We start from the raw sequence: 72,089 nt of genomic DNA, 5'->3' as shown, positions 1-72,089 counted from the left end.
ATCTCGACAGCAGGCCAGAGACATTGTCAAAGCTTGTGCCTCTTGCGCCCCCTTTCAGCCCCGCATCCCGGAAAGAGCTCGCAACCCCAGAGGGGACAGTTCTAACGCTCTCTGGCAGATGGACATGACGCACATTGGCTCCCGGGTTCTCCACGTCTCAGTGGACACGTTTTCGGGATTTGTCAGCGCCTCCTTTCAGCCTGGGGAGACGGCCCGCTGTGTTATTGCTCACCTCTACCAGGCGTTCGCACACATCGGCGTTCCTACGGAGATCAAGACGGACAATGGCCCTGCCTATGTCGCAAAGGCCTTCGAGGACTTCTGCCGTGAGTTCAGCATCCTACATACCACGGGCATCGCTTATAATCCGCAGGGACAGGCGGTGGTCGAGCGCACCAACCGCAGCCTGAAGGATTGTTTTACTAAAATGTTCGGCAAACTCCCTCGTCGACCGTCGACCCCAGACCTCGCTCGCGTGCTCTTCGCCCTAAACTTTTTGTCTGTTCGCGCAGACGGGACGACACCGGCGGCCCGTTTTTACGCCGGTCTCGTCGGACACTCAGACCCCACCTCCATACTTCCGCCTCCGGTTCGCGCCCGGGAGGGGTCTTCAGTTCTTTGGAGAGACCCCCAAGGACAATGGCACGGCCCAAGTCGGGTTGTGGCCCGACGCCGCGGGTGCCTGGCTGTACAGGGCCCCCAGGCCGGGGACGGGCCCTTTTGGGTCCCTCTCCGTCAGGTTCGGGACGTCCTCGTCAGGACGGACCCTAGTGACTCTGAAGAGGTAGAGCAGCCCTGACTAATTCCTTTTCTTTCCTTTTTCAGCCATGTGCCCGACACCTGGACTTCGCCTGCTCGGGGGGTTCCTCATCGTTCACCGGGAGCGGCGGTTCTCTCTTGGGAGAAAGAGGGAAAAAAATTGGACCTTGACTCCTCAGACTGTTCCCCCCCAGGACGTTTGCGTCCAACCCCCTTTCTTCTGGCTCCTCATCAACGCATCTCTCTCCGACCCCCTTCTCAACTGTTCAAAGGTTGAATGTTACCTCTCCCCTTGCTGGAATGGCTCCTTTGCGCCGACTGCGGTGGTGGCCCTACCTGGCTGCTGCGGCGGCCTTCCTCGCCCTGCTTATTGCGGTCCGCGTTCTTTGCGCCCGCATCTCCCTGCTTTCTCGCCGCCAGCGGGTTGGTTACCGCGCCCTGCGGGCCGTAGGTGTGGGGGAGGACCCCTCAGGTTGGTTGGATCTTGATTCCGCTTTGTGAGCACTGCCCTATGTTTCCCCTTCTTCCTTTTAATTTTAGTTTAAGGGGTGAATTGTTGGGATTTGGGTGGGGGTGGGACGCCGCTTAGGGCTGGGTGGAGGGTGGGGCAGGGACTACAGCTTTCCGGGTATAACGCTTTTCCGGGTATATCGCTGGGCGGTGCCGGCTTAGGATGAAGCCCGTCCATATAAGGCAATGTTATAGCTCTCGCCACTGGATTGGCTGCAATAGGTTATATAATGTACGGGGATAGGGGAAGAGAGTGAAGAGTCGAGCAGTCGCCGTGGAAGATGTACCAATAAAGACCGTGAGCGAGATCCTCTGGCGTTCTGTCTGGTGAATTCCGGTCTGGGTGGAGGCCAGGCCGGCCGGTGACGACCGAAGGCTCAGTGTAGGAGCCGAAGAGGTCCCCCGGGGAGGACTGCCCGCGACCCCCGGCCCAGGAAGAGGCCTAGGGGGAACGCGGCACTATCTAAATATTTTTGAGGTGGTACAAGTGAATCTGGGCTTAGTTGAAATGTGGACACAGTGATTTCCTAACTAGGGCTTTAAAGAAAAATTCATGGTCTATTCCTACCCACACCTGAAAGAGTGTCTCCTTCCCAACATTCTGGATTGGTGTCGATTCATCTTTTTTTCTGGAAATTTCCACTAAAGTGCCATTATTTCCCAAGGCTGATCATCTGATTTTGGAAGTTTTTCTTGATATCCAATCTAGAATTTGCTTTTTTGAAGTTCCCATTAAGTGTTCTTAGGTCTGCCTTCTAAGGGCGTATATGTAATGAAAGAATAAAGAAACTATCTCTATAAAAATATCATACTTTATTTGTATTAATCCCAAATTGGAAAGATATATAACAAAGGATGACAAAAATTGTGGTATATTTGTGTAATTAAATAATACTTTAAACACATTTATCTAAAATGAAGCATAAAACTATGGCAAGAAGTGAAGGGTCTTTACATGAAAAGATCTGAAGAATGATGAGATAAAAACAGCAACCAAACATTTGTTAGTTGTCTCTTAATCCCGGTTCTCCTTTGTAAAATGCTCTGAGTTTTAGGCAAGGTTTATTTTGTATATTTTGTAGTTTTGTATATTTGAGCATCTTTTGTGGATAGAAGTATAATAAAAAAGGTTTTATTAAGAATGAGAAAATGAATTGTTACTATTATCCAAATGCACTGTGAGATTCTCCCAATCCCTGGTAGTAAGCAACTATTGCTGGTCAAAATAGTGACTCATGTCAAAGTTATGAACTAAAGTGTACTCAGTGGGGGACTCTCCTCTTGCAATTGGCAACTGCTCCATTTCATTCAGGACAGAGAAAAACTTCTCTGCATCGATGTAAGACTCCAATGACCTAGGAAGAGCACCATTCTGGGGTAGGTTCTTGCAACTATCCAGGAAGACTGCAACTGATATTGCATTCAGGTTGGGCAATTTGTGCTGGCACTTCCCCAGAAAAACCAACACACTTGTGCTAGACATAGGGTGAGCCTGCTACAGTAGTACAGATAGGGAAAAGTTTCATAAAAGTTAATGTCATTGATCCTACACATTTTCACATTCAGCCACATCATTGAATCTGAGGCTGCCTTCAGAAGTTCCAGGAAGGATTCTAGTTGGTCTGTTATGTTGTTCCCTGAAACATACAGCTTTATGAGATAGTGGCTATGATGACTCTGGGCCAGGTAATAGATCTATTTCTGACAGATAGTAGAGTGACACTTGAAGGCTCTCTAGGGAGCACTGTAGTCCTCTGTAAATAAAATAAAAACAGACATTTTTATTTATCCATCAAAACCCAGAGAGCTATTGCTATCTCTACTCTCATCCCATACCTGTGGAATGCTTCAGTTTCTAACCTCCCATCTTGGCTAGATATGTTTGCCCTGGGGATTTACAAAAAAAAGTTAAGGCAAAAAAATATATTCAATGACCCCCAAGATGAACCCAAGAAGGCCTGGATGTAGGAAAATGATAAGAAAGGACCTAGGGAGAGTTGTTGTGAAGAAATGACCAGAATTCATTTTGAGGTACTATTTTAAAGTTGTATGGAGGGGAATTTGGGAGATCTAGGATGAATCCCTGCCTTTACTTTGCCATCTTGGCTCTGCCCTTCATTACTTTCTTTCAATGAAGCTTTAACTGGACTTTTTTTGGGGTAATCATCTTCCCCAGGATTTACTTCCTATTAATATATGCCTTAGAGATCTAATACCACGATATTTCCTCAGTAATCATAATTTTCCTTGGTTTGTTCATCTCATCTACAAGAGCTAGGTTATGGGATCTATGTTTTAGTCAAGCTCCACAACCAAATGGCATGGTCAGGTCCTGCCTAGTTCCAAGTACAGTGCACTAGTCTAGGTTTCTCCTTCAAGGGGCTCCAGGGCTATCCTAGAGCTGGGCCCTTTGACCCTGCTTATAGCTCAGAAACCACTGTTGAGTTTGCCCCCTTCCATGGGCTTCATAAACTATTGTGGCTGGCAAGGGTAGCAATCATGAACTCAGACAAAGCAAAGGCAAAAACAGATCTAATTAAAAGAGATAAGAAGGAAACTACATCTTGCTAAAGGGTACCACAGACAGAGAAGTAATCTCAATATTAAACATATGCACCAAAATGATAAAGCATCCAAATTCTTACAGGAAAAGTTAAATGAGTTACAAGAGGAAATAGGCAATAAAACTATACTCGTGGGGGACCTCAACTTTCCCCTCTAAGAACAAGATAAATCTAAACAAACATAAACAAGAAAGAAGTTAAAGAGATGAATAGAATTTTAGAAAAGTTAGCTATGATAGATCACTGGAGAAAACTGAAAGGGAATAGAGAGGAATATAGCTTTTTCTCAGTGGTACATGGTACCTATAAAAAATTGATCATGTATTAGGGCATGAATGTTTCACAACCAAATGTAGAAAAGTATGAATATTCAATGCATACTTTTCAGATCACAATGCAATAAAAATCACATTCAATAAAGGGCCATGGGAACATAATTTGAAAATTAACTGGAAACTAAATAATCTAATCCTAAAGAGTGAGGTCAAAGAACAAATCATGAAAATAATCAATAATTTCCTTAAAGAGAGTGACAACAATGAGACATGCCATCATTTATGAGATGCAGGAAAAGCAGTATTTAGGGGAAAATTTATAACTCTAAATGCTTATATCAATAAAAGACAGAAAGAAAAGAGCAATGAATTGGACTAGGAAGAGAACAAATTGGAAATCCCCAATTAAACACCAAACTGGAAATCCTGAAACCCAAAGGAGAGATTAATAGAATTGAAAGTAAGAAAAACTCTGAACTAGCAAGTGAAGTTAGAAGCTGGTTTTATGTAAAAAAAATAAAATAAAATAGATAAACCATTGGTTAATTTGATAAAAAAGAAAACAAATTACTAGCATAAAAAACAAAAAGGTGAATTCACCACCAATGAAAAGGAAATTAAAGCAATTACTAGGAGCTATTTTGTCCAATTATGTGCCAATAAATCTGACAATCTAAGTGAAATGGATGAATATTTACAAAAATATAAGTTACCCAGATTGACAGAAAAGGACACAGAATACTTAAATAACCACATCTTAGAAAAAAATTGAACAAACCATCAATGAACTCCCTAAGAAAAAAAATCCCCAAGACCAGATGGATTCACAAGTGAATTCTACCATTCAAAGAACAATTAATACCAATACTATATAAATTATTTGGAAAAATAAACAAAGAGTAAGCCTACCAAATTCTTTTTGTGACACAAATAAGGTGCTGCTACCTAAACCAAAAAGAACAAAAACAGAGAAGGAAAATTTTAGATCAATTTTTTCTAATGCATATTGATGCAAAAACTTTAAATAAAATAATAACAAGGAGATTAAAGCAACATATCACAAAGATCATACGAAATGAGCAGGTGTTATTTATGCCAAGAATGCAGAGCTGGTTGGATATTAGAGAAAGAATTAGCATAACTGACCATATTAATAACAAAACCAACAAAAATAATATGATTACGTCAATAGGTGCAGAAAAAGCTTCTGACAAAATACAACACTCATTTTTATTAAAAACTCTAGAAAGCATAGGAATACATTTGAGGACCTAGAGGGCCACATGTGGCCTCGAGGCCACAGGTTCCCCACCCCGGTCTAAGTTGTAGGAACTGACAAGCACGATGAATACAGAAAAGTGGGGCAGATAGGTGGTGCAATGAGTAGAGCACCAGCCTTGGAGTCAGGAGGACCTGAGCTCAAATCCAGCCTCAAACGCTTGACACACTTTACTAGCTGCGTGACCTCAGGCAAGTCACTTAACCCCAATTACCCCACCTTCCCCCTGCAAAAAAGAAAAAAATGAATATAGAAAAGCATGGAAATACTTATAAATTGCTACAAAGTAAAATAAGACGAGCCAAAAAAAAAACCTTACTACCACAAAATAAATAGGAGACACCACAAAACAATTGAAAATGAAGGTTACAAAATTACAAAGAATTAACGTTGCCCCAAGAAGATATATGAAAAGCAATTCCACCCCCACCCCAATAATTTGCAGACTTGGTGGACAATTCCACCCCCACCCCAATAATTTGCAGACTTCGTGGGGTTCACAAGTGCAGAACACTGGATATAGTATCAGACTTGTCACATGTGTGGATAGATATACAGACAGACAGATAGATAGATAGACAGATAGATAGATAGACAGACATTAAGTTTTTTTCATAAAAAATTCTTTGTTATGTGACATGATTTTTGGAAGAGGAGAGCTAGAGAGGAAAACTAGGTGATGTAAAAACAAAAGATCTCAAAAATCTTTAAAAAAAAAAGAAGAGATAATTGGTAATATTGTAGAAACAAATTTCATTGAATAATGAAGTTGGAAGCCACATTGCAGAGTGTTATGAAGAGAGATAGAGGAAGGACATAAAGGCACAAAAGTTTTGTCAAAGAGTAGAGTCAAGGTGGGGAGGGTGGGGAGGAGGGGGCTAGCAGGGGAAGACAGGGATTATCATATCCAGCTGCTTATGATCTCTTCACAGTTCATCTATGGACTTGCTGGGAGTATGTTTCCAGTTATACTCTCTACACATGTGCAACTTCCTATATTATCCCTCCTACAAAAGGAGAGGTTTATTCAGTTATAAAAGGGAGGTCTATTCCAAATGTAAGTTATATAACCTTAACAGCAAGGTAATAATTTTTGCACCACCCTAATCAATTTTGTATTCCATTAACCATACCATCTATTCTAACCTTTTCATTCCTCCTCAAGCCTCCCAGCCCATCCCTTGCCCCCATTCTCTGAAGAGAAATTTGCCTCTCATATAATACACACAAAAAAATTTGAGGCTATTTACTGAGAGTTTTGTCTTCTTACATTCCTCAGACACCTTCCTCCTTATCTAGAGGAACAAAGGGTCAAGAATCTCAAGGGAAGAATGTTAAAAACTCTTTACGTGTAATTGAAAAAATAAAATACTATTTTTAAACAAAAAGAATCTCTAGGGAAATAGTATGGGAAAAAGTGGAAAGGGTTGCAAAGTATATTACAGAACAATTATCATCAAAATAATTTGCAAAATTTTCTATTTGTTATTAAAATTAAAAATTAACAGGCCCTGGAATTTCAAATGTTTCTTCTTCTGATAACAATCTGTGAATTCAGTGTATCAGTACTTTGTTGTCATTATTCAAAAGTTTTGAAAATTTGAAAGTGATCTATGGATTCTTTTGATCGGCCCTTTGTTTTCTGTTTTCAGAAATTGTGCACAATTTTCTTGCATTATTTCTTACATTGTGGTATTCACGTTTTTTGACTTACGTTCTTCTTGAAAACCTGCAATCCTTAAGCTGTTTCTATGCATCCTTCTTCAAGCTCAATATGTGTTGTTGCTTTTTGTTTCTCTTCTTCCAGACTGTCCTTCACTTACTGTATTTGCATTCCCAATGAGTTATCTTTTCTTTTGTTTCTTTGGTTAGACTTGCCACAGTGAATTCAATTTTTCCTATTCTGCCAATTATTTCTTCTGTGTGGGCCATAAATTCTTCCTCCAGAATTCTTCCTCCTCTTTTAAACTGTTAAGGAACAGCTTGTTGTGGTTCCAAGCTCTCTTCAGAATCCACAGTGTTCTCTGCCTTAACATGCATTGATTCATTTTCCTTTGTTTCCCAGTATTTCTTCACAGCTACTTTAACTTTTACCTAATCTGGAGGCCCTTCTGTTATTAATATCTTCCCTGTTTATTTATCTGCTTCTGCTCAAGGTCTTTGAGTTTTCTTCCTCTTAAGATATTTGATAATTTCAATCTTGTTTCATTTTCCCCTATTGCTCACTTTCCAATCCACTCCCCACCATCTGCCTTCTTCTGGACTTCTCCACTAGGCCTCAAATCTCTGCATCTTGGAAGATTATTCCAGCCCTGGAGCTCTCACTTTAGAAGTGTCCTCTGCCCCTATGGAGAGATTCTCCCAGAATTTCCATTTAAGGAGTAGAAAAAGAGGTCAGAGAGATAAGAATCCAAGCACAGAAGGACACATAGCGTATTTGGCATCTTGGCTACTGGGAAAATGAGAAACTTCCACCTGTGAAATGCTGCAACTCATTTATAGGAAAGTAACAAGATAAGGAAGCAAATTTTCTTGGGAGGGCTCATTTACCAATCTGCAAAGGCCTAGCTCTGTCATGTAGTACCAAGAAACAGGAAAGTTCTAAGGGGTAAGAAAGCTCCCTAAGGAATAAGAAAGCTCTATCTCTAAGTGACAACTCAGCCAAGTACTGAAGAAGCTCCATAACAACACAGAAGCAGCTAAGTTGGGGTGGGGGGAGGGGTGTGTAGCATCTCAGTAAGGAAGAGATAAAGAGGAAGGGAAAATGATGCCAAAATCACCTCTCAGAGTTGGGGAGAGGTGTAGGGAAAGAAGGGACCATGTTTAAATAACAGACATAGTGTAATTTGGCTGGAACATATAATATGCAAAGTGGGAGATGAAAACAAAAAGATACAAACCAAAGCAGTGACAACTATGAATCGGTATTCCAGCCATAGGTGTTTGGCTCCATTCCATATGCCACTAAAGGCATTTTTGCATAGAAGTAATGGTCATAAGTATGCTTTAAGAAAAATTTTCTGGCACTATATTCAGGAGCAACTAGCAGAAGGAAGAGCAGATTAGTTAGGAGGCTAATACTCAAGACAATTACACTGGGAATAGAAAGAATAAATAACATCAGACAGAGAATTTAGCTCTACTCATCAGTTTTGTCACTTACCTTTCATTTCCCATCCGACTTCGTTCCTCTGGACTTCATCATGCCCCAATTCCAGATACTCTTTCTCCTTTCCTCCCCTTCTTTTAATTTCCTTTTATGTGCTTCTACACCCCCATTAGACTATGAGTTCTTTGAGGGCAAGGACTCTTTTGCCTTTCTTTGTACTCTCCCAATGCTTATCACAATGCTTGACATAGTAAGCCTTAATAAATGCTTACTGACTGACTGACTCATCCGTTGATTGCCTCACTGACCCTTTGCACATTGGGTAGCTTTTTTGATAATTCAGAGCCAGTATCAGGCTGAGAAAAGTCTACTCCCAAAACAGTGAATGTGGGAAGAAGTTGAGGGAAGAAACAGTAGGATATAAAATGGGTTTCCACGGTCCCTTGAGTCAAGACTTTTCATCACTTCATTGTTTAATTTCCCTCCGAAATCTCTATTTCTGCCCTAACTTCCCTAACTTCAAGACACCACCCTTTCACCCCTTTTGACTGAACAACGTCTGAACAGTCGGCCAAGCCCAAAACCAATCCTTATTAGGCAAGTGAGTGTCAGAAATAACCCTGAAATCCAGATCTTCCTTCCTGCCTAGCCTTCTTTCTGCTGCATTCCATCCTCTGGTGTGTGATAGAGGAGACTGTAAATCACTTTCAATCCCCAGCTATCATTAGCTATAGGGGTTGCTGAATGAGTTAGAGCTACTATTATCATGGCACTTTAAAGTTTGCAAACAACTTCCTCATGACCATTCTGTGAGTTATTGAGTGTGAGGCCTAATCCTACTTTACAGATGAAGACGATGAAGCTCAGTGAGAAATGCTCTCCAAAACTACTTTCTCCAAAGCTACTAAAGTCATTACTCCTAGTTATATCTAATCCATTACCAAGGTCTGTCCATTTCACTTTGCAATATCTCAAATACGCCCTTTCTTTTCTCTGATACTGACACCAGGACAATGTAGACCCTCATCACTTTTTACCTTGATTAATACAAGAGTCTCCTGGAGGGTCAGCCTGCCTCAAGACTCTTGTAACTTGAATCATTCCTCCATTCAGCCACTAACCCTAAAGCACAGGTCCTATCTTATCACAAACACCCCAAACCCCACTCCTGCAGCAGCTCCCTTTTTCCTCCAGAAGCAAAATACAAAGTGCTCTGCTTGGCATTTAAAACCTCTCCTAACTGAGCACATATAGCTTATTTTGTATATGTTTGTTTACATGTTGTCTCCCCCATTAGATTGTAAGCTCCTTGAGGCCAGGAACTGTGTTTTGCCTCTTTTTGTATCCCTAGTGCTTAGCATAGTTCCTGGCAAAATACAGAAGCTTAATGCATGGGAATAAAACTTGTGAAACCCCTCAACCGCCTTGGGAAAATGGGCCCTGGGTTTGTTGGAACATAACTCCTTTACAAAGCAGCACCTGTCCCTAACTGACCTGGCAAAAACATGCTTCGCAGCAGCACAGGACCCTGTTTTCCGACACTTGGCAGAAAACCTTCTTTCTTCTTTGTCTCTGGGCGAGACCCTGTAATTTTCCACCACCTTTGTTAGATTCTCTCAAACACACCGTGAGCTCCAGGCCCAGCCAATGGAACGAGGAGACAGGGCGTTGGGGGGCAAAAAGTTGCGTCAGGAATATAAGGCAGGGGCACAGCTCCCAAAAGTCGTACTCCCTGGCGCTACCCTGAGCGACAAGGGGCTGTTCCCTTTCTGGCTTGAAAGAATAAACTACTTTCTGCTTTCAAGGCATCCAAGCCTTTGTCTCGATTAATTGAGTAGTGATCTTTTGTCCCACACATTAATAAATGTTTATTGACTGACTGATTTGAATGATTGGGTCAAAGTCTCTTAACTACTAAGCTTAATTTGCATATAAGTACGGCTCTCTGGGCTGCTTTCCACTACACCCACTGACATTCAATGAAAGAGCGATGAATTGTTGAATGAACGAAACCGGTCCCATGTCCAACTTGGGAGGAAACTGAGGCCCTGAGAGGTGACAGGGTTCTCCTGATGCTGCGCCGCTGGTCAGGGGAGAAGGTGGGCCCAGAGCAAGGGTCTCCGGAGGTCCCGCCAGGACTCTTCCTCTTTCTGTGCGGCCCCACTTCGGACCTGGACCTGTTCAACTGAGCCACCCCCTATCTCCAGGTCCTGGCCCGCAAAGTCAGAAAAGAAAACACAGAGCACGTAAGCAGATTGAAGAGAGATAGGAAAAACAGGAAGTCAGTCCGGACTCGGGGCGGGACTTCCGGAGGCCAATCTAGAGAGCATTGGAAGACCCGTGGTCTCTATGGTTGCCACACAGCTTTTCCTTTCACTGCCTCTTCGCCTCCGGCGGTCTCGCTTTCGAGAAAGCTCCTAGACTGAGGAAGGGCCAAGCGCGGATTAATTTGGGGAAGTGGTCCTCTCCCTTGCCTGCGCGGGGCGGGGCGGGGGAGTTGGGGGGCGGGGCAGCCTCTTTTTTCCCTAACTCCGGATATTCCTTCAACCGCAAGCACCGGACTCAAGGAAAGGAAAGCGAAAACGGAAATCTCTCTAAGCCCCGCCTCTCGATACTACAGCGAATGAGAGTGTTGCTGGGCTTCTAGACCCACCCCCACAGGTGGGGAACCAAGGAGAGACTGCCCTTTCCGTGAAGACAATAACTGGCTAGGTCCTGGTTGATTGCCTTTGTTGGCAATTCTCTTAAGTTCCTATAATCGCAGAGCTCATCCGACCAGTTCTCCTAAGACAAAATTCCAAATGTACCCCTCCATTTTCCTACTTTCTCCCCCTGAATTCTCATCCACCATTAAAATCTGGACTGTTTCTAACCACAATCAAGTATACCACTGTTAACTGCTGGAAAAGGTGTGTCAACCTATGCCTTTATGGCTCTATCCGCTGTCTGTAATTTTCCCAACCAAAACACTCTTCCTTAGCCGTCTTCCTCTATTAGAATGTAAGCTACTTGAAGATAGGATCTGTCCTCACTTTTGTATTTGTGTAGAAGAGGATTGAGAATATGGACCATAGTCCACATATGCTTCTTTGAGTTGGCCTGGAGATTTGAATCACAACTGGGAGTTTTAAAAAGAGACATATCCTGCAAGAGAATAGACTGAGAAGAAAGAATTGGGAGATGGTGCCCCCAGCCCCATGTGGCACTTAATAAAGTATGGAATGGTCAAACATTCTAGAAATTTAGAATTCTACTCAAAAAAAAATCACTAAACTGAATAACCTTGTAACCCTTCAATACCATTACCAGACTTACACTCTTCAAAGATATCAAAGCCAAAGGAAAAGGATCCCTGTTTAAATGTACACATATATACATGTTTGTGCATGTGTGTGATCTCACAGCACTTTGAATGGTAGCAAAGAACTGGAAACTACACAGGTGCCCATCAATTGGGGAATGGCTAAACAAATTATGGTATAGAGATATGATGGAATATTATTACACTGTAGTATGTCATTCTGGCTTACCCTACCAAAGCTTACACAGGATATATCTACCCCTCAAGGTTCCAGGGTACCCAGAGGGGTTTGTTAGTATCTCTTTTATACTGAAATCAGCTTAAGCTCCCACTGTCTTTGCCCCCTTTTTGTTAGGGGCCAGTAAGTAATACCCCAATTCCACTTAACCACTTAACATAAATAAGCTTTTTAACGGGATATTTACTCCAAAGATACAGCAAGAACAAATATACAAGCCTCACCCCAAATACCTCAGGAGGCACTGTCTCCTCTGTACCACATAATTCACTGAGAGAGTAGGCTCAAAACTGTGTGAGGTAGTGAGAGAATAAAGAGTGAAGGCTTCACAGGGAAAATGTTTGAAAAGGCAAAGTGTGGGTCAAAAGACCACTGACTCAAGTGAAAAAAAACAGGTGTCTCAGGTTTCTCAAGGCAGAAAAAATACAGAAGCTTTATTTGATCAAATCTTGAGAATTGGGCATCTCTCACTACCAGGGCAGAGATAGTAGTGACTAGAGGAGAAGGGGAGAAGACAAGTAGGGAGATATATACCCTTGTACAAACAATTCTAAGAAATCCCACCCCAGAGGCTGGACCCCCGTCGCCATTCACGGAGACAGTGGCCTCACAATCTAACCAGGAATAAGTTTTTACCCAATACAAGCACAGAAACTACAGAATTACCTTATAGGGAAACTTTAATGTTAAGATGGCTGTTTGTAAGTAGGCTAGGGGAGGGGGAGAGGGGAATATCATCTGGTTTCCTGAAATCATATGATTTACAGGAAAATAAAACTTGGGCCTGGTGAGGTTCACATCCTAACTAAATTTGTACTATCTCTATTTGAATATTACCTTGCCTGAGTTATACATAGGGAAGCTTTTCAAAATCTTGTATTCCACTCACAGCTGAGGTGACATCTATAAATCTAAAGAAGGTGGGGGAGAAAGACATTCCTAAAGGCTAAATAATCAGATTCCCACAGACTCAAATTTATCCCATTTCCCTTTTCTCTAAATATTGATTCTCAAACATTTTAGATATAAATACATATATACATATTCCCTGTGAAGTCTTCACACTTTATTCTCTCACTACCCCACACAGCAATATTCAAATAGAGCTATCAAGTTCATGTCTGTATGCAGCAAGCCTGCTGGATGAATGACAGGTATAATTTAAATAGTACCTACATGCTTTACAACTATCCCATTTGATCTACACAACTTGTGAAGAAGGTGCTATGATTATCCCCATTTTACAGTGGAGGAAACTGAGGCAAAAGTTTAGCAACTTACCCAAGGTCACACAGATATTAAATATCAGACTGGATCTGAACCCAGATCTTACTGATTCCAGGTCCTATACTCTATCCACTGCACCAACTAGCTGCTGTTCAGTAAATCCTCTTGTCTTGACCTATATGTACAAAAATAGTTATAGCATCTCTTTTTGTAGTGACAAAGAACTGGGAATTAAAGAGATGACCATTAATTGGGAAGTGGCTGAGCAAGTGATGTTACATGAAATAATGCTATGTAATACTATTCTGCTGAAAGAAATTATGAAAGGGACAGTTTCAGAAAAACCTGGGGAGACTAAATACAATGTCATACAAGGGGGTAAGGCATCTTGGCTGACATCGTGGAAGACACATGGAAATGTCCTTGATATCTGTTAATCTGATAGTTTGGTTGAAGGAGGCAAACAAGATAGGTGATAGAAAAAAATTCATATTGCTTATTTATTTATTCCCTTTAAACTTAGCAGATACATGCATGCACGGAGTCAGACATGAATCTGACTGCCTGAACAAAGGAATGAGAAAACTTATATATTATTTGTAGCAGATTCAGAAGTCTGTGTTTCCTCACTTTTATGATCCCCACGTATGTTTAACCATGATACAAGAAGAGGATTTTCCTTAATGGAACAGATTTGTAAATACAATAAGAGTCTTGACAAGGGTCAGTTGAAACTACAACCCAGTGCTTCATTAACATTCCATAACATAGTATATGCCCGTAAAATATTAAGAAAGGTAGTCTCTCGGGATTAGGGTCTCATCCCTTAACGGTTAACAAGGGAAAGAATGTTCTTAGGTCAGCCCTATCTGGCCTTGTATACAGAGAAAAGGTATTCTCTGAGCAAACTTCAGAGAGCAAAGAAGCCCAGGTCCAGGCTCCTCCTCCAGCTGATCATTAATTCAGGCTCTGGGTCTTATTGAAATTACAAAAATGATATAAAACGGTATAAAATGTTCCACATTTCCTCCTTTTGGTCAAAGGCAAGCTGAAAGTTTTGCCTATAGACCAATTAAGGTATGGAAAACCCTCTATCTTCCTCAGGGGTGAAGTTCTAGAAATCCTTATCTAGGTGGATTCAGGTTTTTTTTTTCTTTCTGTGGTTGGACATCCCCAGAGATGGACAGTAATTGTAAACTAATTGTAAACAAGCAGAGGGAGTGAGTTGCAAGGGGGATCAGGGTAGGGAGCTTAATGGGTAAAGATACCCAAGACATAGGCAAACAGTCTTGGGAACATAAAGGACCCAGAAAGGGAGCTGTCCTTCATTCAGATTCTGGTCCGGACTCTTGAGAGGGGCTGCCTGCATCTGATGCTGTCCCCTTCAGTCTCCTTTGAAACTGGAGGGCAAGGTCTCCTATGGGCTCAGATGTCCACTTGGGAGCAGGGGCAGTCCTCAGATGTGACAGAAGGATCAAGGAGTCCATATCCACAAGCTGGCAGCTATAGAAGTAGTCAAACCTGACAGGAGCTCCCAGAACACATATGATTTGATAATTGAGAGAAAAACAGCACAACATAGGTCCCAGTCATGCAGGGCTAAGTTCAAACAGTGCAATAAATGGTTCAGTATCCCAGCCACACAGGGCTGAGTTTAAACAATTACAATGAAGTTTTTCCTCCAATTCACAAATTGTACAATTACATTAAGTCAGGTACAGACCAAACCACTTAGATGGCTCACAATAGACTGGTATTGAGAGGGGGAAATTTCCATGTCACATGTTTTACATTTACACATTAGATAAACAAGAAAACTTAAACATGAACCATAAAAAGTAATGCAATCATTATTGTTGAACATTATAAACTTTTAGTCATGCCATGTCTCTTTGATGGCATTTACAAAATAAACCACAAGCCATTCTTAACAAAGCTTTAGACAGGCATGGTATTAACAAAATAATATTCTCACAAGCCCTTGACCTAATTGCCTTCATACCATTACCCAGAATTAAAGACCCTAACTTATACAGGAACACTAGTTCCAGTCCTATAGAAATCTAAGATGTTCCACAATCAATTATTTTAATAGATTTGTTACTGTACTGTAATCTCACATCGCTTAAGGAACATCCTTAAGACTAGTTTTAAATAGCTTGCATGATGTTTCTGATTTAATTCCAGCAATTAATTGCACAATTTAGATACAAAAAGACTTTAAATCCCAGTTACATATTCCCAACGTCCATTTAAAGCAACACTTTTTTTTTGGAATCAGATGCCTGATTGTAGTTATCTGGTCCCTAGATAGTAAAAGAGAGTTCTGCTTCTCTGGTTCAGATCTAGAAATTCTCAGATAATTCTTACTTAATATAACTTAGTACAATCACTTAAATTTGGTTCTCCATTTTTGAAACTTCTGAGTATTTCGGTTTATTTTTTTATTTGCTATTTCTATCCTTACCTAAATCTTGTACCTGGTATAAGAGACCTTAAAAATGTGAAGGTCCAACCATAAAATTGAACTCATCTTCCTTTTAAAATTATCAGACAGATACTTTATAAGGGAGACATGATTTCACTTTTACTACTATCTTATACAATTTTCTTGTGCAAAAATCCAAATTTAAGATCTTATTACCATAACACACTTATTAGCTTGAATTTCCACAGTATATTCTTTCTTAGGCAATTGTCCAATTTTCATTATCAGTTTCACTTGTTTGGCTGATATTTCAGTTCCTCCCAGTCCTGTGATGGTAATAGGAGTTCCATGCTTAAATTTGTCAGGGTTTCCATAAATCAAGGTGGCCTCAGCTCCAGTGTCAATCAATGCTCTAGTTACAGTATTTGATCCATTCTTCCAATATATAGTCAGATTAATATAGGGTCTGTAATCCTGTCTGTGTGTTTCTTTAATCTGCGCTGGGGCTCAGCCTATTCCCTAGTCTCCTTGAAGTGACTCATTTGGCTACAAGAGTTCAAGATCTGCAGGATTTGTCGGGGCAGCTCTCACTTCTCTATTCTGTTTGCTATTTGGTACATTTTGTATAGCTCATTAGTTGGAATACCATCTATTCTTCTAAAATCTGCCCCTGCTTTCAATAGAGCAGCAAACATTTCTCTCCTTGTTATTCTATTTGTTGGACGTTGAATCCGTTGGCTGTGTACCCTTCTTTCCTGAGGAAACTTATCTTTTCCCCAGTCTCCTAAGTCACTTAACTGTGGAGGGTTCCCTGGTTGTGCAATTAAGCAGAGTCAGAATCACATGTTTATAGCTGGGGGTGCTGTCTTAACTATCAAATTCCTATGAGAAACTCCCAAGGAAGTTTCATGATAAACTTCAGTGTTCCCCAACATAATAACAATCTTCATCACCTCCTCCTTTAACTTTCTTGTACAGTCTCTGACTGAATGCCAGGGTCTGTCTGGAGAAGGCCAAATGGTATCAGCAGGATATTCCTCTTGACAGCCTGTCACAGCCAAAGCCAACAAATTGGTTGCTTGATTAGTTTTTTGTGAATGATAATCCCTAAATGCTTGCGGTATAAAAGAGTTCTAATACTTATGAATGTCATACAGTCCACAGAATCTACAGACACTCCTGCAGCCCTTTCATCACTGATTCTCATCATCCAAGATATTAACGATTCTCCCATTCTCTGGGTGAACCTACTGAAGATATCTGTAATTTCCTGCTGTGTAAAATCCTCTAAAACCATCCTGAACTGAGTAGCATCACCTTCTGTTTCCTGCCTCCTCTGCTCTATGGGGTGCACTTCTCTTTGAGAAGTCTGGTGTGATACTATCTTGCTGCAACAAAGTTTCACTTCATGCCAGAGTATTGACATTGTATTCTCCTGTCTAGAGTCTCTGCCCGTTACCATGGTAACCAGACTGCCTGGTAGGCTGACCTGGACTGAATTGAGGTACACTCTTGACCTCCTTGGCTCCCTCTGCCTTCTAGCTGAATTTACACGGCTGTTAGCTTCCTGCTGTTCTGCCACCTGAGTTTCTCCATCTTGCTGTGGTATAGAAGAAGCACTTTGACTTGAATTATCAGACTATCAGTTTTAGTGTCTTGACCAATGGAGGCTATGCCTCATCTTCCAAATCAGATCTTCTATTAACATTGGTCTCTAATACAAAAATTATTGTCACTTCAGCAGAGCATAACCTTAGCATCCTGGCTTTCTAGATCCCACCTATGGAGGATACCAGTATTAAGTACAAAACCACAGCTGAAGCTCAGGATCTCAAGCCACAGAGCACACAGAGAACCAGAAAGCCCCCATAGCTGCTTCTGAAACGTGGTAACACATACACTACCTGGGTGAAGATAGCGTGTTCCTGAAGAATAAAATTGCATTACTTAGGCATGCCTCAAATGAGGCATCTGAGCTTAAATCTGTGGAACTGGACACCTTGGAAGGCAGTATCACTAAGCATGCTGTCAAAGGAATCACTTCAGTAGGGGTGTCAGTGTTCTCAGAGAGTCTCCAGAATCAGAAGGCTGTACAGATGGTCCCAGGGGGAACCTTAGCAGAAGCTTTTCATGGGCTTCACCTAGCACTACAACCCCACAAAGAGCAATTTAAAGAGTCCCAGCACTTTCAAACAAAAGGTGATGCCCTGGATGATATTCCAAAAGATGCTGCCCAGTCTGTGGGTCACAGAATAAATGATGCTGCCTCTTAGATGGAGATCATTGAGTGTGGCTGAAGATGAAAGACATTTCAGTGCTTTGCACTTTGTGCCACCATTGGTGTCAGAGGCAGATCTCAGCAAGAACCTTCCTGCCTTGTGTTAAGATATCTGCAAACATGCTATTGAACTGGAAGGAACTTTTAGGACCACTCCCCACATTACCCTCCACTTTGAATATCTGGAAGTGATTTGCAGTCATTTATTTTTAAAATCTGTTTAGAACCTCCCCTTTATTTCTAATAACTGGCATAAACTAATTTTCATTTCTTTCATTTATACCCAGCAGTACAGCAACTGCTCATAATTATAAATTATGCATTTTGTATAAGGTTTTCCTCTCATGATACCAGGGCTCAGCAAGGAGTGACAGGACTTGGTTCTACTGAGGGACAGATATCCAAAGTGGGCAGTGTTAATGTTCAGTTCCTTTTCACTGGAGGTGACCCACATAAAAGCCAGTTGTAATAGCATGAATGTGAAATTTAGTTATGGTTTCTGAAATATGGAGGAAATGTCCAGCAGGGAGCATGACATCAAAGAAGATAAGAAAATGTTGTTTCTGGAATTTATTTTAGCAGCTGCCATGGAATGTGCCTTAAATACCCAGATCTCATCCTGGGTCCATGATGGCATGGTCACCTGAGATTAGGTTACTGGTTTGTATTCTTTACACAGCATATGGCCTCTTTGACTCAGCACTTACCTTTTAAATGTTGTTCTTCAGTTGTATTTTACTTAGTGGTTCTGTTTCTGAAGACATCCCAATTGTACTTTTTGGTGAATGTGAAGATTTAAAGAGCATTGTCCAGTTGTTCAGTAATGTCCAACTCTTCTTGACCCTGCAGACCACAGTATCGCAATGTTGCCCACAGGGTTTCTTAGCAAAGATACTGGAGTGGTTTGCCATTTCCTTCTCCAGTGGATTAAGGTAAAAAGAGGTGTCTAATGCCAAATTTGAACTCAGGTCTTCCTGAATCTAGGCCCAGTGCTTTATCCACTGGTCCATCTGGCTGCCTCTTTAAAATGTATATACAATGCCAATAAAAATAAGAGTTAAGAATAGGGATAAAAAAAATTAACAGCCAAATAGAGGATGGATTGGAATGGAAAGAGACATCCCTTATGTGACCCCACATCATCAGGTATTACTGTAGGCATCAAGACTGGGAATGCATGAGAAGTAATCACCAGGAGAAAATCCGCTTTCATTTAATGGAGCTTTTCCAAACCACTATTATATTAGACTTATTCCCAAGAAAACTCTCAGTCTCTCCATACCTTTGATAATAAATCCCAGATTACTGAAGAAAAATACCCTCTTGGGATAGAACTTGCAATTTCTCATAATTTAGTTATATAAAAAGAATATACAAACATGGAAAAAGGGATGGGTGGAGTGGGCGTCAGAAGAACCTTACTCTCATCTGTAATGGATAAAGGAAACTTAAACACAAACTATGTGATGTAGAAATACATCAAATTCAACTGAGAAACAAGTAGGCATAGAGAGAGGGGAGGTTAGAAGAGAGGTTAATCCTGGGAGGGAATAGTAACAAGCCAAGGGAAAAATCCCTTTCTGATCCTTAATGGGACACTAAAAGCGCAGAAAGACTAAAATCTAAGGGTGTACCTTAGATTACTTCTTTGACAATGTAGGAAGGGCTGAATAAATTGTGTTAATGGAATGCTGCTGTAGTAAGTCACTGCTTTCAAGCTTTCAGAGAAGCCTAGATAATATGAACTAAACAGAGTAAAATGAGCAAAACCAAAACAATTTATACAAAAAAAATATAGTAGGGGGACAGAGCCAATTGTAGAGGCACATTTCCCTGCAAAGAATTTTGAAATAATGCCTCAAATCGAATTCTGGAGCAGCAGAACCAATAAAAGGTCATGTTGAGACGTTGTTTGCAGCCTAAGACAACTTAGGAAGTCATCAGAAGTCTGTGACATAGAAGCAGGGTACACTACAGTAGTACCAGCACTGAACCTTGAAGGTAGTCACAGCAGCAGCTTCAGGAGCTCTCAGCACAGAGATGGCAAGGGGGTAGGCCAACTGGTCACAAAGATATTACAGGGAACCTTTGCTGGCACAGGGTGCAGGGCCTAGCACTCTTTGGCAACCCTATTGCCTATACACAATTCTGGGTGGCAGTTCTAGGGCAGAGAGGAGTGCTTGTGGTCAGTCACAAGGGAGCAAGGGCCCTGGTCACAGCTCCAAGGCAGAGAGGAGCACCAATGCTTACAGCCGCAGGAGAGCAGAGGACCTGAACACAGTCCCAGGACTGAGAGGAGCAGTAGTGCTTGTGGCTGCAGAGGAGCAAAGGCCTTTCCTGGATAAAGACCAGAGCACAGACCAGGACAGCAGAGACCACACATTTCCTTGGAAAACACCACCTAGGAAGCACCAAAAATGCAGCTTCCCAGAAATAGCTCTGAAAATAGTAGCATGAAAAAGCCTGAAGCTTGGGATAGTGCCTCTCCATTCTCAGGTGAGCAGAGCCCAACTTCAACATAAAGTCCAAAGTCAAAAAATAGAATCAAAAAATTAGCAAATAGACAAAAAATATCCATAAAAATCTAATATAGAGGCAGGGAAGACCAAGAAACAAACTCAGAAAAATATGAACAATGTGAAAACAGCTACAAGCAATGCCTCAAAGGGAAAAAAATGCTAACTAATCAGAAGCCAACAAGAATTCCTAAGAGCTAAAGAAAGAGATAAGAATGGTAGAGGGTTGAAAAACAGGAAAAGAAATGACAGTAATGCAAGAAAAATAAGAAAGGATAACTAGCCTGGTAAAAAAAAAAGGCACAAAAAATTCTGAAGAGAATATCTTAAAAAACAGAAACGGCTAAAAGGTAAAAAGGCACAAAAATTCACAGGAAAAAAACAACTCCTTGAAAAGGAGAGTAGGCCAAATGGAAAAGGAGGTACAAAATCTTACTGAAGAAAATAATCCCTTAAAAATTAGAATTAGGCAAGTGAAAGCTAATGATTCCATGAGATATAAAGAAATGTCACAAAAATGAAAAAAAACAACAGAAGAAAATGTGAAAAAACAGAAAATCAATTGATCTGGAAATTAGATTAAGTAGAGATGAAACAATTTTTGGACTACTTGAAAGACACTATCAAAAAAGGAGGCTAGACATCATATTTCAAGAAGTTTTAAAGGAAAACTGAAATCTTGATCCAAAGTATAAAATAGAAATTGAATCCACAAATCACCTCCTGAAAGACCCCAAAATAAAAACCCCAGAGATATTATAGCCAAGTTCTAGAGCTCCCAGGTCAATGAGAAAATATTGCAAGCAGCCAGAAAGAAAAAGTTCAAATATTATGGAGCCACAGTCAGGATCATACAAGATTTAGCGGCTTCCACATTAAAGGAATAGAGGGTTTAGAATATGATAATCTAGAAAGCAAAGGAGCCAAAATTACAACCAAGAATAACCTATTCAGCAAAACTGAGTAAAATCCTTGGTGGGGTGAGGGGCAGGGAGAAGATGGATATTTAATAAAATAGAGGACTTTCAAGAATTCCTGATAAAAAAGACCAGAGATGAAGATAAAATATGACATTCAAACACAAGAATCAAGAAGATAAAAAGGTAAACATAAAAGAGAAATCATAAGAGACTCATTAAGGTTAAAATGTTCACATTCTTATATGGGAAGATGATACAGACAGTTCTTGCTTATGTAAGTAGAACATTTCACAGTCTTCTCATAAAATGATTTTTACATGATATGAATTTGCCTGCAGAGAGCAGGAATATGTTGGGGCTGGGGCCAGACATGTGGGGAACTGTCTGGAACTGATAAAAAGAACATGATGGGGCAGATATATGGAAGACAGACACAGACAGGAGAAGACAGGTAATGGGGGCTAGGAACAGACATTTGGTACCTGAGTGTAAACAAATGGAAGACAGACACACAGGGGCCAAACATGAAAGTGGGTAGGCAGAGTGGGGCAAGGTCTCCTTGCTCAGCACTGGAGGTTTCAAGCAAAACCCACAATCCAGCAATACCAGTCTCTCCACTCATCAGTTCTTTTGCTTTCACTTGGAGGGTTTTTTCTTTTAGGTTGTTGTTGTTGGTGTTGGTATTGGTATTGGGTGTTGGGAGAGGGAGAAGCTATGGAATACAGAGTTGAGGGGCAGGAGCAGAGAGAGCACAGTACTGTAAAGTGAACATAGGTTTTTTGGAATGTGGATTTCTTTCAGAATTCTTTATGTAAAGTAAAATTTGCCTAATACGAATTTACATAAAGCAAGAACTGGCCATACATGTAACTCCTAGGATCCTTTATCATTAGGTCAGTTAGAAAGAGTCTACATAGACAGAGGGCACAGGTATAAGTCAATTATGCTGGGATGATCTAAAAAAAAGGGTGAGAAAGAGGGATACACTGGGAGGAGAGAGGAAGAATGGGGAAAATTATCTCACATAAAATAGATGGGCAAGGAAGAGCTTTTACAATGGAAGGGAAAATGGGGAAGGCAGGCAACACTTAAACTTTACCCTCAACAAAATGGGTTCAAAGAGGGAAGAATATATAGACATTTAGCTGACTACAGAAATCTATCTTACCTAGCAGGGAAGTAGGAGAGGAAGGGGATAAGAGAAGAGGGAAAGGTAATTAAAGGGAAGTCAGATTAAGGGAGGCAGTGATCAGAAGTAAAAGAGACTTTTGAGGAGGGACAGGGTAAAGAGAGAGGATAAACAGAAGAAAATAGGATAGAAGGAAATATATAATAATCATAACTGTGAATGTGAATGGGATTAACTCACCCATAAACCTGGATTGGAAACCATAATCCAACAATGTTGTTTACATGAGACATACTTGAAACAGAAAGATGTGCAGAGTTAAAATAGGGGCCCAGTAAAGTAAAAAGATAAAGCAACAATAGACCTAATTAAAAGAATAAGCAGAGAAATTACATTTTAGGGGAAGAGAGACAAAAAAAGGACAATGAATATCAAAAATTTTTATAGCAAGTTTCCCTGATAAAGGTCTCAATTATGTATGGAACTGAGTAAAATCTATAAAAATGAGAGCCATTCCCCATTTGACAAATGGTCAAAGGATATGAACAGGCAGTTTTACCGGGAAAAAAAAAATCAAAGCTATCCATAGTCACGTAAAAATTATTTAAATCATCACTGATCAGAGAAATTCAAATTAAAACAAGTCTGAGAAACCACCTTACACCTATCAGAAATGACAAGTGCTGGAGGGGATGTGGGAAAACAATTACCCTAATGAACTGTTGAATTTGTGAACTAGTCTAACCATTCTAGAGAACAATTTGGAACTATGCCAAAAGGGCTATAAAACTGCATAGTCCTTGACTTGGCAATAACAATTCTATCCCAAAGAGATCAAAGGAAAAGGGCCTGTGTACACAAAAATATTTATAGCAGCTCTTTTTGTGGTGGCAAAGAATTGGAAATTGAAGGGATGCCCATCAATTGGGGAATGGATGAACAAGTTGTGGTATATGATTGTGATGGAATACAATTGTGCACGAAAAATGACAAAAGGGATGGTTTCAGAAAAACCTGGGAAGACTTATGTGAACTGATGCAAAGTGAGTAGAACCAAGATGTCATTGTACACAGTAAAAGTAATATTGTAATGATGATTAACAGAGAAAGATTTAGCTACTCTGGTCAATACAATGATCCAAGACAATTCAGGACTCATGATGAAAAGTGATATCTACTGATAGAGAAATAATTGATGAATTCTGCTTGCCTTCTCATGGTGGGTGTGGGGTGGGGAGAGATGGGCTTGAAGTAGGGACAATTTTGGAACTCTGAATTTTTTTAAAAGATGGCTAATTTTTTTTATTTTAAAGAGGAAAAAGAATATATTTTAAAGAAAAAGATACTTTGGGCCTCCCAGCCAAGAAGGCGGAGTAGAAGCAGGGACCTGATTGAGCTCTCCCCCCAAACCCCTTGAAATACCTGTAAAAAAATTACTCTAAACAAATTCTAGAGCAGCAGAAGCCACAAAATAACAGAGTGAAGCAGATTTCCAGCCCCGGGCAATATGGAAGGCTGACAGGAAGGCTCTATCACACTGTACTCAGAGCGGGCCTCGGGGCACTGAAAAACTGGCAGCTGCAACAGTTTACAGACTTCTCAACCCACAAATGCCAAAGACAGTTTCAAAGGTCTGTGGGAAAGCTCCCACCTGGTTGAAAGAGGAACGTGGTCGTGGTCCAGGTCCAGGTCCAGCCCCAGCCCCAGGGTGGCAGCAGCCACTGCCACAGAGGTGGCTGCTTCTAGAGCTCTCTGCCTACAGACGGTGGGAGAATGAAGCAGCTGATTTGGGTCACAGTCCTGGGTGGCAGTCCTGGGGTGAGGAGGGGCACTGGTGTGGTGGAGCTGGTGGCTGCTGTGGAAAGGGAACCCTCCTTGCAGTTATAGGGCAGAAAAGAGTGCTTGTGGTTGCTCACAGACCAGAGTACAGGCCAGGAGAGGAGTAAACATCTCTCTTTTGATCATACCACTTTAGAGGAACTGAGAATTCACAAGTTCCTAGAGATATTTCTGAAAATGGCTGCACAAAACCCCTGCAAATTGGGGCTGTACACCCTCCACTTAACGAAAAGCTCAAAAGTCAAATAACTGGCTGGGAAAATGAGCAAACGGGGGGAAAAGAATAAGATTATAGGTTACTTTCTTGGTGAAAAGATGTTTTCTTACACACTTACTGATCAAGTAAGATCAAGACATGCAGCCAGAGGAAGACAACAAAGTCAAGGCTCCTACATTCAAAGCCTCCAAGAAAAATATGAAATGGTCTCAGGGCACAGAAGAGCTCAAAAAAGATTTCAAAAATCAAGTAAGAAAAAAAATCAAGTAAGAGAAGTGGAGGAAAAATTGGGAAGAGAAATGGGGGTGATGCAAGAAAATCATGAAAAACAAGTCAATGACTTGCTAAAGGGGACCCCAAAATGCTGAAGATAATAACACCTTTAAAAATAGATTAACCCAAACGGCAAAAGAGGTCCAAAAAGCCAATGAGGAGAAGAATGCCTTGGAAAGCAGAATTGGCCAAATGGAAAAGGAGGTCCAAAAGCTCACTGATGAAAATAGTTCCTTAAAAATTAGAATGGAGCAAATGGAATCTAATGACTTTATGAGAAATCAAGAAATTACAAAACAAAACCAAAAGAATGAAAAAAATAGCAGATAATGTGAAATATCTCATTGGAAAAACAACTGACCTGGAAAATAGATCCAGGAGAGATAATTTAAAAATTATTGGACTACCTGAAAGCTGTGAACAAAAAAAAAAAGTCTATACATCATCTTTTAAGATATTAGCAAGAAAAACTGCCCTGATATTCTAGAACCAGAAGGTAAAATAAAAATGGAAAGGATCCAGCGATCACCTCCTGAGATCCCAAAAGGAAAACTCCTAGGAATATTGTAGCCAAATTCCAGAGTTCCCAGGTCAAGGAGAAAATATTACAAGAGGTCAGAAAGAAACAATTTAAGTATTGTGGAAACACAATCAGGATAACACAAGATTTAGTAGATTCTACACTAAAGCATCACTGGGCTTAGAATATGATATTCCAGAGATCAAAGGAGATAGGATTAAAACCAAGAATCACCTACCTAGCAAAACTGAGTATAATACTTCAGGGGAAGAGTGGAACTTCAATGAAATAGAGGACTTCCAAGCATTCTTGTTGAAAAGACCAGAGCTGAATAGAAAATCTGACTTTCAAATACATGAATCAAGAGAAACACGAAAAGGTAAACAAGAAAGAGAAGCCATAAGGGACTTATTAAAGTTGAACTGCTTGCATTCCTACATGGAAAGATGACATTTGTAACTCAAGATCTTTCTCAGTATTAGGGTAGTTAGAGGGAATGTGTGTGTGTGTATGTGTATATGTGTACATGTGTGTGTACATATATATGTGTGTGTTTATATGTAGAAAGAGGGCACAGGGTGAGCAGAATATGAAGGGATACCTAAAAAATAAAATTAAGTGTTGAGAGGAATGTACTGGGAGAAAGAGAAAGTGAGAGATAAAATGCAGTAAATCATCTCACATAAAAGAGGCAAGAAAGAGCTTCTACAATGGAGGTATGGAAATCTATCCTACAGGAAGGCAGGGGGGAAGGGGATAAGAGAGGGGAGATAACAGAAAGGATGGCAGATTGGGGGAGGGGGCAATCAGAAGCAAACACTTTTGTGGAGAGACAGGTCAAAGGAGAGAACAGAATAAATGGAGGGTGGAATAGGATAGAGGGTAATATAGTTAGTCTTTCACAACATGACTGTTATGGAAGTGTTTTGCATGACTACATATGTATAACCTATATCAAATTGCTTGCTTTCTCAATGAGGGTGGGTGGGTGGGAAGGGAGGGAGAGAATGTGGAACTCAAGGCTTTAAAAATTAATGTTAAAAATTATTTTTACATGCAACTGGGAAATAAGATACACAGGCAATGAGGTACGGAAATCTATCTTGCCCTATAGGAAAACAGAAGGGAAGAGGATAAGAAAAGGGGTTGGGGGGGAAATAGAAGGGAGGGCAGATTGGAGGAAAGGATAATCAAAATGCACGCTGTACTGGGGTGGGGGACGTAGGGTGGGGTGTGGTGGGGAGGGGAGAGATGGGGAGAAAATTTGGAATTCAGTATCTTGTGGAAGTGAATGTTGAAAACTAAAAATAAATATTAAGGAAAAAAAAGATACTTTTAAGCCTCTTATCCTTCTTGACCCATGTTCTTCATTTAACATCATTAACTACCCTCTCTTCCCAAATATTCTATCCTCTTTGGGGCATATAGCCCACTCCTGGTTCTCCTAATAAGATCGAGTCAAGATAGGAAACCACACAGATTGTCCTCCTCTGGACAGTCTCCAGCATATCAATATCCTCCTAAACCATGGCACCTAGAACAGTATGACAAAAGAAAGGGGTAATGGCACCAGCACCTCCATATTTTATACAGCATGCTTCCTTTAATGCAGCCCAAGACTGCACTGGCTTTTTTGGGTTAACACGTTAGTGCTTACTCAAATCCTACTCTGACATCTCATTGTTAGAGGCGACCCTGGGTGTGTTAGAGCACTTGGTAGACCAAGCTGGAGAGACCGTATATAGTTAAATGTGGAAGAAGTCATCAACAATGGGCTGGCCAACAGATGAATTCTTTGCCATGGCAATCCATAAAACAAAGAAAAAAATAAAATGGCCCTGTCTTAGGTGCCCCTTTTCCACTTCTGCAGCAATGACAGTGAAATATCAGAAAAGGCAGTAAGTGATGCAACTTTGGACTATCTATAAACCTTAAATGGTGGTATTCTAAATGCATGATCTCTGTCCAACAACTGATAAACTGTATACTTAGGAATTGAAATGCATCAGTATTTAAAGCAGCATGTTCTAGTGAATGGAGTTCTGGACTTGGACTCAGAAAGGTCTAGTTTTCTAGCCTGGCTATGGCATTTATTGACCATATGATCATGACAAGTCTGATTCTCAATCTCAGCTGTAAAAGAGGAATATTTGTCATACCCACCTCACAGGACTATTATGAAGTGCAAACAAGATGATATATAAACCACTTTGCAAAATTTGAAGCACCATACAAATTGTTATTGAACTTGTGGCTCACTAACACCCTGAGATGTTTTTTAGAACTGTTGTCTAACCATGCATTCTCAATCTTGTACTTATGAAGATGATTTTTTTGGTACAAGAGTGAATTTTACATTTATCCCCATTGAATTTCATCTTATTAGATTCAGCCCAATACTCTTGCCTGCCAAGATCCTTTTAAATCTTGAGTGTCAACCAGTATCTCTCCTATCCTTGCATAATCTTCAAACCTGAGGAGCATGCCATTTATGCTTTTAACAAGTCACTGATAAAAACATTAAGCACAGAGGAAAACACAGATCCCTAGGGAAATCTACTGGAGACACTGAACCATTAGACAAGTATTCCCCACCTCCCAAGTCTGGCTAAGCAAATGGTATTAAATCCATCTAACTACATTCTCATCTATTCTGTACTTGCCACCTTCTCTGTAATAGCATATAGCTCAGTATACATTCATTCATGTGTACACACACACACACACCTATTTAACAAGGAGGTCTTCATCCCCTTGTTAAGATCTCTGGATATAGGAAGTTTTTCTCCTCCCCATTATGAATTCTGAGTCAGCATATTATGTGTAGAATCCCAAGGGGGGGAAAACAACCCCAGATTCCTCTGTCGACTTCGATCCCTCACTTAAGAGACTAACTTAAGGCCATTACCGGGTACTTACCAGGTAACTATAGGTAACTTCTAATTGTTATCTTGTGCTTTTTGCTTTCTCCACTAAAACTAGCAAAGATTTTCTCATCTTTTCTTAATAACTCAACAGAGTATCTGTGTCCAGATTATCCCATAGTGGCTGCAATCACAGATTATCTAACCTTTTATGTGTCAAATGGTTGTTGTTGTTGTTCGGTTGTTCAATTATGGCCAACCCTTCATGACCCTATGGACCATAGCATGCCAGGCCCTTCTACCCTTCTATCTCCCAGAGTCTATCCAAGCTCATGTTTATTGCTTCCATGACACTCCTGTCATCCCCTTTTCCTTTTGCCTTCAATCTTTCCCAGGAAGTCTTTTCCAATAAGTTCTGTCTTCTCATTATGTGGCCAAAGTATTTAAGCTTCAGCATTTGACCTTCCAGTGAATAATCTGAATTAATTTAAGTATTGACTTCTTTGATCTTGCTCCCATGGGTCTCTCAAATCTTTTCCAGCACCACAATTTAAAAGCATTGATTCTGTGGCCCTCAGCTGTCCTTATAGTTCAACTCACAGCAATATATTGCTACTAGAAAAACCATAGCTTTGACTATATGGCCTAATGCTGACAAGGTGATGCTTCTGCTTTTTAGGATGCTATCCAGATTTGTCATAGCTTTCCTTCCATAATCTCATTTGGGGTTTCCTTGGCAAAGATACTAGAGTGGTTCGCCATTTCCTTCTCCAGCTCATTTTTCAGATGAGGAAGCTGAGACATAAAGAGCTAAGTGACTTGGCCAGCGTCACACAGCTAATGTCTGAAACCAGATTTGAACTCATGAAGATGAGTCTTCCTGACTCCAGGCCCAGCTCTTTATCCACTGTGTCATCTAGATGCCCCATATTCCTTGAACAAATCAGAGGACCTTCCACTTTCACATCCTCATTCCCCTTCAACCAGTTACTGTACTCAAAGATCCCAAAGCTTGGACCTGGGAGAGGAAGTAGCAGATGACACCTTGTCCCACTAATGATCACTCAGGAATCCCATTTCATCCACAAAGGAGGGAGCACTTCTAACACATCAGAAATGAAACTTTTTCTTATACAAAAAGGGAAAACTGGGAGGTTATTTTTGGAATTGCCATATCATTGCCCCAATTTGGACACACATTTGGAGGCTGAGTATCCCCCTACACACTTATAAAGAATATCCTTTAATTAATCTCCTTGGGACACTTAAGTCATGTGTATAGGTTTTCTTTCCCCCTATGTAATAAACAGACAGGGTCCATTTAGAGAGGTGTTTGTTGCCAAATGAAGGAAATGAAATGTGCAGGAGAAACTGATACCAGTTTTTACATGCCTCAAATTCAAGGAACCTCATTTCTAAATGCTACAGAGAGATGCCTGAATTCAATGTGATAGATGGTCCATTGGGGCAAACAAAATGTATTAAATTTGGGTGGGACAACATCAGAAAAGATCTCCTAGAGGTGCCATTTAAGATGGGCTTTAAAGGATGGATTAAAAGCATGGGGGGCAGGGGAAGACACGGAAGCAGGAAAGCAGTAAATAGTGTCCAAGGCATCATTTGGCTGGGGAAAAGAGTGGGTAAAAATGAACCGTCACTAAAAAGCGGCACCTCACTGTGTAAGATGTTGAATGCCATGAGTCTAAATTTTTGTCAATACGCTATAGGGAGTTGCTGAAGATTTTTGATTAGGAAAGTGACATAACCAGATCTATACTTAAAAGGGATTTTGGCAATGACATCAAGGTTGGATTGCAGAGGGTAAGTCATGTTAGGAAACTGCTGCATTAGTCCAGATGGGTGATACTGAAGACCTATACAAGGATAGGAACAGAGAAGAGGGGAGGTATGTTGCATAAGCAGTAGTATTTAAAAATGATCTAACAGTCAAAAAGCACTTATTAAGCACTTACTATGTGCCTAGCACCATGCTAAGTGCTGGGGATCAAAGGCAAGACACTTCCTACTAAAAGAGCTCATAGTCTAATGGGGTAGACAACACACAATTATATAGAAACAAGACACATACAGGATAAATTAGATAATCAACAGAGGAAAAGCACCAACATTAAATGGATTTAGGAAAGACTTCTTGTAGAAAGTAAAATTTTAGCTGGCAAGGAAGTCTAGAGGCAGAGACAAGGATGGAAAGAATTCCAGGTATGACATACAGCCAGTGAAAATGGCTCTAGTCAGGAAATGGAGTATCTTATACAAAGAATAAGAAGAGAGAGTGCCGCTATTACAGAGTACACTGGAATAAGGCGTAAAAAGACTGCAAAGGTAGGAAGGCACTAGGTTATGAAGAGCTTTTAACACCGGAGGATTTCATATTTCATCGTGGAGGTGACACGGAGCTCCTGGAGTTTATTTAATGGAGAGTGATATGGTCAGCCTTATGCTTTAGGAAGCTTACTGGCAGCTGAGTAGAGGCTGGACTGGAGTGAGGACAGACTTCATGCAGGGAGTTCAACCCACAAACCATTGCAATAACTGAAGCATGAGGTGATCAGGGTCTTTACTGAGGTAATGGTAGTGCCAGAGGAGAAAAGGGAGCACACGATGTTACAAAGGTAAAATCAACAAAATTTGTCAACTAGTTCCTTCCCGTATACCTCACTATTCTATACCTCTAACAGCCCATGCACAGCATCCCGCTCCTCATCAACAAACTCTGCCCAGACCAAGTAAATGTGTGAAAATGTGTGCAAGCAGAACAGTGAGGGCTGTCAGACCATGTATGTGAAGACCTCTTAAACTCCCTCCCTGCCTCTGAAGCAAACTAAGACAGTGAAACATTCTGTTTCTCTCCCAATAAGAGTCCAGAATGCAACTGACAAAATAGAACAAAGTTAAAATCCCATTTGAGCTCACCATTCCAAGAACGCTCCTTAGAGAATAAAAACCATTCCTCAAATGATAAATGCTCAAAGGATACGAACAAGGAGTTTTCAGAGGAAGACATTCAAGCTATCAATAGCCACATTAAAAAAAGTTTAAATGACTATCAGAGACATGCAAATTAAAACATCCCTGAGGTTCCACATGATACCTACCAGATTTACAAAGCTAACAATAACAACAAAAGACAAATGCTTGAAGGGGCTACAGGAAAACAGAAATACTAATACACTGTTGGTGGAATTGTAGCCATTCTGGAAAGTAATTTGGAAATGTGCCCCAAAAGCTAAACTGTGCAAACCCTTTGATTTAATGATACGAGGTCTATATTTCCCCTCCCCCCCAAAAAAAATCAAAGAAAGGGGAAAAGGACCTGTATGTGCAAAAATATTTATAGCACTCTTTCTGTGGTGGCAAAGAAACTGTAGAACAATTTATAGTCTATGTGATGGAATATTATTGTGCTATAAGAAATAATGACAGAGCTAGCTGCAGAGAAATCTGAAGAGATCTGTATAAACTGACACACTGTTAGGTGAGCAGAACCAGAACAATTTATACAGTAACAATGTCATAAAGAAAAACAACTTTCAAAGACTTGGGAACTCTGATCAAGAAAATAATCAACCAAAAGCCCAAAGGACTCATGATAAAACATGCTATCCACCTCCAGACAGAACTGATGGATTCAGAGTGCAGACTGAAGCATATTTTTCTTTTCTTTCTGGACATGGCTAACATGGGAATTTGTTTTACTTGACTCTGCATGTTTATAACAGGAGTTTATTTTTCTTGCTTTCCCAATGGGAAGGAGAGTGAGGAAGGCAATGGAAAAGAGAAAATGCAAATTTTTGTTTGAAAATAAAATTAAAAAAAAAATGCTCCTTAGAGACAGTGCAATTTATTGAAAAGAACACTAACTCTGGAGTCAGAAGACCCAAATTCAAATTCCAGCCCTAACTAGCTATGTGATCATAGGCAAATCACTTAACTGCTCAGAGCTTTGGTTTCCTGTCTGTAAAATGGGAATAAAAATGATTGCTGATATAATTTAATTGATTTTTATGAAGCTCAAATATGATAATCTCAATAAACTGCTTTGCAAATTTTAAAGTACCCTGTAAATATCAGTTATCACTATTATTACATCATCTCTCTGGGCTTCAGTTTCTTCATCTATACATTGGGAATAATACTTTTACTTCACTACCTACCTCACCAGGTTATTATGGAGAAAAGTATCTTGTAAACCCCCAAGACACTATAAAAATGTTAGTTGCTACTATTATTAAAAAAAACTCCTTCTATACCTTCAGAGATAGCTCATGGCAAGTAGGCTTTGAAGATCTGTTTTACAAGGAATTTATCACAAGGAAAAATCCCATAAAGTCTACAATGTTACTGGGATGAAAGCACTTTGTAAACCTTAAAATGCTACATAAATGTGAGTTAGTTTTTGCTCCCTCCAATAGTTTTAAGTTACAAGATTACACAAGCAACAAACAAGTTCACCTATGATCAACATTCACAGCTGTGTTCTCAAATTCAATCTATGCTATAGCAATGTTAATCTGAAAAGTTTAATATTATGCATAATTATTACTGTAATGCTTAGAAACTAAGCACACATGATAAACAATTCACGTAAATTACTCCAATTAATATTACTTCTATGGTGGTAAGTTTCCTTTTCTCTCTTAATTTTTTTTCACTATGGTTAACTAATGTATTTTGATAGTCTTCCCTGTTAATAGGTACAATTTAATTCTCACCTTGCTCCCTGGGAACCACACACTTCAAATGACCCTAGACTTGACATTCTAGCAGCCAGGGTTTTTTGTACTCCCACTCTCCAGGCCCAGGCCTAAAGTTACCTCTGCCCCAATGTATTCTCAAACCCTCATACTCACCTTAACAAAAACAATTTTCAAAGATACTTCCAAATTCTAGTAGATATGCTTTTCTAATGTGATTCCAATAACCTCTAGACCTCTATATAGCCTTGCCCTAAAGGATCTTACGATTTTGGATAAACTCACTGCATCTTTCTGTAGCCTTCTCCACTGACTAGATCACTTTCCAGTGTGGATACTCTATTCCCAAATAAAGGCTGCAATGACACCAAGATTCTCCTATATTGGTAGAGAGATCTCTCTCATCCAAAATTTCCGATGTTAAAACGTAGGTTCCAACTGAACATATTTCTAGTCATTTCAGTAATAGGTTTCTCTTTTGTGTGAATTTCCTGAAGTTTAGTTAAGTCGTAAGCTCTGACAAAAGTTTGGTTCTTTTTTTTTACATTTCTGACAAATACATAGTTTTTCTCCAATGAGCTCTGAGACATTAACAAGTTTAAACTGATTTCTGAGAACAGCTATTCTCTTGTCCTAAGCTATTAACAGCCAAAAAATATTTTTTATAGAAGCCTTTTGCTCATTCATTACACATATTAATTTTCTCCAGAGTGAATTATCTGATGTTTAAGGAGGTTTGCTCTTTGACTAAAGGCTTTACCACATTCATTACACATAAAAGGTTTCTCTCCAGTGTGAATTCTTTGATGCTGAGTAAGATTTGAACTCCTACTGAAATCCTTCCCACATTCATTACATTTATAAGGATTCTCTCCAGTATGACTTCTCTGATGTAATATAAGTTCTGAGTTCACACTGAAAGCTTTACCACATTCCTCACATCCAAAGGGTTTTTCTCCAGTATGGGTCCTCTGATGTCGAATAAGTCGAGAACTCCAACTAAAGCCTTTCCCACATATATTACATTCATAGGGTTTCTCTCCACTATGAGTTCTCTGATGTTGAATAAGGTTTGCTCTCTGACTAAAGCCTTTTCCACATTCATTACATTCATGGGGTTTCTCTCCAGTATGAGTTATCTGATGCTGAATAAGATTTCCTCTCTGGCTGAAGGCTTTCCCACATTCATTACATTTGTGGGGTTTCTCTCCAGTGTGAGTTCGTTGATGTCGAATAAGTTGTGAGTTCAAATTGAAGGCTTTACTACATTCATCACATTCGTAAGGTTTCTCACCAGTGTGAATGCTCTGATGTTGAATAAGGTTTGCTCTCTGACTAAAGTCTTTCCAACATTCACTACATTTATATGGTTTTTCTCCAGTATGAGTTCTCTGATGTCGAATAAGTTGAGAGCTCTGACTAAAGGCTTTGCCACATTCTTCACAACTATAGGGTTTCTCTCCAGTATGGATCCTATGATGCTGAATAAGTTGTGAGCTTTTTCTAAAGCCTTTTCCACATTCATCACACCTATAAAGTTTCTCCCTAGTGTGAATTCTCTGGTGCTGAATAAAGTCAGAAATATATTTGAAGTTTTGGGTACAGATATTACATTTATGGAGTTGCTCTCCTATCATATTGCCCTGATGTTTATCAAAGTCTGAATTCATAATGGAGTCTCTCCAAAATTCCTTATATTCCAGGCTCCTTTCCTCCATGGGATTTTGCTTATGGGTCACAGTTAGTTTCTCCAGGGAAACAGGTTCCCTAAAAATCAACTCTGCAGAGTTTCCCTTATGGCTCACTAAATTTCTTTCTGATTCACAGGCTTCTCCAAAACCAAATTTCTGAGGAATGACCCTTAAAAGTATTTCTGATATTTCTCTACGTAATCCTGTATCTTCTGACATATCCTCTTCTTGATAGAATGTCTTGTTCTCAGTCCTTATCTCAGAATCTGAAACAATAAATAAAAAATGTTACCTTTTAGCTGTGCTAAAAGGAAATTTAAGCATAAAAATATAATCACAGAAATTAATGTCTAAGAGGAGTAAGGGATTTGAAAGTAATCAAAATAGTCCTAGATATAGGACAGAAGGGAGAAGTAGAGATTAGGTAAGAAGGGGAATGAAGTAGTGGGAGGATTGACCAAAGCTAAGCAGAAGAACTGAGGATGAGCTATAAGACTGAAGCAAATGGAGTTCATGAAAATGGTGGGGAGTGGTATCAGGTGAGTGAGGCAAGGGCTTCAACAGTTAGGTTACAATGGGTGATGCAAGGTAAATGCTATGGGTGATAAAGATACACTGTCATAGGGAAAGGAAAAGTGTGGTGTTCCTGCCTGGGCCCAAATGTGTACCCCATGTTCGCTCAGTGAGGAGAGTTTTCCAACCAATAAGAACTTTTTTAGGAGGGGAGGGTTAACATTATGAAAGCCCTTCCAACACCAGTCAGTTCACCCTATGTAAGCGATATTTAGATAACACTATAAGGTTTGTAAAAGCATTTCATATACAATATCTTATTTCTGTGAGGTAATTACTACAGTCATTATTATCCCCATTTTATGGAAGACGAAACTGAGGCTGAGAAAGATTAAATACCTAACCCAGGGTCACATGGTTAATAGGTGTCCAAAGCAAGGTTCAAATTCCAATTCTAAATCCAGCACTCTATCTACTACATCACCCGATTTTTCCGGTATCACTGATAGCAAAGCAGGGCAATACAGTGCACTACAAAGAAAGCCCAAATTCAAATCTGTTATCAGAAGACCTAAGCCTGAATCCCAGCTTCATCATGCACTAGCTATAACCTACGAGTCACTTAAACTTTCTGGAATCCTGTTTCTTCATCTATGAAATAGGAATATCATTATCCACTCTGACTCATGAGGTTGATTGTCCTTGCTAAGAAAGATATATGACAGCCAAGGGTAACAATGATTTAGAACGTAAACTAATCATGAAAACGTGGTGGAAGATGACTGAAGATTATAAATGGCATTGCCTCCTAAGACAAGAAGCAATAGAAAAACAAAAGCCCTGGCTGAGTAAAGTCATCTCGGGGATATTAAAGGATGAAACCATAAAGAGGGCAACAGATGAAAAATGTGAAAGACCCACAGTTATTTTTTATATCTCTTCTCACTGTCAAGTACATTTGTCCAAATATGCTATATGATAAAGTAGAGATCAAAGCTTCAAAACAGCTAAACTAGATCAAGTATATACACAGAGGAGTTTCCTGCTGAAGACCACACAGTTTGGCAGGCATTAAGGTATCTAAAATTCTCAAGATATCTGGAAAGAGAGGATACTAAAAGTGTGGGGGAAATCCCCGACCTGAGGCAGACAATGAACACTAATACTGATGGATCCAGAGCTTATGGTCATGTGACCAGCAAGATGATGGATTGCTTCTTTTCTCTAAACCACCTCAATTCTCCAATCCTCCAAAAAAACAAAAAAGCAACATATAGGATGTAATTACAACAAAAATGACAGAACATCAACAAGGTAAAATTTTTATGTATTAGCAACAGAGAACATTAATCTTTAAAGTTCATTCAGTACTCCATCCTGCCCCAACCCCCCAGCCTCCATGGGTCAACAGCAGGTACTAAACAGGTTCCCTATGGTTGTCTGCTACTGAAGAAATATTGCGGGAATGATCCTCCCTCCTCCTATATGTCAAAAAACAGCAAACACTGACTCTGCCTAACCACAAGCTAAAGTTGAAGATGAAGGCAGGGCTAAAAAATGTGCTGCCTTTTAACTGGAGTACAGCCCTAAATTAGGACTCTCAAATGCTACAGCTACCCCAACAAGAACACCATCTCACTGTAAAATCAGAAAGAAATGACCCAGCCCTGTCAGCCTTGAGAAAACTAAAACCCGGTCGAGTCTTCCCAGAGGGCATTCAGGGCAGGGAGCCAGGCTGACGAACCCTATATCCCCCAACTCCACAAGACTGACACAGAGCATCAGGGGTATACCAACGAGCAAAGACAGTAGTCAGAAAATAAATGCCTAAAGAATACAAAAAAGTGGCTGAAACTATGGATCTATGGAAACTATGGATGGCTATTTTTCTAGCTCTTCAAAATTTATATAATCTACATCAAGGTATAAAAAAGGAACAATAAGACTATCATTTCTATGCAAATGATGGGGGTGGGGGGGGCGGTTCAGGCAATTGAGGCTGACTTGCCCGGAGTCACACAGTTAGTGTCAAATGTCTGAGACTGGATTTGAACTCAGGTCCTCCTGACGCCAGGGCCAGTGCTCTACCTACTACACCATCTAGCTGCCCTATAAACTCTTACTTGATAAAACCCCTTTTTTTCTCTTTCCATACTCTTTTCTGAATGATAATGATGATGAGGATGGCTAATGTGTATGTGTATGTGTGTGTACGTGCACGCATGTGTATATGTGTACATATGTATATATATGTATATCTAAGGTTTGCAAAATACAAATATACCTATATGCATACAAATATATTTACATACACAACAACCACATGAAGTGGGTGCTATTACTATCCCCATTTTATGGATAAGGAAATTGAGGCTGAGAAAAGGTAAGTAACGTGCCCAGAGCTACATGAAACAGGATTTTAATTCAGGTCTTCCTGACTCCAAATGACCATAGCTTTCTATCCACTATGCCCCACAGGTACAACTATCTCTATTCATACAATCCCCAGATTTTCAATCTATATCTATCTCAAGCCTCAGTCTCTTTTCTGAATTCCAGATGTGCCTCACAAACTGCCTACTGGACATCTCCAGCTAAATACGTCGAGAACAGAATTCATTATCTTTCTCCCCTAACCTTCCTCTTCTTTCTAACTTCCCTATGTCTATTAAGGTTGCTGTCATTCTTTCAAGTCACCTAGATTTACAGTCTTAGAGTCATCTTTTACTCTTCATTGTCTCATATCCAATCAGGTGCCAAATCTTGTTAATCATACCTCTACTCCACAATATCTCTTCCTTCTGTCCCTCTCTCTCTACTCACATGGTCACCATCCTAGGTCACCCTAAGCACTCCTCACTTCTTGCCTAAACTACTGCAATAGCATCCTAACTGGTCTGTCTTCTTCTGATCTTTCCCCTCTCAAAAACCCTCCACATAGCTACCAAACTGATAGTCCTACAGCACAGGTCTAAACATATCACTCTGCTTCTCAGGAAGCTCCAGTAACCCCTAATTACCTCTGAGACAAAATAAAACTACATGTTCTTCTATTTAGCATTTAAAGCCATTCAACATTTGGCTTCAGCCCACCTTCTCAGGCTTCATATACTACTTTCCAGCTCAACTGGCCTACTTGTTGCTCTCTATACATGACATTCCACCTCCTAGTTCTGTCCTTTTTCACAGCCTGTCCTCACTCCTGAAATGTACTCCCATGCCATCTTCACCTCTTTAAATCCCTTTTCCTTCAAAGCCCAGGGGAAGAGTCAACTTGCCAACTCCTACAGGAGGCCTGCTCTGCTCCCCAGTTGTTAGTATACTTTTCCCCACCCTCAAAATTTCCTATCTACTTTGTATATATTTTGTTATTTACCCTACTGTGTTCATGTGGTTTCCCCCTTCCCTTCCAACAGGATATAAGCTCACTTTGTAGCCCCAAAGCATAGCACAAGAGATACATCCGGCACACAGTAGGTGTATGCTTGTTGAATTAAAAAAATACATAGTCCTTGTATAACCACTCCTGCACTTTTTTACACTGCTTTCCTTAACTGTTTACAGTGATTATGTAAATGGCTTTAAAAATTTGTTTCTTTTTTGGTTAGCCTGCTTTGTTAAGACAAAATTTATCAAGAAAAATAAAAAGCCCTACTCCTACCATCTGGTTTTATCACTATCTCCACTGTTGAAATCAACATCTCAGCCCAACAGTCCTGGTATAGACATTATAAGAAACATATTTAGTCTAGGAATAAACAATACTTGTTGGAAAACCAGGAAGATTTTATTAATTTTTATGTTCATTCCCCCCTGAAGGAACGGGTAGTTCCTAATGGACTACTACGCTTGCTTCACACAAAGGCCGGGCTTAAATGCCTTGCTTCCAATTTGAATCTCCTGCCTTGCTCTTCATTGGCCAGATGCAACCCCCTGAACTGCCTATGTCATGCCCCACTCAAACAGCTCGTTAAGCATGCGTACAAGCTTCTAACCTTTCACCTGATCAGAAGCCTAGTTCTGCTAGATCACAGCTCTGATTAGAACCAGTCACCTCTGATACTTTACATTACTTTTAATACTATGAAAACAAAATTCCTCCTATTGTTTCCCACAGCCATCTTCCCCTGCTTAAGGTCAGACACTGACATCGTATTTTCTTACATCTTAACAAGTCCAAAGTTCTGATGGTCTTCAAAGTTTTCAGCACATGGTCCTCAACACACCTGCCAGTTCTCTCTGCCTGTCTCCGGAACTACTACTCACAGTATTCTGTGCCCATTCCCCTGTCTCACCTTTATGCCTTCTCTATAGTAGTGCCTAGACTATCTGAATATTTCCAGAGTTGAAAGAGATGACGACTATTCACTTGGTCTCTCTCACTCACTTCTACTGAAGTCTCTCAGGAGCTCCTCTCTTTTCTTAGTTCTCTGTAGATCAAGGCCCCACAGTTCTTCCTCTTGCTCCAGATGGAAAATCAGGTCAGGTTTGGAAACTTGAAATCCTGCTCATGGGGAAGGAAACAGGTTGTGTTGCTTTGTGCTTGGAATCAGGAACAGAGAATAATACACTCTCAGCCCCCTCAGTAAAGGGGGAACAGGTGAACTAGGAAAGAAAGGAAATGCTAGGAGAGAACATGGTGAAAAAACACCTTCAAAGAGTGAGTAGGCCCTCTGAAGGGAAATACAATTTCAAGAACTGGGGCTGTAGGATGGGGAAAGGAAGGGATGGGTAATGAATTAAAGAAGCTAAGGATCCGTATGACAACAAGATCATTTGGTTCAACCCTACTGGGAGGACAGGAAACTCCCACACTTATGGGCTTCATTGGCATCACCAAATGTAACGATAACCTAAAGGGAGCAAGGTAGTTTACTACAGGAAACTCAGTTAATAAGGGCCTGCTCCTGAGAGTCTAAAGAACAGCTGCCTCCACACCAGAGATCAGACCTGTCAGCTTATAATAGTGTGTGAGGTAGTGAGAGAATAAAGTGTGAAGGCTTCACAGGGAATATGTATATATATATGTATTTATATCTAAAATGTTTGAGAATCAATATTTAGAGAAAAGGGAAATGGGATAAATTTGAGTCTGTGGGAATCTGATTATTTAGCCTTTAGGAATGTCTTTCTCCCCCTTCTTCTTTAGATTTATAGATGTCACCTCAGCTGTGAATGGAATACAAGATTGTGAAAGCTTCCCCATGAATAACTCAGGCAAGGCAATATTCAAATAGAGATAGTACAAATTTAGTTAGGATGTGAACCTCACCAGGCCCAAGTTTTGTTTTCCTGTAAATCATATGATTTCAGGAAACCAGATGATATTCCCCTCTCCCGCTCCCCTAGCCTACTTACAAATGGCCATCTTAGCGTTAAAGTTTCCCCATAAGGTAATTCTGTAATTTCTGTGCTTGTATTGGGTAAAAACTTATTCCTGGTTAGATTGTGAGGCCACTCGTCTCCGCAAATGGGGACGGGGGTCCAGCCTCTGGGGTGGGATTTCTTAGAATTGTTTGTACAAAGGTATATATCTCCCTGCTGGCCTTCTCTTCCTTGCCTCTCTTCACTGCTATCTCTGCCCTGGTAGTGAGAGACGCCCAATTCTCAAGATTTGATCAAATAAAGCTTCTGTTTTTTTTCTGCCTTGAGAAACGGAGACACTTCTGTTTTTTCTGCTTGAGTCAGTGGTCTTTTGATCAACACAATAGGAAGCAAAAACATCTTATCTCTGAGATCTAAAGGACTGAGGAGGTTCTGGGTCCCGAGTTAATTTAATTGGCTCTTCCAAGAGCTCCACAGCTTTTAACATGAAGTACCTTACCCAGGAATCCTTACCCAGGAACACCACATTCCCATAATTCTCTAGCATCACATCCCTGTAGAGGGCCTTCTGGTCGGAATCCAGATATGTCCATTCCTTCCTTGAGAAATACAAAGCCACATCCTCGAAGGTCACTGCCTCCTGAAACAACATGTCCTTGCCGTTCCAGAGAGAGTGTCACAACTCTGCCCTGCGTGGTGTGATGGAGAGATCAGAGAGCCTTGGTAAAGGGGAAAGGATATGGATTGAGAGGATCTGATGCTATACAAGTTCCTACTATATTCATAGAGAGGAAGACAGCAGGAGAGAAAGAGGAGAGGGGCATAGGGAAAGTATAAGGAAGTCTCAACCCTAGATCTCAGGGAATATTTATTGGAGTTTGACTAGGCCAACTGTAAGAGCAAAAGCATGAGATTAAGGTGGAGATGAGAGGCGCTCCCTATAAGGAGAGATAAAAATAATTAAGACTCATTTTCTTGAATACTAAAATTTTAGAGGTGACATACTTTCTCCCCTCCTAATCCATCTTTCATAGTATGGAAAAACTACTCCTTAGGCACAGTATTCTACACTAAATCCTTCCATCTATTGACTCCAAAGTCAAGTTCAAACACCTGTGCCTGGTACTCCAGGCCCTATACAATGTCTCAACTCCACCTTTACAACCTCATCTCATACTATATTCCTCATCACATATTCTTCAATTCCTATGTGCTGAGGCTTCCATGACTTTGTTCACACTGTTCCCTGGCTTATAATGTCCTCACACACCCATACAAAACTTGTTTAATTCTTAACAATCTTTTAGAGATCAACTTAAATGCAAAGGCAAAGGACTGCACACATACCCTATGCTTCAATCAAATGGATGTCTTACCATCCCTAAATACATCTAGTTGCTTCCTGGTTTCATGACTTTGCTCGTACCACTCTCTTGGGCTGTAATACTGGCCCTTCCTCCATCTCTGCCCATTGAAATCCTTCAAGGCTTGGCTGAAATGCTACCTCTTCCACAAAGGGTTTCTTAATCACTCCAAACAAAAGTGCTCTGTCATCTCAACTCCCATAGTATTGTGTTTGAACCCAGTTCTATTATTTCATTTTTTGCCTTCCATGACAGGTTTTCTGTTTTATCTTCTCAACTAAATTATGGGTTCCTTCAGGGTAGGGATAATGTCTATTTCATTCCCACCCACCCCACCATACGATGTCCTATGTAAAGTTCTCTAGTAAATAAAAAATCAGTGTCATTCCTCCAACTTTTCCTCCACTCTTTGATTAAGTATGTTTATAAACTATAGGGGAGTTGGGGGGTGGGGAGCATGGAGGGGGAGCCCTCATTGCCAAGTAGTCAACATTGTGGCAGTGAGTCTGGACTCTCTGCTAGGCTGGTCTTGAATGAAGATACACACTCCACTGCTGGGCTCAAAGCTGTTCCAGCTTGGTAGAACTGGCAATTCTTTTGAGAATTCAGACTCCCCTAAACACTGGAGGCATCAGAGAGGGATTTATGTGAAGACTCATATATAGCAGGTGCTCAGATATAATTTGTAGACTGAATTCTGATCACTGGCACTGCCCCCTTTTGATTCTGTACCTATGCCTGCCTTTGACCATCATGATTTAGTTCTTCCTCTCACTTCTGCTTTGTTCTACTAGGTCCATACCTTGACTTAGTCCTTAGACTCCCTTGCCTCTGTTTTAATTCCTGATTTCCAGGCCTATGGCTGGTCTAAGACATAGACAACACAGACTCTCTATTGTTAGATCTGTTTTCCAGAACCCTTCCAGAATACCCACATATCCTTCACTTTAATTAGTCCCTCAATTACCTGCTCCAACTTGCAGGATACAGATTAGCAAAATATAGAGTAGAATAAAAGCTCCAGTAATGGAGAACCTACTGAAGAAGTTCATTCACCTTTTGAACAGCTAAAGCTATTAACAAGTTTTTCCTGTATCTAACTAACATCTGCCTCTACTGTTCCTATTTCTGCCCTCTGGGGCCAAGTCCAATCAATGTTTCATACAGCTCCTAACCCACAGGGCCCAAGGAAATTTCCTAACCCAATTTTGCTGATGCAAAGCACAGCTAGAGCAAATTATCAGAGCTCTAATTTTCTTTCCGTAGTAATTCTCTATAAGCCAGCCCTGCTTATCTCTAAGGCTTCAACAAACTTCCAAGATGTTTAGTTCATATAGACTTTGCAAGATGCCATCACATCCACAAATCCACAGTCATTTGCACTGTAAGATGAAATCCATTCCCTGGATCCAAAGCCTATCTCTCAAGAAACAACTGTTCTGAAAGTCTTGATACAGTTGGGGCCCCAAATACAATTTTGGCTACAGGTCAAGCCCGACAGTTCCCAGTAATTCTTGAAGCTTCTTTGCTACTCATCCACAAGCCTACCAACCAATAGTAGCAGCCATCATTTCTCCTAATGCAGAAAGTTCAGCCATATCCCCAGTGCCAAAGTAGAGCATTAGCTAGGGCGGGGAGAGAGGGGGGAACCTGCATCCTTGAAACCACATGGCCCTCTAGGTTCTCGAGTGCAGTCCTTTGACTGAATCCAATCTTCACAGAATAAATCCCCTTAACAAAAGGAACTATTCTGTAAAACTTGGACTCAGTCAAAAGGCTGCACTCAAGGACCTAGGAGGCTACATGTGGCCTCAAGGCTGCAGGTTCCCCACCCCCAAACTAGGGTATCAAACCCAATAAGCCCCAGTATCATAGATGAACAATGGACTTGAAATCAAAAGACCTAGAATTTGAATCCTGGTTTTGCTGCTCCCTAAATGCATAAGCCCAAGCAAATCACTTCACCTCTGGGCCTAAAAATCTTTATCTGTAAAATGAGGAAGTTGGGCTCGATAATATCTAAGGTCTCCTTCAGCTCCAAATTCTATAACCTATGGGATGTCTAAGATGGGTATCCTATATAAATAATCCCTCATTTCACAATCCTAATTCCCCTCATACATTAGAAATGCATTTACAAAAGAGAAAGAAAGCAAAACCCCTCAATGGACACTGAATAGTCTCCTGGCTGGAATCCAAATCTGATGCCTGAAGATTTCTTCTATCTCAGTGATAAGGCCGGAGGTCTAGAATAGCACCCTTGGAGAATATGCAATGAGTTTATTTGGTTCTGTACAACCTATAGCAATGTTACCCATTTCGGGACTATAAAAGAGGTTGAAGGACCACATCCTTTTAACTTTCACTAGGATTAGGACCAGGACTAGATTACTATTAAGAAGTATACTGAAATCAGTGTTCCTTCTCTCATCCAGGAGTTTTAAAACATCTACCAGGGGCCTGCATTTCTCATAATGGATCTTGCAGGAGGATGGGATTTATAACCCAGTATGAATAAGTGAAGGGGAGACATGAAAACTGCATTTAGAAGACATGCCACCATGTATCAACCTTTGGCATTCATATCTGTGAAATCTATTGGTCTTTTAGTGAACCCATATCTAGAGAGTATCTGGATTTTCTTGTTGGTCCCAGCAGAGTATGTTCAGCATGTACAGATAGCCCTCCAGCAACAACAGAACACCAGCTATATGCCACATTTGAGAAGTAAGCGTCTGACCACAAAATGACTAAATTCCTAGGTTACACCTGTGATCCACACAATCCCAGAATTGGAAAGGTCTTTAGGATTCATATAGGAAAACCTCCCCTCAAGGCAGGTACCCCTTCTACAGACTTCCTTCCAAATGGATCCCTATCAAGCCTCTCCTCAACTACTCCCAGTGTTGGGAACTCCAAAACTCCCAGCCATATCTCACTGCTAACTAATATTAAACTCTAAGACTGAGGTCTTTTTCACATGGCCCATCAAGATAAAGAGTCGGGGGTGGGGAGGAGGCAGAGCCAAGATGGCAGCTGGAAAGCAGGGACTTGCGCGAGCTCCCCTCCAGGTCCCTGCAAACACCTATAAGATAATGGCTCTGAAAAATCTCTAGAGCTGCAGAACCCATGAAATAACAGAGGGAAGCAGGGCTCCAGCCCAGGAAAGCCTGGATGGTTGTGGGGAAGGGTCTGTAGCACAGAGCTGGGAGCGGAGCAGAGCAGAACCCAGCATGGGCTGCACCAGGACCAACCATACAGGGAACCAGGCGGAACAGGCCACGGGGCCCTGAATCATTGAGCTGAGGCAGTTACCAGACTTCTCAACCCACATACACCAAAGACAACAGAGAAGGTTAGTGGGTAGAACTGCTAAAACACAGTGAAAGGAGTGCGTAGTTGGCCCCAGCTCCAGGGGCCCGGAAGTGGTGCAGCTCTGGGGCTGCTTCCAGCTGCAGTTACTTCCGGCCCTAGGCCCACAAGGTGGGAAGAATTAAGTGGCAGATCAGAGCAGGAATGTAGAGCCTGCTTGGATCTGAGTTGTGGTCACGGTTGGCAGTTCTTTGGGGAGGAGGAGCTCTGGTGTGGCAGAGTTTGCTGTGTAGAAGTAGCTTTGAAAACAGCAGCACAAGGCCCCTAAAGCTTGGGACAAAGTACTCTCTACTCTACAAGCAGTCATACCTTTACAAAAAGCTCAAGGGTCAAGTACTTGGCTGGGAACATGGCCAGGAAGCAAAAACACACCCAGATTCAGACTCAGATTTTGGAATCTTTTTTGGTGACAAAGAAGAGCAAAACATATAGCCAGAAGAAGTCAACAAAGTCAAAGGGCCTACATCAAAAGCCTCCAAGAAAAATACGAATTGGTCTCAGGCCATGGAAAAGCTCAAAAAGGATTTGGAAAATCAAGTAAAAGAAGTAGAGGAAAAATTGGGAAGAGAAATGAGAGTGATGCAAGAAAAGCATGAAAAACAAGACAATGACTTGCTAAAGGAGACCCCAAAAATACTGGAGAAAATAACACCTTAAAAAATAGACTAACTCAAATGGCAAAAGAACTCCAAAATGCCAATGAGGAGAAGAATTTCTTAAAAGACAGAATTAGCCAAATGGAAAGGAGGTCCACTGAAGAGGTCCACTGAAGAAAATACTACCTTAAAAATTAGAATAGAGTAAGTGGAAGCTAGTGACATTATGAGAAATCAAGATATTATAAAACAGAACCAAAGGAATGAAAAAATGGAAGCCAATGTGAAATATCTCACTGGAAAAACCACTGACCTGGAAAAACAGATCCAAGAGAGATAATTTAAAAATGACTGGACTACCTGAAAGCCATGATCAACAAAAGAGCCTAGATACCATCTTTCAAGAAATTATCAAGGAAAACTGCCCTGATATTCTAGAGCCAGAGGGTAAAATAGAAATTGAAAGAATCCACCGATCACCTCCTGAAAAAGATCCCAAAAAGAAATCTCCTAGGAATATTGTCACCAAATTCCAGAGCTCCCAGATCAAGGAGAAAATACCGCAAGCAGCCAGAAAGAAACAATTTGAGTATTGTGGAAACACAATCAGGGTAATACAAGATCTAGCAGCTTCAATGTTAAGGGATCAAAGGGCTTGGAATATGATATTCCGGAGGTCAATGGAGCTAGGAATCAAACCAAGAATCACCTATCCAGCAAAACTGAGTATCATGCTCCAAGGCAAAATAAAGACTTTCAATAAAATAGAAGACTTTCAAGCTTTCTCAGTGAAAAGACCAGAGCTGAATAGAAAATCTGACTTTCAAATACAAGAATCAAGAGAAGCATGAAAAGATAAACAAGAAAGAGAAATCATAAAGGACTTACTAAAGTTGAACTGTTTTGCTTACATTCCTACACAGAAAGATGATGTATGTAATTCATGAGACCTCAGTATTAGGGTAGCTGAGGGGAATACACATATACACACGTAGAGAGAGAGACAGAGGGTGAGTTGAATATGAAAGGATGATATCTAAAAAATAAAATCAAATTAAGGGAGGAGAGAAGAATATATTGAGGGAGAAAGGAAGAGATAGAATGGGGTAAATTATCTCACACAAAAGTGGCAAGAAAAAGCAGTTCATTGGAAGGGAAGAGGTGGCAGGTGAGGGGGAATGCATGAATCTTGCTCTCATCAGATTTGACTTGAGGAGGGAATACCATACACACTCAATTGGGCATATTACCCCACATGAAAGTAGGGGGAAGGGGATAAAAAAGAGGGACAATAGAAGGGAGGGCAGATAGGGGGAAGAAGTAATTAAAAGCAAACACTTTTGAAAAGGGACAGGGTCAAGGGAGAAAACTGAATAAAGGGGGACAGGATAGGAGCGAGGGAAATATAGTTAGTCTTTCACAACATGACTATTTATGGGAGTGTTTTGCATAATGATACACATGTGGCCTGTGTTGAATTGCTTGCCTTCTTAGGGAGAGTGGGTGGGGAGGGAGGAGGAGAGAGAATTTGGAACTCAAAGTTTTAAAAGTAGATGCTCAAAAAAAAAAAAAGGTTGTTTTTGCATGCAACGGGAAAATAACATACACAGGCAAAGCAGCATAGAAATCTATCTTGCTCTACAAGAAAGTAAGGGGAAAAGGGATGGGGGAGGAGGGGAAGGGGGGTCGATTGGGGAATGGGGCAATCAGAATATTTGCCATCCTGGAGTGGGGGGAAGGTAGAAATGGGGAGAAAATTTGTAACTCAAAATCTTGTGGAAATCAATGCTGAAAGCTAAAAAATATCAAATAAAGAAAATGATCACAAAAAAAGATAAAGAGTCCCTGTATTCTGTGCCTGCCTAATTAAATTTTTTCACCTAAATACAAGACTTTATATTTTATCACTATTAATTACATAAATTAATAAATTCAGTGCATCATTACAGACTGTGAAGATTTTTTTGAATGCTGGCTCCTTCATCCAGTGTAGTATATTGGTATTGGTTATCCTTCCCAGTTTGTGTCACTTACAAATTAAGTAAGCATTCCATCTCTACACTTATAAAAATACTGAACAGAACAAAGCCATGTTTAACCACAGTTATTTCTCCCACTTCTGAAACCTCATAGCACTATCTATATTACCCATTTAGTCCTAACCACAAACTGTTTTGAATCATTACTATACCGTGTATATGTCTTGTCCCAACAAAAAAACCTCCCTGAAATAGAGATTAGATATTACACTTCTCAATATTTCATGCAACTAGACAGACTTGCATAGAGGAAAATGGTTAATATTTACTGGTGATGAGAAAGAGTTTACCTGTCCTAGGTAAAAACTCCAAAGGCAACAATATCTGGGGCTCCTTGCAACCCTTACCAACACCTGAGAGGTCATAGAATACCACTTCCTTTGATTTCATTCATTCAACAAACCTTTGTTTACATGACCCTCTCCCACCACATATGTAGGCTGCTCAAATTCAATCTGTCCTTTTAGACCTGATAGTATCACTTCTTCCAAGAAGCCTTCCCTCTTAGCTGAAAATCACTGCTCTCTGCTATGGATGCTTAGATCACTTATTTGCATTTATTCCACTCAACAAATAATTATTAAGCATCTAATGTGTCCAAAGAACTGTGCTAGGCACTGTGGAAGATTCAGTGTCACTTGAACTCATTCATCAGGAGAGTGACAAAGTCAGAGTTATACTTTAGGAATACCAATTTGGCAGATTTGTGGAGGATAAAGAGATCCATCCTCCATATAGTTGCCAATTAACATTCTTAAAATACAGATGAGTCTGTGTTACTCTCCTGTTCAGAAATCTTCAAGTGGCTACCTATTGCCTTTGGAATATAATACAAGCTATATCTGACTCCAACCCACTTTTACAGGCTTATTTTGTATTATTCCTATGGCCATTCACTATTCCAGCCAAACTTCTGAGAGCTCAACAATCCATCTCCCAGGTCCATGTCTTTGCACAGACTGTCTCCTCAAACCTAAATCTCTTAGGATCCTTAGCTTCCTTCAAGGCTCAGCTCAGGTGCCTTCTTATAGAAATCCTTTGCTGACCAATAACACCCCATTCAACATACCTGAGTTACTGTATTCTCCATCTCTTCATATCATCTGGTACTTACTTTCTTTTTTCAGGCTATAGCCTCCTTTTAAGTACAAACTCCTTAAGGACAGGGTGTGTTTTGCTTTTGCCTTTGGATTTCCAGATCCCAAAACAACATTTTACAAATAGTACCTGCATAATAAATATTTGTTGAACTGAACACCCCAAGCTTCCATAGTGTTGGGTGGTTACAACTCTCTGACCAAAGCCAATAGGGAATATGAACATGAGAAGTTTTCAAAAAAGAGCAGAGGTGAAATGTTTTGAAGGTGGGGTACATCTAGTTTCTAAAGCAAAGAATGAGCATTATGGATCTCAGAAAGGCTGTAAGTTTTTTGGAAATTACAGCAGATTTTAGTTAGATACAAGGAAAAAATCTCCTAACAATTAAGAATGCCCCAAATTGGAAAGTGGTGCTTTGGGAGGTAGAGGATCTGCTACTACTAGAGGTTTTCAAGCAGAGGCTAAACTGCTACTCAGTGAAGAAGCTGCAGAAAAGTTTTGGGCTGAAGGAACTTTCTGAGGACCCATTCAGCTCAGACCTTCTACGATCCAAATTCAACATCCTACTAATGGGAGCCAACTCCAAAAATTACAGAACTTCATAGTTCAAAGGACCTCAGAATCCAAACCCCTTTATTTTCCAGGTTGGGAACCTGAAGGCCAGAAAGGCAGGGTGGGGATTTAGGAAAGATTACACAGCAAAATATTGGGAAAAGAAAAAAAAAAGTTCAGCAAAACCAACCAATACACAGACTGCAGAAGACCCTTTTAAATTTCAAAAATTTTTGCATCCTCTTGCCTTATAAAATCTCCTCTTCCTGATATTCTCTCCTCCCTTTCACCACTCCTTCTCAATCTCCTTTGATGGGGAATAATCTTTAACAAGCCCCAGTTCAGAAGGCAAAGAATGTAATCACAAAATTTTAACAAGGTGTTAAATTGACTGTAAAGATGAATCTCCCCTTGATTCTGTTACGTGACAGAATTAAAGGGACCAATCTTATTGGAAGAGCAAATATTATTATTAAAGTCTTTGCAGCTAAACCCTAAGGACTAAAGTTAAATTTTAGGAAGTGCAAGTTCATAAGTGTTTTATAGAGGAGATCCTCGCAGGGTGGAAAGAGGGATGATTCTATTCTGTTCACTCCACAGGCATGGGGACTAGCAGTGACTTGCCTAGAAGTTTGAGTCTATCAATTCAAGAGCTCAAGGCACAAATGAAAGAGCAGAAGCACATTACAGACAGAAACAGATAAAGAAAGGCAGTTACAAGGAGAAAGCAGTTCGTAGGAATGAGATATCAGTCACAGCATTCAGTCATCTATGGAAAGGAGCAGATGCAGAGAACCTGACTGCCGGGTAGAGACATTACCAAGGTGAGCTATACGAGGACTCTACAAAGAGATAAAGGGCATGCAGGACCTCAAGTACCAGGAGTGAACTGCCTTTGCTACAGCAGTATCCTACATATAAACTGTACTACCACTGTACTCTAAATTTGGACCCACTCTTCCCACGGGTGCTGTGTATTTATAGGAGAGTACACCCCAGGTTTATGGAGGGAATGTTTTGTAGGTGTTGTTAGTTTAATATATTAGTAAATGTCTGTGCTAAGCCTATAGCTATGACTGATGTTTAATGGAAGCACACTGGTGGGGGCTCATGAATGATACTGTTAAGAGTGCAGAACCACAGGGTTACCCTTTCTACCCAAGATAGCATCAACCCTCTGGGGACCCAACCCATGAGCACAAGTTGGGGAGGCAGCCCAGGGAGCATACTATAATAGGATTATAAATTTAGAGCTGGAAGGAACCTCAGAAATAATGTAGTCCCACCCCTCATTCAATAAACAAGGAAATTGAGGCCCACAGATGTTAAGTAACTTGTCTAAGGTCACATAAGTAGTAGGTGGCAGAAACAGGTCTTAGGGTCTCTGGCTACAAATCTAGCACTCTTTCTAACATACAAAGCTGCCCCTTTAGTTTTCTCATCTTTAAATTAAGGGAAGTTGGATTAGACAATCTCTAAGATCCCTTACAGCTCTAAATCATCTTCTGAATGATCCTTCGTTCTTCCAATACATGGACTTTCCTAGACCTAGGCCTTCTTCCCAGTCCAATCTCTTTTGAGCTACCATGGGTTAAACTATCATTTCTATGCAGATGATTCCCAGATCCATATATCTAGCACTAGTCTCTCTCCTGAGGTCCAGTCCTGCATCACCAACTGCCTAATGGAAATTTCTAAATAGCTATGACATAGACATCTCAAATTCAACAAGTCCAAAACAGAGCACCTTTACGCCCAAACTCTCCCCAGTCTTAACCACTGTTTCTGCTGAAGATACCACCATTCTTCCAAATACCCAGAATCATGGAATCATGTCTACTTCTCTCAACTCTCCCTATCCTTCCCTCAAGGGGTGGAGGAGTCTTCTCTATTTCTCCTTCCCATCTCTCAGTCTAAACCATCCCCTTCTCTCCACTCACTCAACTACTGACCTAGTTCAGATTCTCACCACTTCAACCTCTGGATTATCATAACTGCTTGAATGGTCTCCCTGCCTTAAATCTCTCCCCTCTCCAATCCATCCTCCCCCCACAAAGCTGACAAATTTGGTATTTCTAAATCACAAAACCGACCTCGTCAGTGACTCCCGACTGCCTCTAGGATAAAATATAATACAAACTCTTCTACTTGGCATTTAAAACCTCCAGCTTATCTTTCCAAGATCATTTTATCTATTTTCCATCAAGAGCGCTACCAGATTGTTCCTGGTACATGGCGTTCCATCTCCTGCCTCCATTCGGTATTTATCTTGACTCATACACAGTTGTTTGCCCGTCATCTCCTCCGTTAGACTGTGAGCTCCTTGAAAGTCCTAATAGGTGCTAAATGACTAAATGCTAATTGACACTTGGCTAATGCTAAACTGACGGAATAAATGCTGTCTCTCCTCATGTCCACCTCTTAGATCTTCAGTTTCCTTCAAGACTCTGCTCTGGTGCCCCCTCCAGCAGGAGGCCCATCACGATTTGTGTTGGTGTTTTCTCTTTGTTTCTCTGTGTTCGTGGGTTTTCCTGCCCAACAGAAGTGTTTCTGTCTCTACAACTTCACAGCGCCCAGCACAGGGTCTGGCCCACAGCGGGCGCTCATTAAACCCTGGGAATGGATAAGAGGTAACCGAGGCCCGCGGTGGGATAGGGCTCTGCCGGGCCGGGGTCTCCACACTCCAGCTTGGGCTCCTTCCCAGGCACGCGGTGCCACATTAACCCCCTTGCCCCGTCCCGAGCAGGACTCACCCTTGGCTGCGGCCCAAAAGGGCGGCCCACACCGGGAAAGGCCCTTAGAGAGGACCTGCGGAAGGGAAACATGGACCTGGGACCACGACCCAGACAGAGTTAACCCCCAACGAAAGAGCAATCTCGCCCGACCTCTGGGGCACTTCCGGGCCGCTCTAGGAACTAGGAGGCCTCCTCTCGTTGGCTGCTCCGCTTGCGGACCCTTCCGTCCCACCCCACCCTAACCCAGCGCGGCAGCAATGGAGCCCCGCCTACCGCAGCATGTGCCAAACAGTCTTCACCCCCTCACCCCCCCCTACCCCGACCCCCGAGCGTGGGATTGGAGGTAGCCGGTGCCTGCCCAACTCCGGACCCCGCCTTACCCCCCCCCCCCACGTGCTCAGCCTGGATTTGAGGGCAGAAACCAGACCACCGTAAATGGGCAAGCAGGCTAGAGCGGGCAGTGGATCCTGGCTTGATAGTTTAACCAGGTTGCCTTGGAAATTCGTTTCGTGTTTCTTAAGGAGGCACTTCTGAACACACCTCCAGGCACCAGACACCTGGCAATTCTGTCTTTCTCCGTGATTTTGGCACCTGGCTCACAGCCTTGCTCTTAAACCCTTCCCCTGCCAACATTTCCAAAGACTTTCATATCTGTTTTTCTGAATTCTGTACTCAGTTTCTGAGGCCTGAGGAAAGGCCACTTAATCAGTGAGTTTTTATTAAGTGCCTACTAAGTACTAGGCACTGTACTAAATTGCACCTGGCAATTGAGCTCATTTTCCAATTAGATAAGTGGTGAACAGTTTTCCAAAAAGTTGCTAAGCAACGGAAATCATATGAAAGATTGCTCCAGATTAAAAAGAGAAATTAAAAAATTAAATACCTCTGAAGTTTCACCTCACACCCAGCAAACTAGCAAATACAATAACAGACAGAAATAGCTTTGAAAGGGTTGCCAGAAAATAACCCTAATGAAGTGTTGGTGGAGCTGTGAATTGTCCAAATATTCTGGAAATCAATTTGAGATTATGCAAGAAAAGCGATTAAATTGTTCATATCCTTTGACCCAGAAACCCCAGCGCTGGGCATATACACCAAGGACAGCAAGGCTAAAAAAAAAGATCCCAAACATATCAGAATTTTCACAGCAGCTCCCTTTGCTGTAGCAAAATACTGGTTGGAGGATAACTGAACAAATTATGGAATCTTATCGTTAGGAATAACAAATAAGAGAAATTAAAAAAAAACATGAAAAGACTTGTGTGAACTAATGTATAATGAAGTAAGCTGAACCAGGAAAACAATAGACATAATAGCTACAATAATGTAAACAAAAACACCCATCTGGTCTGTTATAGAGGAGGGTTCATTTTTGTGGGAAGGTTGAAATGACTGATGCAAAGATAAAAGTCATCAATTATGCACTTTAAAAAAAAATAAGATTCAAGATTCAGAAATTAAAGAAGCCAAAGACTCATAGACTTTATGACTATACATCCTGAATATACATATAAACTTCACGACTATACATCCTGAATACCATTTGAGACTGATGAAGGAGATGAAAATGCAAACACTAGACATTATAAGAAAAGTTACCTATAAGGTAGTAATTTAGGAATCAGCTATTTGTTTTTGGTCAGGCCACTAGGATTGGAGCAAAGGAGAAAATTTAAACCCAATGCAGAAAAAGGATAATGATAAGACGTGCAGTTTTAACAGCTTCATTTTGATTTGTTCAAATAAGGTGTTGACTCTAAAGAGTGGTTAGTGAATATGGGTAAAATTATTAACTTACTTATCTCCATTTCTTATAATAGTTTAACTTACACTCACGTTAGTGAGGAGGACAAGAGGACCTAGAAAGTATCTCAGGCACTAAAGACTTAGAAAAGTAAAAAACATGGAATGGCAATTTAGAAGACAAATGCATTTGCAAAACATTAGGAGAAAGATGCAGATTACAAACAGAATCCCATCATAAAACAGCAAACACCATTAATGCCTAATTTTGGCCTGGAATGTAAGTTCCTTGCAAGTAAGGAATGTTTTATTCATTGTATTTGAACCCCCATTGTTTAACACAGTTCCTGACAACATAGTTTATTTCTTGATCGAATGACTAAAGAAATGAGCAGGCGGCATCTAGGTGATGCAGTAGATAGAACACTGGCACTGGAATCAGGAGAACCTGAGTTCAAATGCTGTCTCAGACACTTACTATCTGTGTGACCCTGGGCAAGTAACAACCCCAATTGCCTCAACAACAAAGGAAAGAAATGAGCATCATGAGTGTAGAAGGCCGTAAACATTTTCAGACCAAGTTGCTGTGTAGGTTGGTTTTCCTTTGTCATAAGGGAAGGCTCACTGTGTTAGGGGTGGTGGTAAAGTCAATATAACCCAACTGTGGTATAAAGAGAAGATATCAATAAAGCTTTTTTTAAAGTATCATTTTCGCATATATTTAAAATAAAATGTTATTTGAATTTTATATTGTCTTTTCTTTTTACATGATCTACATTTCCCACTGTCTCTCTCATCCCCTTCCAGAAAGCCATCCTTTATAATAACAAATTTAAAAAAAGAAAAAAGAAAAAAATTACCCCCACTAACCAACATATCAAAAAAAAGTCAGATTATTATATGTATACAGTCTTCTACAACCATGGTCCCCCACTTTTCCAAAGAAGGACAGGAAGATATCTTTTCATATCTCTTCCTTGGGACTGTAACAACAATGTTACTTGCAGTGACCGTGGAGGTGTAAGGTCAAGAACACCAGCACACAGGAGGGCTGCTAGGGCTGCTAAACCTGCTTTTCTAAGAAAAGCAACTTTAAGGGGTTTACAATCTCACTTTAATTAAACAAACATATATCATTCACTTAGTTCAGGGGGGAAAAGATCAACCCCCTGAACTTCAGAGCAAATATAAACAGAAGTTACAAACAGAAAAAATAACACAAATCAACAGACAGGCTTCTAACTGTCTGACTATAGCAATATATAGAGTTACCAGAGAGAGAAGCACCAACATCTGGGTTTTCAAAGCTTTGGGGCTCCTTCACGGCTACCCAGAGTCTCGTCTGGCCAAATCACACAAACGCTCTTCCAATGAATGAGCTCCAAAGCAAAATGCTAACCTCAGAGGATATAGACTGTTTCCAATCAAGGATTCTTGATTCAAAGATGACTGATTCAAACAAAGGCAAGATTCAATCAAAGGCACCTGATTGCCTTAGTGCTGAGAAGCACTCCAAAAGAAAAAACAGCAAAAAGTCCCACTCTGCTTGCCATTACAGGGACCAAAAATGATCATTATAATTTTGCAGTAATTTTGTTGTTGTTCTTTTCATTTACATTGCTGTAGTTATTGTGCATATTGTTTTCCTGGTACTGCTCACTTCAGTTGTTATCAAATAAAATTAGTATTTCCATGATTTTCTGAATTAATTATATTCATTATTCCTTATAACACAGTTATATTCACTTACTATGGTATACTTAGCCATTTCCTAATCAATGGGCATCTAATTTGTTTCCAGTTCTTTGATACCACAAAAGGTGTTGCTGCAAAGATTTTATTGCATTTGGGATTGCAATTTTGTTACTGACTTCTGGAGCAGGGGGAGAAAGAGGGAAGAGGTATATGCCTAGGAGTCACTGGGTCAAAGGCCATGTACATTTTAGTCACTTTTTTGTTTAATACAAAATTGCTTTCCAGAAGGTTCAATCAAATTTACAGATATACCAACTATTGTGTCTGTCTTTCCATAGCCTCTTGAACATTGATAATTACTTTCTTTTGTCCTCTTTGTCAGTTTGATTATTATGAGGTGAAGACTTCAAGGTTTTTTTTAAATTTGTATTTTTCTTATTAGTGATTTGGAGTAGTCTTTCCTATGATTGTTAATAGCTTGTAATTATTTTGAGAATTGTTTGGTCATATCCTTTGACCACTCATCTACTGAGGAATGGCCTTTGGTCCTTAATTTCTAATGGTGTTCACAGAGGTGGGTAGGTGGTACAGTGGATTGAGCACTACGCCTAGAGTCAGAAGACCTAAACTCAAATTTGGCCTCTGACATGTCGCAATTGAGCAAGTCACTTTACCTCCATCTGCTTTAGTTTCCTCATCTACAAAATGGGGATGATGATGAGGATGGCAACTTCCTCCCAGGGTTGTTGTGAGGATCAAATGAGATTCCAAATTATATACATACATATACATCCGCACACACACATATATATATATAATATATATACACATACATATCTATATGTACATATCTTTGCAAAACTTGAAATGTTATATAAATGCTAACTACTATATCTTGTACTTGTATCAGACATATCTGATAATAAAAATTTTCCAATTGACCATTTCCCTTCTTATCCTAGTTGTGTCAATTTTGTTCATACAATAGCTTTTAAATTTCACCCAAGCAAAATTAACTTTTGTAATTGCCTCTTTCTTTTGTTTGAAGACTTTACCTCCCCTCTAGTTTTGAAAGGCTATGAAAGATCTGATTATCTTTTAATTTTTTTAAGGCATGATCTTTAATAATCAGGTCATGTATTCATCTAGAATTTATTGTGGTATATGGTGTAACATGTTAGTTTAAACCTAATTTTTGCCATATTGTTTTCCAGTTCCCCAGCAATTCTTGTCTAAGTTCTTTCAGAAGTAATTCATTTTCAGCTTTAGGTTATTGCATCTAATTATTTTTTTATTCTTCCTTTTCTAGTCTGCTCCAGTGATCTACCTATCAAATGATTTTGATGATTATTGCTTTATAATATAGTTTGAAGTCTGGAAGTGTTATTCCTCTTTCATTCCTTCCCTTGACATTCCAGATCTTTTTTCCCCTTCAAATGAGTTTTAATATCATTTTGTCAAGTGTTGTAAAATATCCCTTTAATAGTTTAAGTGGGAGAGCACTAAACCTGTAAACTAATTTTAGTAATATTGTCATTTTTATTATATGGGCACAGCCCTGCCACAAGCACTGAATATCACTAGAATTATTGATGGTTCTTTATTTCTTGAAAGCGGTGATTCTTAAAAATCATATCTATATAGGTACTAAATGTGCCTTGGTAGAATGACTCTCAGGTTATTTTATGCATTTTGTAATTATTTTGAATTGGACTTCCCTTTTTATCATTGCCTCCCAGATTTCGTTATTGCTACACAGAAATGTTACCATTTTTGTAGGAGCGCAGGAGGAGATTTCGGTGTCTACAACTTTACTGAACGTATCGTTTTACTTTCTTAGCTGATTCCCCAGGTTTATCTGAGTAAACAACCACGTTATTTGCCAACAGGGATAGTTTTGTTTTCTCTTTGCCTATTTATGTTTTTAATTCTTCTCTTGTCTTATTGTTATTGCTAGCAATTCTAGAACTGTATCAAATTGTGGCAGGAAAAGGTAACATCTTTACTTTATTCTGGTATTTTGCATATATCGCTAGGGTTTAGATAATTTTAATCAGATTTTTTAAAAAAATATCCTTTTATGCTTATACTTTGTTGAGTTTGCTTTTTTTGTTTGTTTTTAGTGTAAGGAAGTAGTCCTTGAAAGCTGAAGATGTAATCATAGAAAAGGAGTAGAGATTTCAACTGTACAAGATGTGGTGATCTTAAAAGGTGATCTCTCATGACACAGTAGTACCTTTAGTGAATCAGAAAAAAGAAGCAATATAGATGACCTTTAAAAGTCATTTCACTGAATCTGAGAAATAAAGCATGGAAAGGGAGAAAAGAAATCTACAAGAAGTCACATGGAGCCAAGAAGTGTAGGCAGAGGCAACTACCACAAATAAAGAGGTCAGGATTCAGAGATAAAGAAAGAGACAGAGTCAGAGAGACTGAGAGAGGCTATTTGGGACACTCTGACATTCATTGTGTCATGACAGAATTGGTATAAATGAAACACACTTCCAACCCCAATTACAGATGACCAAGATGATAACCCTTTACCTCCTTTTTCCTCTTGAGCTTCTTCATGAGAACCTGAAGCCTTTTCTTCTGGGCATATGGGGGAAGTCTGTTACCTTTGTTTTAAATGTTTACTTTGTCAGTCAATAAACATTTATTAAGTGCCCACTATGTGCCAGGAACTATGCTCTATGTTTCTATATAAAGAGTGGAGTATATTTATTAGAATTACAGTTGGTAGGAAGCAACTCTGAGAGAAACATCCCCCAGAGAAGAAATACAGAGAAAGATCTAATAAAGAAGTGTTTTGCCAGAAGCATTATCTCTGACTGGGAACTTGCAGGTAACAAAATGATAAAGAACATTATAGATTCCTTGTTACTGCTTCCCAGAATGGAAGAGCATTTATTCTTGAGAAACACATCTGGGGAAAGTGCCCATAGTAGCGTGAGGGTAAAATAGGAGTGGCTGAACAACCATGACCACCACACTATTTTTTAAATAGTATTGTTAATATTATTAGTAAACACTAAATAAATGAGTGATGTGCCTTGTCAAAGGTTTTTTGCATTGTTTAATTAATAATAAGAATATCTAATGTTTATATAGTGCTTACTATGTACCAAGTGTGCTAAGCACTTTATACAACAATCCTGGGAGGTAGGAGCTATTATTATCCCCATCTTACAGATGAGGAAACTGAGACAAGCAGAAGTTTAGTGATTTTCCCAGGGTCACACAGCTAGTTAAATGTCTGAGGCCAGATTTGAACTCATGTCTTCTTGTCTCCAGACCCAGTGCTCTAATATGATTATGTTAACTGTTTGCTTAATTTGAATTATCCTTGTGAGGCGGATGGAAGAGATAGTAGTATATCAAGAAATGACTGTGGTATACATTTTTTAAAAAACATATGGCATCAGTAAAAAAAAAAATTTAAATAAAATTCTTGGTAATCATAGAGAGAGCGTTCTCAGTGGAAGGATAGAATGAGAAGCCAAATTGCCAGGAAATGAGAAGTTGAGGAATTGGAGGCAATGAGTACAGACAGCCTTTTCTAGGAGTCTGGCTGTGAAGGGAAGAAGAGATATAGGACAATAGCTTTAGGGAATGGCAGGGTCATGTGAAGATTTTTAAGGATAAAGGAGATCTGCCAGTGGATATGGAGACACTGAAGGTAAGAGAAATAAAGGATTGAACTCCCCGATGAGAAAAGTAGGGATGAGATCAAAAGCATGAATGGGTGGGGTTAGCTATACTTAGGAGGGGCACACCTCTTCATCAAAGACTAGAAGCATCACCTACATCATAGCAAATAAGGACAGAATAAAGGCTAATGAAGAAGGATTTTGAGATGTTGAGGGCAGGAGGAATATGGCCTCTATTTTCTCAGTAAAATATGAGGCACAGCCCTCCATTGAGAGGTAGGGGACAGAAGTGGTATAGATCTGGAGAAAAGGGTTTGGAATAGCTGCTGAAGAAAGTATTATCATCAATCAGGGAGAAGTAAAAGTACTATACTGAGGACCCAACTGAGATCAGATAAACAGTTTCTAGGATACAGTTGTTTGACTTTCTCCTGAGTAAGAATAATAACAGCAGATGATGAGGGTAACATCGGGTTGGGAGTTTGGCAAAACAGAACTGGTAATCAAGGAAGGTGGGAAGAAAGGCCAAGGTAGCTAATGTGTAGTTGTACTCATCAAGACTTTGAAAAGTAAGGCCAGAGAAGAACAGGTAGGAGTGTGAGAACTGGAAGTTATAGTGAGAAATAAGAATAGATTTAGAAGGCAGAATGAGAGGTTGATAAAGAAAAGGTTGTGGTCAAGGAGCAGAGCAGCATCTCAGTCCCAGCCTCCAAGCTAGGCTAAAGACTACAGTGGAATAAATAGGACAAAATCCCAGACCAAAATAAAGCCTCCAGTGCAGTCATTATGAATCTGCATGGCTATCCAGCTAGCTAATAGTGGCTGAAACCAGAAACAATTTACTGGAACTCCAATGAGGCGCAAGTCCACAGGTGTGATGCTCAGGTCCAGAAACTGCAGAACTCAGACCAGAAGTGTGGCAATAGAATTTTTAGCACAAAAAGCTAGCCAGTCTCCTGCCTGAGATGTCCCTGAAATCCTAGAATAACACAACATTCAGTATTCTAAGAAACGAAAAGAAGGATTCTAGAGGACACAAGCACAGCCCAGACAGTCCCTCCAGAAATATGCAGAGATCAATCCTAATATAAAGTCCAAAGTCAGGGAGTATGCTAGAAAAATGGGGGGGGGGAAGAATCCCACTGTAAAAAACAATTATGGTGATAAGGATGCTCAAGATATAAACCCTGAAGAAGAGATTGACTCCTAAACATTACAAGCAAGGCCTCAAAGAAAGACATAGCTTAGGCATAAATTCAACTAGAAATCCTGAAAGTAAGTTTCTTAAGAGTTTAAAGAAATTTTTTTTTAATATATGAAATAAGAGTGCTAGAAAAAAAATTAGAAAATAAGTGAGAGCTATAGAATTAGAAAGGGAATTAATAGTTTGGTACAAGAGGTACAAAACCTTACCCAAGCAACAAACTCCTTGAAAATTAGAGTCAATCAAACAGAAAACAGTGACTTCATGAGACAATGAGAAAAATTAAAATAAAGTCAAGTAACTGAAAGAGTCAAAGAAAATATAAGATATCTCATAGCAACACAGATCGAGACATAATTTAAGAATCCCTGGAATACCTGAAAGTCATGACCAAAAAAAGGGCCTAGATGTCTTGTATCTATATAGGTTCTGAGTGTGCTTTGTAAGGTTGACATTATAGGAAATTATAAAAGTGCCCAGACTTCTTAGAACCAGAGGGCAAAGTGGAAATAGGAAAAAAAAATAAAACAAAACCATTGGTCACTTTCTGAAACTCCAAAACGAAAACTGCCAAGAACATCATAGTCAAAATCCAGAGCTTCCAAATCAAAGGAAAAAAATACAGCAAGCACCCAGAAAGAAAGAATTCAATGTACTTAAGAGTCACAATCAGGATCACACATGATTTAGCAGCTACCACTAAAAAGAAGCAGAGAGCTTGGGATATGATATTCAAGAGTGTAAAAATTCAAGACTTACAACCAAGAATAACTTATCCTGTACAACTGAGTATAATCCTTCAAGTTGAAAAATAGATCTTTAATGAAATAGAGGACTTCCAAGTATTCCTGATAAAAAGACAAAGCTACATAAAAATTTAGAAGTTCAAACACAGGAGTCAAGAGAAATATAAAACAGTAAATGTTAACAATAATAAGGGACTAAACAAGGATAAACTGTTTATATTCTAATACGGAGAGATGATAAATGTGTAAACCCTCAACCCTATTATCATCAAGGGGAAAAAAGAGAGTCTAACCAGACAGAGGGACTGAAAGTGATTCTGTTATATCTTGATGATCTTAAAAGAAGAATGGAAAGGGAAGGGAAGGGAAAAGTAATACACCTGAACCTCACTCTCACTTGAATTGGTCAAAAGAAGGAAGAAAATACGACACACAGACACATTTGTTTACGAAGTAAAGGAAGAGTAGATTAAGGGAGGGATTAATCTAAGCAAAACAATCTCTAAGGATATATGAAAACATTTATAACAGCTCTTTTCGCAGTGGCAAAGAATTGAGATCTGAAGGGAGTGCACATCAAGTGAGGAATGGCTGAACAAGTATATCATCTTCAAATCTAAATTGCTACTACAACAAGTTATAGTATAGGAATGTGATGGAATACTATTGTGCTGTAAGAAATGATGAAAGGAATAATTTCAGAGAAACCTGGGGAGAACAATTTATACAAAGACAACAATGTTGTAAAGGCAACTTTGAAAGACTTAGGAATATATATATGACCAACCAATAGTATAATGACCAACCATGATTCCAGAGGACTAATGATGAAACATGCTACCCACCTCCTGATAGCGAGGTATGGCACTCAGAATGCAGAATGATGTTTTATTTTAAATATGGCCAATGGGGTTTTGCTTTTCTTTCTTACTAGTGGGAGAGGGAAGGAGGAATGAAAAGGAAAGAAGATAGATTTTCATTGATTGGGGAAAAAATTTAATTTTACAAAAATGAACATGGAGAACTACTGTGGATCCTTACTGTGTCTGCTTCTAACTGGGAAGCCAGGATCTTTCATAATTCTGAAGAAAAATAAAGGAACTTCATACTAAGATGGCAGAGAAAGAGGCAAATCCAGCTTACAAGTATCACAACAACTCATCTCCTAATCTCTGAGTACTTGGACCCTACTTCCAAGCAACTTAAATTGGATACAGTATGGAGTCAGAATATTTGAGTCACACATTTACCACCTGCATGACTTTAGCAAACCTTTATAGGGTTCGACTTCCTCATCTGTAAAATGAGGGGTTTGACCAGATGAGGTTTATTCCAGTTTAAATCTATGACACTGCAAAGAATATAAGGGTGGACATTCTAAGCAAAATTTTGAGAATACAGGGCATGTTTGCAGCAAATAAAGGTGCAGCCAGAAGCCTTCAAAGCAACTCTCCTACCTGCAAGTCTGAATCAATGCTGCCCTTGTTCCCTCCTCCAAAGAATTCCCTCTCAACAACTTAATCCCCAGTACTTCACTCTCCCCAGTAATCAGTAAGTCTCTGGGGAATAAATTAAAAGTAGTTCTTTACCACAGAAAATCTGGACTATCCTAACCTAAAAGATTTTATACTGAATGCTGTATAAGAACCACTTAACATAAGCAACTCCATTGACCCTTAAGGTAGAGGTCATATGGTGGCTTAGCAGCTGCTGGTTCTCTTCTTCTTGTTTCAGCACCCAAAAGATGTTCCAATTTTGATTCCCAGGAAAGTCTGGACCCCTCCAAATATGTCACTCACATGCATGGAAAAAAATCTTCTCTTTTATTGGTAGATATCTTTTAAAGAGACTGTTCCACAAATAGTTAGTTGTCTAATAAAAACCTTGAGCAGTCTGACCCGCTAACCAGAAAGTGGTCTGTATTCTACAATACATTCACTTGGTATTCATGTTGTATTCTATTAGCTAGAAAGCTTCATATAGGTCTTATCTCCCCTATTAGACTACATGCTACTTGAAAGCAAACACTATATATAATTCATCTCTGTGTCCCTGAGTGCCAAGATTACACTTAGATATTTGTCAAATGAATGAAGAAACTGAAGAAAAGAGGCAAAACCTCACAAGAGCAAGACAGCACCAAAGGGAAGGTTTTAAGGAAAGTCTCTGCACTAAAGGTAACCTTAGTAGAAAAAACCCTAGACTTTGAAGTCAGGAGTTCTGAGTTTTATCTCAGCTCTTCTATTTACGTAGTTTGAATACAAAAAAAAATGTTAGAGCTGATGAAGGCTAGGGACATCATCTAAATCTAAGTCCCTTGACCTCTCTAAGTCATAGTTTGCTCATCTATTTAAAAAATAAAAAAAATAAAGATGCTTGGACTCCTTGTTTTAGAGTTGTAATGGACTACACTAGGAGGTCCTTAAAGTGTTAGAGAAATAGGAGTTACCCTTCATGCTTTTGACGCCTGCTTAATTTACCTGGAAAATGGAAGCTCTTCAAGCAAGTATTCTGGGGCATGTTCGGGTCAGCCATGACATTTCAGCCAGGGCTTTCCCTCAGCCCTTAGCTTCCCATTTGTAAAATAAATGGTTTGACTGGATGATCACTAAGATGAGAGAGCTTCACTAACAAGCTAGGAACCTGTGAATTTTCTTCCTAAATAGGTTCTGCTATCCTGCAAGGGGAGAGGAAGGGAAGGAAGAGGGCAGAATGGAGGCCCGAACTGAGTTCCATCTTTCTGTCACAGAGCTGCATTTCCCTTCACTCTCCCCACCTTAACCATGCCAATGAGCCCTGCCTAGAAAGTCTAATGGAGCTCCCTATAAAATAACACAACTAAGAAAAAAGATTCAGAAGTTTCAAAGAACCAGAAAAATAGGAGAATTGGAAAGAACCTCAGAGAACATTTTCTCCAGCCTATACCTGAACAAGAACTATTAATTACACTATCTCCAACAAACAGGACTCTGACTTCTTGGAAACCTTGAGCAAAGGGGAACTCGCTACCTACCAAGGTACTGTATTCCATCTTTGGAAGGCCCTGACCATTGGGGAGTTTTTCCTTAAGCTGAAATTTGAGCTTCCTCCTGTTCACAATTATGCCCTCTAGGGTCATGCAGAACAAGTCTTAGAGAAAGGTGAGGAGAACTGGTAGCTATGAAGTGGTAGGCACTTCACAATCCTTCAGTGGGTTCTGAATATCTCTTTTTAACTGTTAAGTCACTACATAGAGGAGAGATTAACTCTGTTTCATCTTTAAATGCTACAACCAGGACTAGGAGTCCAGCAAAATACTTAGAATTGAATTAATTCCACAACAGGTAAAAAATTCCATCTTAACAATAACACTTTTAAATGTGAATATTTTCTCCCCAACAAAACTGTTTCAGTTCCATGCAGGTAGGCCCAGAGAAACGATGCGTTATTAATCTGGTCTTAACAAATTCTAAATAGACAGTCCTGAGTTGTGAAGACCTTCCACTCTTACAGAGATTCAACATTTCTGACTAAAACTTTCCTTACAATCATTGTCTTGTAAGGACTATTAAGAACTCTTCAATCTTGATACTTCATCTCCCACCCTTTTTTTTTTCTTTCATCCTGGAGAAATAAACTTTATTAGGCCCCAAGGATGGATAATCACAAGTCAGAGGCACTGGTACCTTCTATTCCCTGCATTTCTTTCCTTCCTAACAGAGAAGGAAGCCATAGGCCATTCCCCATACTTAGGACAAACTTCCTCCTTATCCTCCCTCACTTCTTTGAATCCTTGCCTTTCTTTAAGGTTTGACAAAGGTGCCTTCTCTCTAATGAAAACTTCCTTGATCCCTTCCAGTTGTGAGTTCCCAGTATCTCTTAATATTATCTTGAATATTTGTGTATATTGTATGCCTCCATTCTGGCAGATGAATGTTTATCTCCTTGAAAGCTATTTAGCCAGTGCGTTGTTCACTGCAGATATTAATAAATGTTTGTTGAATTGAAGGTCTCATCAGCTATCGTGGATTCAATTATCATCCCTACGCAAATGACTCTCAGCTCTACACATCTAGTCCTAATCTCTACTGAGCTCTATTCTTGAATCAATAACTAACTATCTATTGGACATTTCCAACTAGATGTCTCTTAGGCATCTCAAACTCAACATTTCTGAAAGAGATCTCAATTATCTTTTCCCCACAAATCTATCCCTTCTACAAACTTCTCCATTTCTGTTGAGGATACCACCATTCTTCCAAATAGCCAGGTCTAAAAACCAGTGAGGACTGTTTCTTCTCCCTTGCCACTTGTATCTAATTAATTGCCAAGCCCCCTACATTCCTTACATCCTACATCCTTAACATCTCTCAAATTCATCACCTTCTGAAAAGAATATTCACTGGATGATGACTGGTGAGAAAATACATTGGATGAGGGTGAAGTGACACCAAAGGCTCTGCCATATGTGTTATGTCCATATAATTTCCTCTCCTATAGAAATGCTCTCCTTTAAAAGTATTTCTACGTTCATAATCATTTTCTCTCAGGTATGAATTTTCTGATGCTTAGTAAGCTGTGAGCTCTGACTGAAGGCTTTTCCACACTCCTGACAACTATACGGTTTTTCTCCAGTATGAATTTTCTCATGTTGAATAAGGGATGAACTCCTACTGAAGGCTTTCCCACATTCAGCGCATTCATAGAGTTTTTCCCCAGTGTGAATTCTCTGATGTACAGTTAGTTGTGAGCTCTGACTAAAACCTTTCCCACATTCAACACATTCATAAGGTTTCTCTTCCATATGAATACTTTGATGTTGAATGAGGTGGGAACTCTGAGTAAAAGCTTTCTCACAAACATTACATTTATAGGGTTTCTCTCCAGTATGAGTTCTCTGATGACGAATAAGTTGTGAATTGACACTGAAGGCTTTACCACATTCATCACACCCATAGGGTTTTTCTCCAGTATGGGCTCTCTGATGCTGAATAAGTTGTGAGCTCCAACTGAAGTCTTTCCCACATTCATGGCATTTATAAGGTTTCTCTCCATTATGCGCTCTCTGGTGTAAAATAAGGTGTGAGCTTTGACTGAAAGCTTTACCACATTTATCACACTCATATGGTTTCTCTCCAGTATGGATTCTTTGATGCTGAATAAGGTGTGAGCTGCAGCTAAAGCTTTTCCCACATTCAAGACACTCATAGGGTTTCTCTCCAGTATGGACTCTTTGATGTTGAATAAGATTCGCCCTCTGACTGAAAGCCTTATAACATTCATTACATTTATATGGTTTCTCTCCTGTGTGAGTTCGCTGATGTCGAATAAGTTCCGAATTTAGATTGAAAGCATTACCACATTCATCACATTTATATGGTTTCTCTCCAGTGTGAGTCCTTTGATGTCGAATAAGTCGTGAGTTTAGACTGAAGGCTTTTCCACATTCATCACATCCATAGGGTTTCTCTCCAGTGTGAATGCTCTGATGCTGCATAAGTCCTGAGCTACAGACAAATCCTTTCCCACATTCATTACATTCATAAGGTTTCTCTCCAGTATGAATTCTTTGATGTCTAATAAGATTAGAGCTCTGACTGAAGCCCTTCCAACAATCCTTACATTTATAAGGTTTCTCTCCGGTATGAATTCTCTGGTGTCGAATGAGTTCTGAATTGAGATTAAAGACTTTTCCACATTCATCACACCCATAAGGTTTCTCTCCAGTATGAATCCTCTGATGTCGAATAAGATCTGAATTGTATTTGAAAGTTTTGCCACAGGTATCACATCCATGGGTTTGCTCTCCCATAGCATCACTCCGGTGTAAAATGAAACTTGGATTTAGACCAAAGTTTCTCCCAAAATCACCACATTCCAGATTTTTTTCATCAGTGGAGGTTTTGTTGTGGTTTATAGTCACTTTCCTGAAACCTTTCTCCTGGACAAAAGATCTCTCCAGCATCACCTCAGTAGAATTTCCCTGATTATTTTCTAACTTTCCCCCAAATGCACAAATTTCTCCAAAAACAGGTTCTTGAGGAGCATCTTTTAAAGGTATTTCTGAAGTCCCTCCAGGAGATTCTATATCTTCTGATATATCCTCTTTTTTATAAGATGTCTTGTTTTCAGTACCTATCTCAGAATCTGAAACAATAAACAAAAATGTTTTCTGTACTGGGAGAAAGGCAACTTCTAGAAGAATATAATCATCGAAATAAGGTCTAAGAGAAGTAGATGGCTTTGATAACCCTCAAAATTGTCTTCAAAAGCTAGAAGGAGAAAGGAAGTGGTAAGTAAGGGCTGGGTGACATGGAAGAATGAATTCTTGGGGAAATACTCTATACTCAGCACAGTGCCTGGCACATTGTAACTGCTTACTAAATGTTTTAATCTTATTTAATCTATATTAGAGGCAAAGGGAACAGATAAGGAGAGCCAGTTGAGAAGGGTGGGAGGTTTAACCAAGGGACAGACAAGGCAGAGGAGCTCATGATTAGCAAGAAGCTTAGTGAATGAACAAGAAGCAAAAGAGGCAAAATGGGGCTAGACAGACAGGAGATTTACAGAGTAGGGGCTAGGCAAATGTTGAGGAGATGAAGAAGTGACATCCTGAGCAGGTATGAATGACAGATTAAGCCAGAGAAACCATTGCAGGGAGCAAGAGTTAAACACAAAGTAAAGAGCTCCTTCCAACTGGTTCCATTGTGCTCATCACCTGGGTACTCCTGAGATATGCTGTGTCAACTTCTCATTCTAACAGGAGCCCTTGAGGGAAAACCAATGACAAGGTAGCCCTTTCCCTAGTCATATCAACTTTTCTCACATCACTGACAATGGGAATAGTGCCTCCCTTTGTTCTCAGAGCCATTCCCTTCCACCATGTTACAGACTCTCTTCCTATAACAATTCACTCCCTTAGATTGCTTCTCCTCAGCCTACAATCAGAACCATATCTTGCTAAAGAATCTAACACTGGATATATAACCAGCACTTGATATAATTTCTTCTCCTCTGAGGTCTTCTCTATTGGACTCTCTCCAATCTGACTTGTGAGATAACATAAAGAACGACAGATTTCTTACAATCACCAAAAGCCTCCTGACAATTCTAAGTGACCCTTCTCCCTTCGCATCCTCCTTAATTGTTCAGTTGCTACTGATACCTAATGCTCAGGGCTTTTTTCTCAGCAACATTTCTGACCTAAGCCCCTTAGATACTGCCTCAAATGGTTTACATCCTACCCCTTTACCAGTCCAAGAGAATTTTTAGAAGAACTGTATCAAGCCACTTTCTTTGAGAGTAGGACCTCCTCATAGCTTTATCCTCGGTCCTTTATTCTTCTCACTATATAGCATAATCTTAAGAAATATGATTGTTTTCCTTTGGCCACATGTTCCTTTGACATCACTGTCCTGAAGAGTTGCCTGGGGCACTGAATACAGTGCTTGGCACATAGCAGGCACTTAATAAATGTTTATTTGATTGATTAATTGATCTGCCCAGGGTCACATAGCAACAGCAATTAGAGGCAACACTTGAACCTAGATCCTCTTGATTCCAAAGCTGGCCCTCTCTCCACTACACCATGCTGTTTCTCCATAGTAGGTACTTATTAACTGTTTTCAAACTCCTTTGCTTGACTTTAAAGGTCCTCTACAATCCAATGCCTACCTTTCCAACAGAAATTCAGAGTATTTCCCATTATGCACTCTATTCTCCAAACTGGATTATCCTCTATTCCACAGACAAGTCCTGAGCTTTTCCATCTTGGTTCTTTTATTCACAATGTTCCCTCAGGCTAAAATGTCCTTCCAACCCTACCTTACTTGCTCAAGTTCTATTCACCTATCAAGCCCCACTCCAATGCCACTTCCTTCATTAAGCCTTTCCTGATTCCCCATCTGCCTTCCTACTTGGACTTCACCTAGTACTTTGTTTTGCATCTCTCTTTGTTCTCAGTATACTATGTCTTATAGTCATATATGTACCTTAACTCACTACTACAAGACTATGAACTCTGGGAGAGCAGGAACTGTCTTACCTAAATTCTGTGTGCCCCTCAAGTGACTATCACATAGCAGGCACTCAGTTTCTTCATGCATAAAATGAAGAAGTTGGATTGAATGATCTCTATGTTCCTACCACCTCTGTGATTAATAGCTAAAGTCCCTTGTAATCACAAATCTCTTCCAGGGTACCCTAGTGTTGTTGTTTTCAGTCATTCAGTCGTGTCCAAGTCTTCATAACCCCACGGACCATACTGTCCATGGAGTTTTCTTGGCAGATAATGGAGTGGTTTGCCACTTCCTTCTCCAGTGGATTAAGACAAACAGAAGTTAAGTGACTTCGCCAGGATCACAAAGATAGTAAGTGTCTGAGGCTGGATTTGAACACAGGTCTTCCTAACTGCAGGCCCAGCGCTCTATCCACTGAGCCACCCAGTTGCTTCAAAGTGCCCTAGGTGCTGGCCCCAAATTCCTAGAATCTATAGGCTTCTCTGTGAGACCCATGAAACATACTTGCAGCCAGCTGGAAAATTCCTACCTAACACTCTGCCCTTTCCTGGAAATTTTCATACTCTATGCTTATACTTCCTATTTGATTCAACTAGAGCCTCTTGCAATAGCCAGTACCCATCAACTTCCAACCTGTGACAATACAGACAGAAAACAAAAGGGACTCACCTCAGTAAGAATTCCCTCCTTCCCCAAAAAACTCATTACCTTCAGCTGCATCATTGAGCTATCCTGGTATAAAAGCACTATAACTCAGGCATCCTATACCAAATAGAGGTAATGGCGACCTCAGTGGAACTGGATGTGCCAAGTCCAAAGAAGCCTTCCTGCAGAACTAGCACTGAGGCACCCTGACTTATTAGCCCGTGATCCAAAGACTGACCTACCCAGTGTCCCAATAACCATACTAGGTATATATCCCTCCCTTGTTGCCCTTTTATCTTCCATTCTCCAGTTGTCAAGAATTTCATTTTCAGCCGTGAGTTTACCTTTGTGTGAGTTAAAACATACTATAATAATGTACTATTAATTTATGCATTCCTGGTCTGTATGATTCTTTTGTGAAATCCCTCCTAAGTTCCCTGGATATCTGTATTTCTCTTATACATATTTCTGTATATTGTATTCTTCTATAATTACTCAAGGCCACTTCCCATTATTTTCTTTACTTTTACTCCTCAACTTTTTTCCAAAGCAAGTATGACTATTTTGGAAGATGATGACATAACTCCCACTGACACACACACTTTCTCTCTCTCTCTCTCTCTCTCTCTCTCTCTCTCTCTCTCTCTCTCTCTCTCTGTCTCTCTTTCTCTCTCTCTCTCTCACCTCTTTTCGAGTCTTTCCGGGTGTCTTCTCTTTCCTCAGTAACCTGCAGTTCCAGGTCCCATGGTTCTTCTCCTTGTTCCAGCTGGAAAATCAGGTCTGGTTTGGAGACTGAAAATCCTGCTTGTGATAAAGGAAAGGTATGGGTTGGTTTGTGTTGTGGGAACTCAAAGTATTCTCAAGGCTCAGTCCTAGTCCTCTGATCTACAAGGGAACGTCAAAAGAGGCTATGATGAGAAGACAGCAAAGCTAAGTTTTCTGAAGAGACAATACTCGGGAAGGGCAAGATCAGCAAAGGAGCTGAGCATCTGGGGACAGACAGAAGATAAGAACTGTTGGTTCCCACATGCTGAGAATATAGGAAACGTTCACTAATGAGCATATTATCCCCCAAACCCAAGAATTTATGCTCTGACAAAAGCCTAACACTTATGGCAGCTAGGTGGTACAACTGGGCCCACAGTCAGGAAAAACTGAGTTCCAATCTGGCCTCAGACACTTACTCACTGTGTGACCTTGGGCAAGTCACTTAACCTCTACTTGCTTCAGTTCCCTCAACTATAGAACGAGGACAATAACAGCACCTACCTCACAGGGTGGTTGTGAGGATTAAATGAGATATTTGTAAAGTACTTTACATAGTGCCCAACACATAGTAGGTGCCACTTAAATGTTTATGCCTTTCCCCGATGGAAGTTTTATAAGTTCCCCATAGAATAGGATCTCCTACTGAGAGTTCAGAGGACAAGAAAATGGGAGCCTCGTGCCTAGCACAAGGAAGCCCCTTCAGAAGGAACAGATGTCCCAGGAAGCAAAAACATTCATCCCTGAGTACAAAAGGGATAAAGGAGCTCTGAACCCCAAGTCACAGCTTAGTAGAGCTACTCAACAACCTAACAACCTTTGAAAAATGGGAAAGTTAGAAAACCCCAGGGGGAATGGGGCAGATTCCAGAGAGTGACCTTACCCAGGCAGACCAGGTTCCCATAATTCTCCAGCATGACATCTCTATAGAGAGCCCTCTGAGGAGAGTCCAGGCACATCCACTCCTTCCTTGTGAAATACACAGCCACATCGTCAAACATCACTGTTTCCTGAAACAACACATTCCTGCTTCCTCAGAGACAATCCCCAGGCCTCTATGGCAGACAGACTGGCATAGGGGGCAGGTTCAGTGATTTTGGAGGAAGGAGAAAGGAAACCGTGCATGTATACAGGCAGCTTTCACCACTGCTTGATAGGTCTGAGTTAGCAATCCTGGCTGTATAAAGGCTGCCTAATTTCTCAAGGACAGGATACCTGCATGCTTGAATACCTGTAGCCAGGTAACATCTTCTCTTCTAAAGTCCTCCCTGTCTAAATCCCACGGCTGAGAGCCACATTGCTGCAACCAATCTACCACTCTTCTAGGTATCTCTCCCTCTTTTTTCATGGAGCTCAGTACCTGGCTCGGCCACTGCCCTCATATGTAGAGACTTCAAA

The 72,089-nt window shown here is 40.2% G+C and overlaps 1 protein-coding gene across 1 annotated transcript; it reads right to left on the bottom strand.

Moving 5' to 3' along the window:
- Nucleotides 1-32,655: 32,655 nt before the first annotated feature.
- LOC118856194 (zinc finger protein 850-like) lies at nt 32,656-71,724 on the bottom strand. The gene is made up of 5 exons (XM_036766340.1): nt 71,575-71,724; nt 70,611-70,727; nt 65,854-67,410; nt 55,262-55,296; nt 32,656-34,526 (listed from the first exon to the last, which is right to left on the bottom strand). Exons 1-5 carry the CDS (start codon nt 71,690-71,692, stop codon nt 33,657-33,659), a joined length of 2,697 nt encoding a protein of 898 aa, XP_036622235.1. The 5' UTR covers nt 71,693-71,724; the 3' UTR covers nt 32,656-33,656.
- Between the last annotated feature and the right edge of the window lie 365 nt (nt 71,725-72,089).

Source organism: Trichosurus vulpecula, chromosome 1 (genome assembly GCF_011100635.1).
Source record: "Trichosurus vulpecula isolate mTriVul1 chromosome 1, mTriVul1.pri, whole genome shotgun sequence".
NCBI lineage: Eukaryota > Metazoa > Chordata > Mammalia > Diprotodontia > Phalangeridae > Trichosurus > Trichosurus vulpecula.
This window is presented reverse-complemented; position numbering and strand designations above follow the sequence as displayed.

Excerpts from the sequence above, each read along its gene's own strand:
- LOC118856194 (XM_036766340.1), bottom strand. The coding sequence starts at position 71,692 with ATGTTTGACGATGTGGCTGTGTATTTCACAAGGAAGGAGTGGATGTGC. Across the intron at positions 70,728-71,574 it reads TGGGAACCTGGTCTGCCTGG|GATTTTCAGTCTCCAAACCA; the intron begins GTAAGGTCACTC and ends TATCACAAGCAG. Across the intron at positions 67,411-70,610 it reads CCGGAAAGACTCGAAAAGAG|ATTCTGAGATAGGTACTGAA; the intron begins GTGAGAGAGAGA and ends TTATTGTTTCAG.